The following is a 72,089-nucleotide window of genomic DNA, read 5'->3' on the forward strand; positions in this document are numbered from 1 at the left end:
CCAAGCCGGACACTTGTGAGCACTGTACGTGGTTTTCATAATGGGTCCATGGGTAGTTATTCACTCGACCTGTTTCTCCCGTACAATAGCCTCACTACAGTCTTGTTCTAATTAACAGCTGACTGTGAACTAAAAACTAGCTTTGAGAGAAAAGACCGGGAATCCTGGAACATCACACGTCATATCAGTATTTAGAAAACCGTGAGCGCGTTTTTACACCAGCTCCGAGTAAGGGGAACCCTAGCAGAACCCCCACACCGCGTTACTCTAGGTATTGGCCCTACATACTAGTATATGTTATCCCCACATAGGTGTATAGGAGGGGTCAAGTGTTGTATCCGGGCTGATACCATCGCTGACATTACCTCACACCAGTGCTTCACCCTGATGATGAGTCACATACTCTCAAAGTGAATACTTACAAAGTTTGTATTGTGTTTCCGCATGATTAAGAAGGTAACTTTATAGACCGCCCCTCTCCACTCAGTTAAGCATACGGTAACTTTATAGACTGTCCCGTTCCACTCAGTAAAGCATACGGTATCTTTGTAGACTGTCCCATTCCACTCGGTAAAGTATACAGTAACTTTATAGACTGTCCCATTTTACTCGGTAAAGCGTACAGTAACTTTATAGACTGTCCCATTCCACTCAGTAAAGCATACACATATGTATGTACGCCTATATAACTATACACAATAAAAACGACCAAGAAAACTGGCGTTTCGAATTTGACGGTATTGTTATTCTGAGGTTACCTACTTGGGGAATCAAGATCCATCGTACTGTACATGTAAATTGGTCGAGATTCCTTCTCTGTACCGAACAGTGATATACGTACTATAGGTCTATAGATCTCTGGCCGTGAATGGTAACCTTTTTGAGGATTACCCTCAGCAGTGGTCATGTATGGTTGAACCTGTATATATGCTTTCAGTGTATATGTATAAGTTGTAAATACATAAGAATTATCCATTTTGTCACAAATTGTTCAGATTTAAGTAGCGCAATAACCACTATCTATAGCGGTACCCAATAGCTACACAGTACATGTACTACATTGATCCGGACCTTCCGTTATTGACATTATTTGTCCGTGTGCTCAAACCTTTACCAGTATGTACACTTTTCATCATCATGACACATACGACCTCCCGCATGCAGTCGCCACACACAAGTGTATTGCTCAGTTTATGACACGTACATGACTAATCTTGAATGTAACAATTATCACATGGCTGGATATGGCGTTGAGCCTAATGGAGCTTGGTACGATCAACGACCGCAGTAGTATAGAATGTGACTGACGTTCGGTATTGAGGAGCCATTTTTTGTGGTTTTGAGGAGCCGTTTTTTGTGGTGATGTGGTGGTGACGTCACACCTGCCAGCCCGAAGGGCTGGTAGGTGTGACGTCACCCCTCAGTTGTGGGTTTTTTTCCACACCGCGGGGTGTATGTGTGTATAGACGAGTGTGATATAGTATAACCGTATAACAGTATAGGGCAAAAAGAGAGAAAAAAAAAGAGGCAAAACGTCGGCTTGTAAAGTCGAGTGGGACAGCTCGAAAAGAGCTCCCGGGCGCCAAAACGGACCAATGGGTGAGCCGGATTTGCCCCAAAACTGCCCAATGGGGGGCCCGCAAAACGGACCAATCAGCGTGCGAGAAGAGGTTACGTAAGAAAAAAACGAACCAATCAGCGTGTGGTGAATTTCCGCGTATCTCAGGTACAAAAAGACAGGTGCAGCAGTAGTAGATCACTTCACCCGAAGACACCGACCGACCGAGCGAGCGAGCGACCGAGTAAACAAGCAACGATGGATCAAGAGGATTTCGAGGTTAATATGGAGAAGAAGACGTTGGAGGAGAAGAAGACGGCGAAGCTATTTACCTGCGAGGTGTGTGATCGAGGATTTACCCGACGTGATAGCTGGCGACGTCATCACCAAACACAGCACGGCGATAAGGAGAAAAAGAAGAAGACGGAGAAGTATTTTTGCCGGGTGTGTGCCCAGCATTTTACCCTGCGGCGTAACTGGCTCCGACACCAGCGGACGCATCACCAGCCCCAGACAAACACAAGATTCACCTGTCCGACCTGTGACCGGGCGTTTTTTCGCCGAGAAAATTTGATCCGCCATCAACAGCGCCATGGCAACAAACGAGAACGTGTGTGGGATTGTGAAGACTGTGGGAAGTCTTTCTACCGGTTGTGGGATTGGCGGACCCATCAACGTGGGAAACACGGCTCGGTAAGTTCTTTTTTTATTATTTTATTTTATTTTTCTCCACCCCAAGCAGCAGGTTGAGTGACCTACTAACCCACGAAGACGCCGCTTGATTATGGAGGTTGAAAAGCCACTATATTCCATGAATGGTCGGTTAGCTCAGTCGGCAGAGCGTTGGGCTAATGACGCGAATGTCACGGGTTCGAGCCTCATATCAGCCAGTGGACATTTTTTCATTTTTGTTGGTGGGCATTGATTTTTTTTTCATTTTCGTTTCTTTGCATACTATTTCGTTTTAAATAACGACGAGTATGTTGAATTTGGGGATAGTCTTTGAAGTCCAAATGTTGAATCATGTGCATGTATGAGTAGTTGCTTTCCGCGTTCAGCGTTGGTCATCTCAGACTTGGTGATAAAAAGGGTCCGTTTCCAAAAAAAAAAAAAAAAAAAAAAAATCATGCGCACAATAAATGTACATGATTTGTTTGTTTCAGGCTGGGGATGAGTTAGGGGGAGTAATTTGCTTCTTGAAAGTTAATTTAAGACAGTAAGAGCTATCTCATGTTACATGTTTGTAACAGTATATGAAAAAAAGTATAAAAAAACTTCTTTACTGGATCATATGCAATAAGACATGCTGCATTTCATTGCTGAAAATTACTATGCAGCCGATCAAAACAAAAAACCACGTGTCCAAACAAAAACCACGTGTCAAAGCAAAGCACAGGTGAGAACGATATGTTTCCTGAACAATGGTGAACGGGAATACCTATCTGGATGGTTCCTATGTTTTATGTATTAAAAAAAAGGGACTGGGTCAGTGTGTCAGTGTGTCATGCTAGGGCTGCTATCTATCGGAATGGTTCCTATGTATTATGCATTAAAAAAAATTTTTTTTAGCGGATTGACGCTTCATTTTAATTAGTAGATTACCGTATAAAGTAGTTGTCTATCGGTCACCTTCAGACGTTGTTGTTGTTTCCAATTAATTAATATTACGTAATATTACGCTTCGTATTCGCTAGATTTCTTATGGAAATAACAGTAGTTTTAGTTCAATATATTTAAGGATAGTTGTGTCTTTTATAAGTTTGTAACTCTAGTAAAGCTAGATAGAAAGCCTGAGTAGCTTAGAGGATATTTCCTTATGTATTTCGTAGTAGAAATCCACGAATGTGTGCGATGTCAAATGTATGTAAACAAGGGGGATAACTCCTGATGGAATACGCTTAGCAGGGGCGACTACTTTTGTTGGAATAATGGAAATAAGGGGCATAACTCTAAATGTCAAACGACAATACGTGTCTGGAAAGAGTAATATATAGTCATTTTCTTTATTTTTTGTTCCAAAACTGTATAGGGGTTTTGCAGAGTTAACAATTGTATCAGTATATATATCTATATATATAGATTTATTTCATTTAGTTCATATTTGTGTAAAGCAAACTCATGTCACAATTCATTTAAACACATTGTATGACTTTATTTCACTTAATTTACAATATCCCATGAAAATTAATTATGATTTGTTATGACCTGGGTTATAACGTCTACACCCTTCTATGTTACAGAGACCTGTTTCATCTACCACCACCACCACCACCGACGACAACAAACCCAGCACGAGTCAAGCTCAAGTGAGTTTAGCGGGGGCTGCCTCGTTGAAAGAAGAAAGAAAAAACAAAAGAAAAAAAGTCCAACGAGCCAGTTCGAGCCCGACCCAGTACAGCCTCACGAGGCTGTCTTGCCGAGCGGTGACAGTGACGTGCGGGAGTTGTACCAGCGGTATTGGCAATCGATCAGGACGTATTTCCATCGCCACAAACCAATTCAAGACTGCTATAATTACCGACTGAGTGATCTCGGTGCTATCCCAGCCTATGTAGACGAGATTTACGAAGACCAGCCGACTGCTTTCACTATCAATTACAGTTTTGGATATATCCTCCGCCACAAAGAGACGGGTCAGGTGCGGTATTATTACCCGAGCACCAACAACACCCGAGTACTCGACGCACCGTACCGCGTGGCGAGTCGGGCTGACCTGCGAGGATTCCACACCCAGCATCTCCTCACCCAAGACCCGCTTACCTGGGCCCAAAAACAACGCCCCAATACGAAATGGACCGTCGACCTCATCACCAACGTGCTGTTTTTCGTCCACAAACTCCCCCATCAGCCTATCGGTAAAGGTGGGGTAACGTTACCCTCTTACCTGAAAGGAAACAAGGGGCTACACACGTTGGTGGGTGGCGATAACGGTCCTTACAGGGACTATTTGTGTTTGTTTCGGTGTCTGGCCGTCCATCTAGACCAGGTCAACCCCAATAACTGCGAACGCCAGGCTGGGGTGTATTACCGCAGGTATCTGGAGGAAATGGAGATGGAGCCGAGGTATTTCCGCGGAGTACCCCTCAGTGCGCTGGACACGGTGGAAAGCCTGTTTCAAGTGAACATTCAAGTCTACCAGCTCATCCCCATGGACAGGTCGTACTCAGCACAACTCATTCACCGCAGTGCCGAGCGCTATTCTACACCTACCCTGCGGTTAAACCTGTACCAGCGGCATTTCAGCTACATCAAAGACATGGGACGTTATGCTCGATCTTTCACCTGCCAGGTGTGTCAGAAGAGTTTTCCGAAACTGTGGGAGTTACGACGGCACGGTCAAACGTGCACCGACGCCATTCGACGAAAGTACCCGGGGGGTGTCTTCCGCAATCAGCCCACCATTTTCGAAACGTTGGCGGACATGGGGATCGAACTCCAGGACGGTGACGACGGCATCTTCCCATACCGAGCGTGTTACGACTTTGAGGCGTACTTGGCTCCGGTGAACCCGGTGGACGATGCGGCGACTGCCTCGACGGAATGGACGGCTCAACACATCCCCATGAGTGTCAGCGTCAACTCTAATGTACCGGATTACGACCAGCCCGTGTGTTTCATCTCCACCGGCGATCCCCAGGCACTCGTCGGGGATATGATGGCTTACCTCAACACCATCAGCGAGATCAGTAGCGCCTATCTCCACGAGCGTTATGCTTACATCCTGGACGCCTTAGACGAGCGGATCGATCCCGACGAGAAGAAACCGTCTTACACGCGCCGAGTGCGGGACAGATTCGTGACCTATATGGACCAACTCCCCGTCCTCGGCTTTAACTCGGGTAACTATGACCTGAACTTAATCAAACAACAGCTTTACCCCCACCTGGTCCAGAGCGGTGATTTGGAGTATGTGATTAAGCGGAACAATAATCACATGGCCCTCGCCACACCGCAGCTGAAATTTCTGGACATTCGGAATTACCTGGCCCCGAATTACAGTTACGACAAGTGGGTGAAAGCTTACGACTGTCACGTGACCAAAGGGAAATTTTGTTACAGCTACATAGACTCCCTGGCCCGGCTGGAGGAAACCACACTGCCACCGCAGCATGCTTTCGACAATGATCTCACCCACCAGCCGTGCACGGACGCAGAGTACAAGACCTTACAGACGGTGTGGCGAGAGCACGGCATGCGGACCGTCAAAGACTTGCTGCGGTGGTATAATAACCTAGACGTCATTCCCTTCATGGAGGCTGCGGAGAAGATGTCGGTGTTCTACCGAACCATGCATGTGGATGTCTTCAAACACTGCATCAGCATACCAGGGCTTACCCTCCGCTACTTATTCCATGATTTACGCTCCGTGTTCACCCTCGTCGGTGAGAAAGACAAAGACATGCACGATTGCCTCAAGAAAAACATCGTGGGTGGGCCGAGTATCATTTTCCACCGCTACCACGAACGAGGTGTGACCCGTATACGGGGTGGAAAGCTGTGTCAGCGCATCGTGGGATTCGATGCCAACGCGCTGTACCTGTACTGCCTGGCCTCACCTATGCCGGCAGGTCACTGCGTCCGTTGGCGCCGTCAGGACGGGGGAGAGAAGTTCGTTCCCTCCGGCACCGCCACCCGTCTGGCTGAAAAATGGCTGGACTGGAAGGGACAGCAGCTGGGGGTGTCGATCCGGCACCGACTCAATCACACCGAGAAGCGGATCGGTGATCGACAACTCCCCGTAGACGGGTTCGCCTATATCGACGGACAGCCTACTGTGTTTCAATTCCACGGGTGTTATTTCCACTATCACGGCTGTCACCTGAATCACCCTCGCCCGGGGAAGGTGTGCTACAACGAGCGGCGGGGATTAACCCCCCAGGACTTACGGCAGGAGGTGGATGCGAACGACGCATACATTCGCTCCCAGGGCTATCCATTGGTAACGATATGGGAGTGCGAGTTCCACCGCCAATGCGCGACAAACCCAGCCTTACGGGACTTCCTACAACAGTACGGTTTACCCCCGTCACAGCGACAACCCAAGACACAAGCTCAGCTCATGGAGGCTGTCATTCAAGGTCAGTTGTTTGGATTTGTGGAATGTGACATCCACGTGCCGGACCACCTCAAAGCGGACTTTGCCGAATGCCCACCCATCTTTAAAAACACCGAGGTGAGTCGGGCTGATATAGGCCCCACCATGGCAGAGTTCGCGGCTGTGAATGACATCATGCCCACACCCAGGCGTATGCTGATCGGGAGCATGTTTGGGAAGCAAATTCTGCTAGCCACACCTCTACTCCAATGGTATCTCGGTCGGGGATTGGTCGTCACGCACGTCTACCAAGCGATGGAATACACACCGGAGCGAGCGTTCGAATCCTTCGCAGACGCCGTCACCCAAGCTCGACGGGAGGGGGATGTCAACCCCACCAAAGCCCTGATCGGAGAGACGATGAAGCTGTTGGGGAATTCAGGTTATGGAAAAACCATCACCAATCAAGACCGACACGTGGATGTCAAAATCTGCGATCTGGCAAAAACACGAAAATTACTGGCGAGTGTTCGGTGTCGAACCGTCGACCCCATCGACGAGACCACCTTTGAAGTGACGAGTAGCAAGAAAACCATTCGCTACAATCTCCCCTTGCAAATAGGGTGCATGGTCTACCAGTATGCCAAACTCCGCATGTTGGAATTTTATTACGATTTCATGGCTCGTTTTTTCGACAAGGCGGATTGGCAGTACTGTGAGATGGACACAGACTCTGCTTACATGGCTTGGTCCGACCCAGACTGGGAATCCCTCGTCAAACCCGAGCTGCGAGCCGTGTACGAGACCGAGCGGGATGCGTGGTTACCCCGTCGCGACCATTACGACCACGATAAGCGCACACCGGGGCTTTTCAAAGTCGAGTGGACCGGTGATGCCATCGTCAGTTTGTGTTCCAAGACTTATTATTGTTACGGCATCCAACACCAAAGACAAACTCTCCTGCAAAGGTGTGAGTGCACGAGGTGTGGACAAGGCCGTGTACCTCTCTGTGTTGCGCAATCACCAAAGCGCGAGTGGTGTGAATCGGGGGATGCGGATGCGGGGGAATACGATGTACTCGTATACCCAACACAAAGACGCATTCACATACTTTTACGGAAAGCGAAAAGTGCTCCCCGACGGGGTGAGCACCACCTATTTAGATCTGTAGAACGGTGCTATGGATACTCTACACACCCGGCTCCTGTGCTCTTGTGCTCTTGTGATACTTCCCACGGCCCTTTTCAGGGCCAACCAACTCTTTCCGAAAGAGTACTTTCTCAATCTAAGCACTAAAAAAAAAAGAAAAAAAAAGAAGCCCCACACCAGACACAGTCTTCCCATTTTTTTTTTAATTGTACAATTTTTTCATGTGTTTTATCATTCGCAGTGGTACGTACGTGAAAAAGTTAAAAACGTCTAGCGGGGGGCGGCGGGCCGGGAGCCGTAATAGCCTGACACACTGACCCGACTTGCCGTGCCTGCTACATCGTCATACATTGTTGCCGAGCGGCGCCTTGCCGGTATACGGCAGACGGCCTGGTAACAATGTATGACGCAACAATGTATGACGGTGTAACAGGCGGTGACTGGGTCAGTGTGTCAGTGTGCTATAGCTGGCCTGCATGCTGTTGTGGTAGTCCTCATCATAATAAAGAAAAAGTCAAACCACCACGGTATGTGAGTCTCATAGTCTCTTTTTAATTTTATTCCATACTGTATGGGGTAACAGGTCGAACAGGGAAAACAAGAACGTGGAATGCATAACACGTCGAACTGGAAAGAAAGAATGTTATTTGATGTATGTTTTACAGTCCATGGGTGTGGAAAAAAAACGAGGGATGAATCCCAAACTGACGATCCACCCAATCGAACACCCGCAAGTCATTATCGTAGGTCGTGCACGCTGTGTCCAACGTGTGTACAATAGCATCCATGGGACGGCCTCGAGCTCGCTGGGTTAAGTAATACACACAATATTGACCGCACACGGTCGTGTCCAGACTCTGCAGCCGCCGATCGTTCCACGTCCAGTGGTGTGTTCCCCGGTTAAGCCAAGCGGTAATATCGGGTAGAGGGGTGGGAGTCCGTAGGAATCAAAGTATTCGCCCCGGAGATGGGGTGGATTGGACCACTGGTCTATGAAGACGGCGACCCAATGTCGTCCTGGGCGAAGGCACGTGTCTGTGTTAATGATGCAGGCCCAGCGGGTCCAGGGCATCCTAGGGCGGGGCATGAGGGTCGTGAGGGGAGTGAGAGGCGTGAGGGGGGTGAGGGGAGTGAGGGGAGATGATCCCGAGGGTAGACACCACCTCCTGCCCCCACCACAGCCCGGGTAAACACGTCTGTTTGTAGCACACGTCGCAATTGTACCGTGTCCATGTTGTTGTTTGTTTTTTGGGTGTTCAACTGGCGAAGTCGCAGAGCACGTTTCGGCTTTGTCTATTTCTATGATATTGCTGAATTCAGCGTAGCACACCACGTTAATGGTTTCCGGCAGTGGTTTGGCAAACCGCATCTCCAGGCGCAAATCCCCTTTTTGTACCAGGTTCAGTTGGTGGTCATCGTGGAGGCTAGGGGTCAAGTCGAAACAAAACAGCGTGTGGCCTTCGGCGAATGTGGTGCGCTTGATATTGTTTCCCTCGTCGTGGAACGCTTTCCCCGTGTGGGTAAAGAGGTTCATGTACGTGCGGATGAAATTCTCGTTCTCAAAGTCGGGTGTCAGGGGCTTGGTTGGAATCTGACGACCGCCGACGTACAAGGCGACGAAGTTTGTGTAGTAGTGTCGGAAACGAAACGGGTTTTTAGTGTAGTCCCCGTCAAAAGCCTTGTTGCTCACACACCCCACCACTAAACGTGTCGGTAAGCTGCCCAGAAATAGGTTTTGTTCATTGATGAGGGTGTGACCTCTGGGGACAGAGAAATACTTGGTCAGCACGCGGCGGATTGGGTACTTGGCAGGAGCTTTGGCCAAGGCTTTCAAATGCCCCAGTTGCACACCGCTGGTGATTTTCACTTTACGCACAAAGATCAAGACCTCCTCCAAGCGAGTCTTGTAACCGGGAGCGGCTTCATCGGACATCAAAGCAAACGAATCCTTAGCCGGGGTGAGACGGATGCGGACCGTGACGTTGTTGAGCAGGTGTCGGTGTTGCAGGAACATGTCACAATGCAGGCGACCCAGCATGTCAACCGACCGACTTTCAGCCGTGCAGTTCAGCCGATCGACAAACCCGGCGTTGGTGTCACTCATCGTGTCAAACTTTCCTGGGGTGTCCGCATACCACAAGGCAGCAGACAGCTGGCTCTTTTTAGCCTCTTTACCGTAAGACAACAATGTCTCCAAGTAAGCCCGGTATGGGTACATGTTGGTGGACGGCGTGATGAGTTTATCGTTCAGGGAGACGTCGACCTGTCGCCACATGGATTGTATCCACAGGTTAGTCGGAGCCACCTTCTTGTCAGCCGCCACAGCCGTCCCGTCCCCGTTGAGGATTTTTGCCTTCACGTACAGCATGGTGTTGGCCAAGTCCAAGTAAGTGTCTGCGTCAGCGTTGGTGATGACAAATTCTACAGGTCCCACATCACTCAGGCTGGCGATGGGGCTGTAAGCATCCCAGCGGCCTTCTCGAACGCTGGTGTCGGTCGGGGGTAAGGTCCACAAATCAAACTCACTGCTGACGGACGGGCAGCATTCGGGGTGGGGAAGAGCCATGGCTTGTGTATGTGCGCGTGCGCGTGTGTGTTTAGCTGAAAATATCCGGTGGATTCAGGGCATTCGATGTGGTTCGAGCTTTGATGTGTCTTCTTCTGGGCTTGACGGCACGTCTTTTAAGTCCCACGTGTCGGTGACGAGTGGGCGTGACGCGCGGTGTCTTCCGTTTTATAGGCTCACCCAGTAACCGCTGTCGGGCGTAGCGACTAGCTTTGACCAGCAGCTGTTTTCCAGTCGCCAAACCGCGTCGTTTCAAAGCCTGTTGTGGTGACACGCCCCCACTCAGCACATCCCCCACGACTTGCAGTCCTGTTCGTAACGCCGTTTTGCCCAGTGCTTTCACAGCCGGCGAGGTTAACAAGGGTTGTGGGAGGAGTTTGCTGAGACCGCCCAGCAAACCGTGACCGCGCTGGACAGCCACACCCCGAAACACAGGTAACCCACCTCCGCCGGCTTGTTTGGTGTAATAGTCGATGTAAGCCTGGTGTGATGCCATTATTGCAAGGGTAAAGCACGCCGCTGTCGAAAGTGAAGTGTCACCACCACTTTACCGCGTTCAAATGCGACGGATCGACCCGTGTCGTCCCTAATATCAATGTCCACCGTCGAGAAATGTTTGGACTGCACGGGGATGTATTCCACGTGTTGGAATGTCTTGGAGACGTGCTCCCCATACTGCCCTTCCCTGGTAACCGTCCGCAACAGCGGGGCCAACGTGTCCCCCACCACACGCGGTTCGATAATGTCTGTGTACACGTACAGCGTGGGGGTGCTGATCGTTAAATCCTCGGCACCGACATACATGAGGTCCGCCGGTCCCATGAGCCATCCGTACGGTAAATTCATGAGTTGCATTAGCCGTGGGCTGAAACCAAGGCCCAGTGGTTTCTCAAACCGCACGCTGTATTTCCGCTGCATATCGTCGAACTCAAACGTTAAGTCCCCGGCGTGCTCCTGGAGATCGCGGATCTCTGTCTCGCTTAACAATTTGGTCAACCCCCAGGCCAGGTCTTTGGGTGTCGGGTAGTAGCCGGCTGGTAATATGAGCTTATGCGTAGCGTGGTGCGAGTCTTTTGGGGAGTCTATGGTATACCACACTTCACCTGACCGCACGTTAAACCAGGTCCGGGGATACTGTATTTCGACCAGCCCACATTCCCAGTCACCTGTCAAATGGATGGGGCGGGGTAATTGGGTGGTGAAACGCGTCAAGGTATTGTTGGGGAAGTAGTCCAGCGAGCTGTTACTGGGTAGCGTCACGTAAAACATGGTGTGGGTGAGATGATCTCCCTCAGGTGGACTGATCGTTTTGTCCTCTGGCGCGTGTATTTAATTAATAGGGACTCCACCTGAGCGGGCGTATGATAGATGAAGCGGGCCGGAGTTCGGGTCGCTGGCCTCGGCGCGTCTTCTTGGGTCGCTTTGGTGTGGTGTGTGTGGTGTGTGGTGTGTGTGTGGAACTAGAGGTGGTAGTGGAGGGCCTGGGTTTTTTTTTATGTTGGCTGGTCGGGGTTCTGGCGATCGGGGGATTCCCCAGCTCGGTCGGGGGATTCCCCAGCTCGGCGGGTGTGCTCATTTTTTCCCGCACCCAAGCCCGGTAGTGATCCCGGGGTATTGAGCGCTCGTGTGAGGGGCTAGGGGTGGTAGGGGTGGTAGGGGTGGTAGGGATGGTAGGCTGGAGGGTTTGGGTCGGGGTGTCTAACATCGCCTTATCCGCCTCGCTCAAAAAACGACTGGCTGTGGATTTGGCCTGAGGTGGGATCGAACTCGGTCGCTGCCCGATTTGGTATTGATCTTGAAACGTTCGGTACCGTTGAAGGGTGTGGTGATATCGCTGTATTTTCTCCTCGTCCGAGAGAGTCCTGTCGTGGAGGATCGAGGCCATCTCTTGATCGAGTGTGTTGAGGGCTTTCACCGTACTGGGGACGGGGTATGGGGAGCTGGGGTAGGCTGGAGGTGGATGGGCTGGAGGTGAAGGTCGTGTGAGCGTCTCTAAGAGCCGTGGCTCGACCAAGGCCATTTTCTTGGCGTGCTGCATTACCTACCACCAGCTATAGCCTTACTAGTGACACCCTTAACGACACCGCCGACAACACCCCCGAGAACGGCTGGTACAATGGCTTTGGCGAGGAGGGGAGCGAGAAGCAGTGGCAGGAATCCACCACGTTGAACAATCCGTCCTTTCTTATGCAGGGGAACACTTTTCTTCACCAAAGTGCGAAGACCCGTCTTGTGTCGCTGTAACTTCACCTTCTGAGCCGGCGAGAGTGGGACGTTTCCATTTAACACATTCTTAGCACATTCACACAAGCACCGGAGTAATCCTGGATCGTTACCCCGCAGCACAGCCTGACGAATAGAGGGGGTGGCTCGCGCGAGTAGGGTTAATAAGGGACCGTAACGTTGGAGACGGTGTGACCTCATCACGGGTCGTCGTCGTGAGAGCAACTGAGGCGATAGACTGTGTGTTCAAAGTTTTATGACGACACACTGACACACCGACCTAGTCACCGCTCGCCGCAATAATACACTGTTTTACCAGTCCGTCAGCTGACACGTCAGCCAGCCCACCCACCAGCCTACCCACCAGCCAGCCAGCCAAAACAAACTGATGTTGTCGATTGTAGGTTCAAAGTTGGTGTTATGACTTGGGGAGATAGGCGTGTTGAATCTCCCCGGGGAAAATGTGGGTGCGAAGTCGCAGGTGATCGGGTGTGGTTTGCTTGAAATCCACCAGCAAATACCCGTGAGGTTCAGCCGTGGCATCTTCAAAGGCCTCGCGCACGTACTGTGTCCGCCCTGGAGCCATTTGTTTAGCGATCGTGGTAATTTGGGATACATCTCGCGGGTTTTTGAACAGCACCAAGTAGTGTGCGTTCAGACTGATGGTCCGATGGTCTTTGGTTTTGTTAAACAAATTCTGCACGATGTACACCACGCTGATATTGCGGTGGTGACTGCCTTTGGTGAAGAGTTTTGTCACGCGATCGTCGGCTTCAGCCATCAAATCATCCACGACGACTAACGTCCGCTCCCCCGGGTCGAAACTGGACGGGCTGGGCACACCTTCTTCAAACTGAACGTGAGGTAACGTGGTGTACAATGGCTGCCACTCCCCGTAACACCAGATGATGCGTTGTGGGGGTGGATGAATGAGAGCTGGAGCGTGTTCCACTAACCGTTTCACAAACACAGACTTCCCAGATCCCGTCGGGCCGCTGACAATGCAGGTAAAGGGATGCTCCCATCGCGTGTCCATGGGTAGAACTAGCTCCGTCGGCGGTTTGGATCGTCGTACGGGTGGGGGTGGTGGATAGTGGGGGGAGTGACGGCAGGTGATGGTGCCTGCGTTGCCTGCGTTGCCTGTGTTGCCTGTGTTACCTGTGTTACCTGTGTTACCTGTGTTACCTGTGTTGTGTTAGGGGGTAGATAGACAGGTGTGGAAACGATGCCCGGTATTGGTGTGGTGGGGTGAGTAGGGGTGGGTGAAGGGGGTGAGGAGTTTGAAGTGTTTGAGGAGTTTGAGGAGTTTGAGGAGAGTGGGTGCCGTCGGTGTAGTGTGGTTGTGGTGGGTGTGGAGGGTTGTGACGTGGGAGTTCGATCCCAGCTCGGGGTAACGGCGCTAGTGGCAGTGACGGCGTTCTCGGTATTGTCAAACCGACGGGCGATTGACGGTGGTTGGGGTGGCGATACAGGTGTCCCAATCCAGCGGAAACGCGTCTTGTTTAATTGTCCTCGTAGATATTGCAGGGTTGACTGGTCTTGGAGCAGTTGTAGGCTGAGTTCTGCAGCCAATCCACCCACTAAAGCACCGATGTACAAGAGAACGCCCAGTACGGCTGCTACGGTCCCTTTATTCTCGCGCAAGCCTTGTATACACCGATCCATCCCTTAAGGCAGGTCAGTCGGAAGTGGTAGCGACCCCGTTAGCCTCGGGTTTAAATACGTTTCACGTCCGTGGCCGGGACCCAAGAATTAAAGCTGGGTGGATAACCGACCCACTTCACCCAATAGTACAGTTTCCCTCGCCGCCGCTCCCTTTTTAAGATCTTCTCCACCTGATAAAACTTATCCACCGCGGCTGTCACCGGTTGGAGTTCGGTTTCGTAAAACGTCCCTAGCAATTGATCCCCGTTCAAATCCTCCAGTGTGTACACAGCAGGCTGTCGAGGGTGGGAGCGGACGATACGGAACATTTCCGTGCTCCAATTCGGCAGGTATGATTTTTCAAATTTCCCTTTCACTTTACTGATACGCACGAGATCACCGGCCCGATACCGGTGGACCGAGCGTTTGTGTGTGGATGGACCGTACAAGACTTGCCGGACTTCCTTCTGGTTCTGGGGAGTGACGTCGATAGGGGCTCGTCGTATGCTTCGGTGGTAGGCTTGATTGTAACCGCGAACCAGGGCCGGTAAGGCGTCCAGGTAGCGCCGAGTGTTGTGAGCGGTGAAATATTTGTACATGCGACCTTTCAAAGTGCGGTTGAACCGTTCTACCACGGAGGCTTTGGTTTCGTTAAACGTGTGAAAGAAAAACACCCCTTTGTCCTTTAAAAAGGCTTGAAACGGTCTGTTCAGAAACTCTTTCCCCTCGTCCGTTTGCAGGTACAACGGTCGGCGGCCCGTCTTGAAAATCTGTTGAAATGCCTCGATCAAACGAGCCCCGGTTTTGGCCCGGAGTGGGATCACCCAGGCATACTTGGAGAGCACATCGATGCAGGTCAGTAGGTAACGGTTGTTGTCATTCTCTTTGGTGAACGCTGTCATGTCGACCAGGTCCGCCTGCCACTGACTGTCCATACCCCCAACCACCACTCGGTTACGCGGGTAATGGCGGCGTGCAGGTCGGTGGAGTGTGTACGTGTCCTGCTGAGCCAGCCAAGCCGACACGTGGGTTCGACTCACTTTGAGTCCCTGTTGTCGAGCTGCCTTGAGCAGGGGTTGAACCCCGCTGTAAGCCGCTGGACTGTCCGGGTTGTAATACAAAGCATGGAGAGCGGTATCGATCGGGTTTGAACCACGGCCCGGCGTGATTGATTTTTTTTTCGTGCGAGGCATAGTCCGCCACGTCGTCCTTGCTGCTTGGTGTCTGTTGTGTGTAATGAGTGAACCCACCTCAGACCGCCTATATATAGTATAGAGTGGCCCTAGCCTGACACACTGATACACTGACCCAGTCCATATAAAAAGAAAACACAAAAACACCGGGGATGGATTCCATAGTAAGGTAACAGTATTAGTATTATTCTTTACAGCAATGTACAGGTCTGTAACACGGAGCGTTGATAGACCTCTGTTAACGTGGGACGAGCAATCTCTACGTAATACGCTTGAATAGGTCGGGAATCCTCGACATGCTGACAGACGTCTTCAGTATACGCTTGCAGCACCTGCAGTCGTCCCCCGTTCACCCTACCATCCGCAAACATACTATGAAGTACACTTGTGTAGCTTTGCAGGTCGGTGACGACAGCTACCCAGTCTTTCCATTGCGGTGTTGTACGGAGCTTCGCCAGGCTAGAAAAGACATAAAGAAGACACCGTCGTCATTCTAATGCCGTCACCGACCGAACCCTAGCCACATCAATCAAACGATAGATAGATAGATAGATAGATAGACTATCCCTTCACCAACAGGTAAAGACAATAACCAACACCAAAGACCAGGGTCGTCAACCTGAAAACTTTTTTTATTTATTTTTTCGAACTCGAACAGTGAACAAACGAATGAACGAATAAATACATGCTGTAAGTGTCCATTATTTTGGTGTCACGGTGAGAAATGTCTCGTGATGACGATTGTATCGCCAATATGAAAGTCCTGACACTGGTCAATGTTTATAACGCGCACCACCCTAGTCATCTTCCTGTAAAAAACACACATAGGTAAACACAAAACGAGAATGTATGAAGGGAAAAACAAAACAAAAAAAAAAAAAAAAAAAAAAAAAGCTGGGTAAGGGTGGTGTGGTTAAAACAAAAACACACTCACTCGGTCATCGTAGCCTGGGTGGCCTGGGTAGCCTGGTTGGGCTGGTTGGCTTGGTTGTTAGGTCGGATTGTAGGCTGCTTGTCAGGTGCAGAGAGGTTGTTGGCTGTCATCAAATACTTCACGTACATCTGGGCGAATGCCGGGTTCGATTTGTTGATCGGCGTCTCATTTAAAAACTGCCGCAGTTGGTCTTTCACACTCTTCTCCACAGCCCACGGGAGGGAGGCTGCCTTACGGGCCTGGCGCATGAACTTGACCAACACAGTTCCCTCTTTCAGGTAACGCATACGGGCCTCGTCCACGATACTCAGGGTCAGCTCTCGGTTCTCCAGCAAGGGGGGCCGGGGAGGAGATGGATCGCTCGCGGTGTTGGTGGGTTGTCGACCGTACACATCACGCTGTAACTTGAGGAGGTGGGGTTGGAGAGCTACATCGTAAGCTTGCCACAGCAAGGCTGTTAGCGCCGCCTCAAGCTCAGGGTTTAACGGATCCGCCTTTTCCACCTTTTCCACTGGGATGTCGGGGATGCTGGGGGTTGCAGTAGCAGCAGTAGTCGCATCATCGGCAGTCTCCCCATCAGCAGTCGTCACAGCAGCCGTCACAGCAGCGGTTAAAGCAGCACTCATAGCAGCATTCACCTCACCGCCCGTCTCACCAGTCTCTCCAGTCTCTCCAGTTTCTCCAGTCTCTTCAGTCTTCCCCTCCTCCGTTTCCATCATCTCCATCTCCATCCCCGGCTCTTGGGGGCCTTGGGGGTCTTGGGGGTCTTGGATGTCGTCGTTATCACCAGCCTCGATCACCACCAGGACCAAGGCGTCGATGTCGGGGATGGCCTGGACTAGTTTTTGCCAGTAAGTCCAGTACTTGAGCGTGATACCCTCACTCGTCGGGTAGAGTCGACCGTTCGGCTGGTAGGCTCGCCATTTCTTCACATGAACGTACAGGACACCCTCCGAGTTCCTCAGCGTGGACAGAAAGTACCCGTTGGAGAGTGGCTCCCGCACAGGTAAACCGGCCTCAGGTAGATCAGCAGCCAGGGTCTTGAGCCGAGTCCACCCCACCCCGTCAAGCCTGACGCGTTTGGGTGGAGCGTTCGGGTCTGTCGGTGATTGGCAAATCTCAATCGTCTCGTCTCTACACACCCCCACCCACAGCCAGGAGGCCAGCTGTAATTTGGCAAGAACCTCGCTGGGTAAGGGCAGGCACACCTTCCTCTTCTTCTCGGGAGGTTGTTGTTGTTCGGCTATGGTGGATAGCCGGGTAGGTACGGACGCTGAGCGTTTCATCCTGATGGCAGCATGCAGGGGGTTCACGGTGGTGGAGCGTTTCATCTCGCCAGGTAGGTAGGCAGGTAGGCAGGTAGGCAGGTAGGTACAGGGCAGGTAGGTAGGTCGTGTAGCAGTCTCTTCTCTTCTCTTCTCTTCTCTCGGGAGGTCAGTAGTTCGGGTCGTCAGCAGGCAGGCAGGTAGGTCGGCAGGCAGGCAGGTCGGTAGAGCGTCAGGTGCGTCTGAGGCTGCCGGTCGCTGTCTTCACCGGCTTTTATCCTATCCACGCGGAAATTCACCACACGCTGATTGGTTCGTTTTTTCTTACGTAACCTCGTCTCGCACGCTGATTGGTCCGTTTTGCGGGCCTCCCATTGGGCCGTTTGGGGGCAAATCCGGCTCACCCATTGGTCCGTTTTGGCGCCAGGGAGCTCTTTTCGAGCTGTCCACTCGACTTTACAAGCCGACGTTTTGCCTCTTTTTTTCTCTCTTTTTTCCCTATACTGTTATACGGTTATACTACCCATCCACGCGGAAATTCACCACACGCTGATTGGTTCGTTTTTTCTTACGTAACCTCTTCTCGCACGCTGATTGGTCCGTTTTGCGGGCCCCCCATTGGGCAGTTTTGGGGCAAATCCGGCTCACCCATTGGTCCGTTTTGGCGCCCGGGAGCTCTTTTCGAGCTGTCCCACTCGACTTTACAAGCCGACGTTTTGCCTCTTTTTTTTCTCTCTTTTTGCCCTATACTGTTATACGGTTATACTATATCACACTCGTCTATACACACATACACCCCGCGGCGTGGAAAAAAAACCCACAACTGAGGGGTGACGTCACACCTACCAGCCCTTCGGGCTGGCAGGTGTGACGTCACCACCACATCACCACAAAAAACGGCTCCTCAAAACCACAAAAAATGGCTCCTCAATACCGAACGTCAGTCACATTCTATACTACTGACCGCGGTGTTTGTGCGTGTTTTACTGAACCACTAACCAGAGTATTTTTGGAGAGATGGAGTGCTTTTTGATATCACATATATTTATATATGTATATGACACATTTCCTCTTGGAAATATGTACCTCCGAGCGACACCTACAGATTTCTATCGTCCCACGCACAAAACTTCGTGTTCTAAGTAAAGTCATATCACACAACACAAAACACGGTATAAGGATCAGTGTCTTGTTCATTGAAGTATCGAAATGTCTAGAAGTATGTTCGTGTCCGGAGTAACGCTGATATCACCCCCCCCCCCCCTCCCACCATACCCCACCTCACCCCAGCAAGCCAAAGATAAGCTACACTCTACACTATTTGGCCGCCTTTTCCCATACAAATATACTATACATACAGGGGCCCTGATAGGGAGCTGGTTGGCGGTGTACGGTGTAAATTAACACGTTATATACATGCAATGGCCTACTCATCTATTTTTATGCCTATATATGCTACCCTAATTCTTCAACCTTTTCAACGACCCCTGCGGCCAATATTTTGAAACAGTCTGAGAGAACTATGGGGTATAGAGAAATAATTTTCACAGTTATATGAGACTTCCATATTTATTGACGCAAGCATATCATTTTTAGTCATTTTAATAATACTTGTATGCAGAAATTCCACTGAAAAAGTTGCTTTAGTGGTTGAAAATGTTGAAGATTTACAGTGTACTGAATGAAACGACACCCACATGTAACTATTCAAAAATAACATTTTCCTGCTCTTGTCTACTACTCATAGTAAAGTCGCACCTGTTTTGTTCCAATCAGAACATCCTGATTAGAGGCCTCCGTGGCTCAGTTGGTTAGCGCGCTAAAGACACGCGTCTTTATAAATGTTGCTTAAAAATACATGTACTTCTGAAGATACATTGTACCATGCATGCTGACCGAGCCAAAAGTGTTCCAATCTAGCTGTTTTGCAGACCTATTATATATTTAGTCCCGTCTTGGCGGCTGACGTTTCGCCTATATACTATATATATTCAAAGCCAGGACTTTATAGGCTTTAGGATTACAGGTTTATATTATATAGACTACGTCATTTTAGAGACAACATCATCACCAAAATTACTTCAAAATGTTTCTGTCTGAATATTTGTCATACAACTGTTGCGTTATTATTTGTTTGCATATTTGCATGTCTGGGTTAAAGCCAGTAATTCTAGATGTTTGTTCCGCCCATGATGCATACATGCATAAATAAGCCCGCATGTGTAGGCCTACTTTAATTTTTTTAATAAAGTAAAATACTAATATTGTTTCGTAGTATAAGAGCGACTTGAAAGAAAATGCTACACCCAATGACTTTTCGTCGCCATATGACCGAAAAGTGTTAAAGACGACCTAACCCCGATTTGAGCATACATATAATCATATTATACATATATAAAAACACATCCAGATAGCCTCCCAAATGAATCACCTGTTAGGCCTATATATTAACAATGCATGCAGCGGCTTATACTCGCTCTACTCATCTTTTATGTATATGGGCCTAACAATGGCGAGACCTGCATTAGTCAGGACACCTACAAAAATGTATACTTTTTAATTATAATGGCAACATTATAAATTATAATATTGACAAATCCACATGGAATTTTTTCACATAGCATTCATTTCGATGTTTTGGGGACTTTTCTTCCATTGTTCAAATTAATCTTTTTCCACAGCGAAATCTTGGGCCTATTTTAGAAATTAAGACAGGTATGGCAACAATTGTTTAGGGCAAAAGCTCGTATGTATGGTTCGTGTCGTTTTTATATACGCGTGTCTGTACAGTTAGTGCATGCCCAAAGACTAAAAATGGGACTTGTTGCTGCCTTGCTTGGCGTTCGACACTGAAAGGTTAGAGCAAGGAGATCGCAAGCATCCATTCATGCAATCAACTATGCATATACAGGGACCTATGATATTTCTCCCTATGCATATGGACTTTTCCCCCTGTGGACATTCCCTTTATGGACATTTCCCCTCTGTGCAACCAACCGCCCCACCCCACCCCCATGGCGATTTCCCCTATGGCCATTTTCCCCCATGGTCAATTTCCTTTACGGACATTTCCCCACTATGGACAATTCCCCTATGGACAATTACCTCTACGGACATTTCCCCACTATAGACAATTCCCCTATGGACAATTCCCTCTACGGACATTTCCCCACTATGGACAATTCCCCTATGGACAATTCCCTCTACGGACATTTCCCCACTATGGATAATTCCCCTATGGACATTTCCCTCTACGGACATTTCCCCACTATGGACAATTCCCCTATGGACATTTCCCTCTACGGACATTTCCCCACTATGGACAATTCCTCCTATGGACATTTCCCCACTATGGACAATTCCCCTATGGACATTTCCCTCTACGGACATTTCCCCACTATGGACAATTCCTCCTATGGACATTTCCCCACTATGGACAATTCCCCTATGGTCATTCCCCTCTACGGACATTTCCCCACTATGGACAATTCCCCCTATGGACAATTCCCCCTATGGACAATTCCCCTATGGACAATTCCCTCTATGGACATTTCCCCCTGTAGACATTTCTCCTTATGGGCAATTTCCTCCTATGGACATTTCCCCACTATGGACAATTCCCCTATGGGCATTTCCCTCTACGGACATTTCCCCACTATGGACAATTCCCCTATGGACATTTCCCTCTACGGACATTTCCCCACTATGGACAATTCCCCATATGGAGAATTCCCCCTATGGACAATTCCCCTATGGACAATTCCCTCTACGGACATTTCCCCACTATGGACAATTCCCCTATGGGCATTTCCCTCTACGGACATTACCCCCCTATGGACATTTCCCTCTACGGACATTTCCCCACTATGGACAATTCCCCATATGGAGAATTCCCCCTATGGACAATTCCCCTATGGACAATTCCCTCTACGGACATTTCCCCACTATGGACAATTCCCCTATGGGCATTTCCCTCTACGGACATTACCCCACTATGGACAATTCCCCCTGTGGACAATTCCCCATTTGGACAATTCCCTCTATGGACATTTTCCCCTATAGACATTTTTCCTTATGGGCAATTTCCTCCTATGGACATTTCCCCACTATGGACAATTCCCCTATGGGCATTTCCCTCTACGGACATTACCCCACTATGGACAATTCTCCCTGTGGACAATTCCCCCTGTGGACAATTCCCCATTTGGACAATTCCCTCTATGGACATTTTCCCCTATAGACATTTTTCCTTATGGGAAATTTCCTCCTATGGACGTTACCCACTATGGACATTCCCTCTATGTACATTTCCCCCAAGGGACAAACCTCTCATTTTCCGTTTGTGGATATTTTCCCCTTTGACATTTCCCTCTACATATATAGCCTTAAACTATAAGCTATGTATAAAATATTGAAAGTGAATTTACTTTATAATCTTGAGCATAATGCAGAATTGTTCATTCCGTTGTCTTATATTAAACATTTTACTGTGACTGAGATTAGTAAAGTTGAGTCAGAAGGCAACAAATGGATTGGTTTTTTTTTTTTTTTTTGATTGGTGTTTTACGCCGTACTCAAGAATATTTCACTTATACGACGGCGGCCAGCATTATGGTGGGCGGAAACCGGGCAGAGCCCGGGGGAAACCCACGACTATCCGTAAGTTGCTGCAGACCTTCCCACGTGCGACCGGAGAGGAAGCCAGCATGAGCTGGACTTGAACTCACAGCGACCGCATTGGTGAGAAACTTCCGGGTCATTACGCTGCACCAGCGCGCTAACCAACTGAGCCACGGAGGCCCCCAAATGGATTGAGGATTGATAACGAAAGCTTGCCTCATCATCCAAGCACACCGGCCTTTCCATTTGATGGTAACATTCTACCTATGACATTTAGACTATAACATTTTCAAAAGCTTTGAAAATTAGCTCTAAAGTTATTTTAAAGAAATTTAAACAAGAAAGACGCCTAATTTCATCCACTGTATTTCAGACACCAGTAGGCCTAGTCCTAGCACTTCACATTTTCGGTATCGATATTAAAAAATACTTCGAAGCTTTAGAATAGGCCTACGTCATTAGGATTTGAAAACATAGGTGTACAATTAACGGCACGCCGCACTGTATAAAGGTTATAAATTAAAGATTAACGTTGTAGGCTGTGTGTTCAACCTTCGTATTGGTTTTTGCCGCCTGAAACACGTGTAGGCCTATACAAGTTTCCTCTTTTATGGAGGAAGGGTCGGGTCTACACATATTATTATTAGGGTACCAGTCTCCAGAAAACAAAAGGTTTGTAACATAGACACGATCTGCAAGCTATTTAGACGATTCACAAACCCCTCAGAGTGCCCCTGGCCTACCTGTGAAGATATAGGCTCAAGCGACACGGGGCGAACTGCATTCTGGGAGAATATTGGCGAACAGCGTCATTAGGTGTGACCTAAATTTATATCCGCCATTTACTTCAGGATAGCGGTTCAGGTTTGGGCACATTTAGGTCAACGGACGCCCCGAGAGTTTGGATGTAGGAATTTTAACTCACAGATTTTCAGTTTTTTACACAATGTCGTGGCACTTGGCCTTGTTGGTGTTGGTGACAGTGTTCCACACACCTGTGCGGGGTAAGTCGGTTTGTTATACCTGTAATCAGGACTGCTATAACGTTTAAGTTGACGAGACGAACCATGATGGCCTGTGACGGTTTGTCGGCTAGCCGGCCTCCCATCTTCAGGCTTACCCACCCGGCCATCACACTCCTGGTTCGTGGATAGAATAGAGGGCTTTCAGTTTTGTACATGTAGGCCTACGTGTGCCTGTGCATATATAGGCCTATAGCTACATGTACCTGTAATTGTGTAATCCCTACCTGTACCGGTGAGTAACACAGTGGATTCGACGGCAGGTACCGTGTACATTGTACATGTAGGCGCATGGGTATATGAATAATAGTGTTAGGCATGCAAGGAAATGGGCATGTCAGGGCTTCCACCGTGTCCTGTGTCTTATATTTTTAGAGCCATATCCTTTATTTTCCTAAATGTCCTATATTATAGGGCCTATATCTCGCATTATATATGTGAGAGCTGGCGCTAATTTTTACTCAACAGCTTATATGCTGTAGGCGGCATGCTTAATGACTGCATTAAATATCTGTTTCATTGAAATTCTGCATTGGAAATCATGTCCCCATTCACAGTAACTTATAGTAAAAACAATGGAGAAACTAGAAATGTCAAGTGGAAAGTGTTATTTTGAAATGCTGACATTTTATTGGACGTGAAAAGCAGCTGCAACATCAAACTTGAAAGGCCGCTGTCTTCGTCTGGATGCTAATTTGACCTCGGCTGCCCTGTTGTCGTGAGTGTTGTAGCTCACCTCTTGAAATGCAAATGTGGCTTATTACAGTAAAGAAATTGAACATGTCTCACAGATCGCACTCTATTTAGATGCAAACTGAAAGTGTTATTGACAAGATTTTGAACACTAAAATGTACTGTCCAGCTAGAGGCACAAACAAACTTTATACAAATTCTAAACAATAAGTTGATGAGATCAGATAATTAACATGAGTCTAATATGCCAAATATGCATTATATGTCTGAGGTTGAATTGATTTGCTGAGCGTTTAGGACATTCAGTATAAGCAGAGGAATCAATGTCCCAGCCTAACAAGTGAGGGCCCACTAGCTGACAATAGGCCCCACAAAACTCTGCCCTTTGACATAAATGTAGCTGGAGAGACGTTTTAGTTGTTTCTTGTGACTGCAAGTATGTGAAGCTTTGAGGAGATGTATATAATGATCACAGGGTTAGCCAGGGGAAAGAAAACTGGCACTATTAGTATACCCCGTTTTCAGGACTTTTCACATGGGAGAGACATTAGAAAATGAAATCTGGACACCCTGCTATAACAAAATGCTCTTGTGTTTGAACACCCTCTTTCGTATTTCTGGCTAGTTACCCTCTGATGATGATGTGTAAATGTTAGCTTTTAGATCAGTTGGCCATGTTCCCAGCCTATCGTCCACATTACTACTGAAAGCAAAACTGGGAAGAATGAAACATATCTATGAAATAAGTTAACGCAATTAATCATTTGAGCATACATATGTTTAAAAGACAACATATACAGCAAGAGGAATTCTTGCATAAAGAAAAATTACTGGTCGATCAGCCAGAACTATTGAACCTGTCAGCGGCCTCCTGTATGCATATCAAGTACTAGTGAGGGCAGCCAGTCTTCAAATGTCCAGAATGTGCTTGCACAAAGCCTTAACGTAACAAACACGTAACTACCATGGCAACCAGCAATGTAGGTATTACGGCTCCATGGCCGTTACATGCTCATAACGTTAAGTGGGCTTCGTACAAGTGGGCACAGACCTATTGGGCAGGAATGGAGGTTGCATTGCTTCAACAAACAAGAGTTAGCATTTTAATTGCCAGAAATTCGTCTAAAAAACATTTTCTGCTGTATGAATGGACTGATTTTCAGTAACCTATGCAGCCTCTGAAACTGTTGGCCTGTTGGACTTGGATGGTAGTTAATCAATGGATAGGCCTATGTAACTTCAGCCAACAAGAGTTATAATTTAAGTCACCGGAAATCACCTAAAATACATTTTTTAGCTGTTTGAAAGTCCAGAGTTTTGGACACCTTGACATTTCTGGGGTCAGCACGATTGAGCAGGGATATAGGCCTATATATGTGTGTGTAGTAGATCGATTGCTCCAGTGAATGTCAGAAAAGGCATGAATATATCTGTTCCGGTATGTAAAAGAAAAGGGAGAAGTAGATGTATGCAGTTCATCGCTGTTTCCTATCATATTTTAGTTAAAATACCTTGAAATACCAGAGCTTCTTGGGGCCGAGGTAATTGTTTGGCTCCTTCATTGTTTCCAAATTACACCTGTGTGTCAATTTCATATCCTTTATTCTGGTCAGATGTGTCTTACATTTCTTTTGTCTTTTTGTAAAAGTGTCCTATGTTTTGTCTATTATTTTCTTTGGTGATCATACAGTTGAAGCCCTGCAAATGTGTGAAGTACATTATATAGTATATATAGGCCTACTGTCAGAGTACAGGCAGTATTACTGTTGAGAAATCTTGTGATTGCCAACACATTGTCATGGTACATTCTGACAGGCCATTGTGCCTTATTCTCCTGGGAGTCTGTATACATGTACATACATATACAATGTACATTGTACATTGATCTACTTTTGGTAGAAAGTGGAAGAGAGTGTGTGTCCTGTAGTGAGCTTTCGCTGACTTTTATGCTTAATTGTTTCTGTTTCGCTAATGCTGGATTTCTTATCATTTATAGTACTGGATAATAATGCTAACATTGTTATGTTGCAGTGTCAGGTGTGGAAATATCTGTGTCCCCAACCAGCCTGAATGAGGGAAGCACTCTGATGATCACCTGTAGAGAACAGTCACTTTCACAAGGAACTTTGCTGTATAAACTAGGTCTGCAGAAGGCCAATGATGCTGGGGTATATGACAACCTCCTTGAATATAACGCCCCAGTTTAGTCAAGATCCATACCTGCCTACATGGGGAACTACTATCGGTGATATTCAGCAGCGGGCTAATGTTACCACGTCATTTGATGCTGGTAGAACATCCGGGTTTTTTGAGCTGAGGATACATTCAGTCAGGTGTAGCGATCCAGCCTCATTCAGGTGTACCACGACATCAAGTGCCAGTGGAACGAGTCAGTTTTCAAATGTCCAGAATGTGTCTATACATGGTAAGGTTAGATGCTATGTATATAGGCCTACAGTAGTTACTCCATCCTTTGAACAGAGGTTCATGTTCTATATCTTTTTTTTTCAAATGACAATTGAGTACTGAATTTAGTCTGTTTCGAGAAAGTTTGTCTGGTCATTCTCTCTCCATGAAAAGTTTGGCCATACTATGATCTCACTGCAGCATGTGGACCCAGGAGCCTCCCACCAGTGGGAAGTTCAGCTCATACTGGCTTCTTCTTTGGTTGTATGTGGGAAAGTCTGTCAGCAACCCATGGATGGCTGTGGGTTCCTCCCTCCATAATGCTGAAGTGGTCTTACAAGCTGGGCATAACCTACCTGCTTTAGGGGCTGATATATAGCTGCATTCCCAAAGGTCTGATTTCCAACTTGCAGCCATAAATGTACCAAATAGGGACTGATTTGACAAAATATGCACTTTTATATTACACATACGCACCTCTTTCTTGCTGATTGAACATTGGTTGTATTATAGGTATAAGCGGAGGTTTGTGTGTTTGGTGTTGGTTGACTTAAATTGGGTTAACTCAGTGCTTCGCAATGATCCAGGAGCCTCTCACCAATGCGGTCGCTGTGAGTTCATGTTCATGCTGGCTTCCTCTCTGGCTGTACATGAGAAGGAACTTACGGATGTTCGTGGGTTTCCAGTCATCTCTGCCAGTTTCCTCTCACCATTTTGCTGGCTCTCGTTGTATAAGTGAAATACTCTTGAGTGCAGTGTGAAACACCAGTGAAATAAATAAATAAATATGCATTCGCAAGTTTTATTGGTGGGCGACCTGAGTTATGCACCCTTTGAGTGTAAACTTCACATAAAAATCACAGCTGCCTGGTTCACATTTTTTTTTTCAAAATGTTTGATTTTACATTAAAATTTTCCCCATTGTGAGCCCACTGGCCATTTTCCCATAAGTTGTGAGTTATGCCCTGATAAGATTTTCTTGGGTACAGCGTATAAACCCTGTCAAATAAATAATTAAATCACTGCAGCATGTAAATGTTAGATCAAATTCTTATGTATTTATCACGGGAACTCTTGTCTGCCTGATGTCTCATTACATACTATGACATATACATGTGCCTGTAGTATGTGCAGAAAGACCAGATTGGAGCTACATGTAGATAAGAGCTCCTGTGATTTTAGCATTGGTCATTGAATGACTATGAGGGGCCTTTGAGTAAGATTACATGAAATCCCATAGGGGGATGTTGGAGCTGTTGTGAAATTGGTCTTCATAATGTTTTCATGGCCAAGCTCTCTATCACATTCTATCCATCGTAAGTATGTAAGTGAAGTGAGAAGTTATATTGTGCATACTCTCTGATTATTCATGTAGTCAGGTAATTCTTTTCCACAGAAATATGTTGTGTTGTTGCGAGTATTAGGATTCATCATTGCAAATTGTGAAAGTTTTATGTAGCAGTTGTGGCTTACTGGTGACACAATAGGTGATGGCTGTAACTGAGAACATTTTCACGAACTGAAGGTTTCATTTTACTGTATAATTTTCCTCACAGTCAACTGTAGTCCTACCTTGAGGGCAGTGCGGGATTTAGATGCTCAGTAACCTACTTCACTTGAAGTGCCATATTGTTATTCACCTGAAGTTAATAATTTTTCAAATGACACATTTTACTAGATTCATCCACCGTACAGTGCCATCTAAGCATTTTTCAGAAGTTTGATCAATATCTCACCAGGAAAACTTCTTGAAAGAGCCACCATTTGGACAGATTACATACGTCATTCTGCTTAGCTTTGCCCAGTAGCTCTGCAGGACATGGCATTCCAGACACAGTTTGGCAGACATTATCACGATATGCGTTCATATTTAGCTGACACTGGAAATGCACCTTAATCATATGGCATGAGAAACCTTAAGCACCTTGATGTTACCATGAGTATTCAAGAGGAGGAAAGGAGGCTTTTCATTGGACAAGCCTGAAACATGGAGTGAGTGAGTGAGTGCTTGGGGTTTAACGTGGTACTCAAAAATTTTTCAGTCATATGACGACGAAGGAATCCTTAGGGTGCATGCACGTGTAATGTGCCTCCTTGTTGCAGGACGGATTTCCACCGCTCTTTTATTTAGTGCTGCATCACTGAGACGACTTACCGAAGGCAAGTAAGCCGCCCCGCCCGAGCCATTATACTGATACGGGTCAACCAGTCGTTGCACTATCCCCTTCATGCTGAACGCCAAGCGAGGAAGTTACAACTTCCTCTTTTAAAGTCTTAGGTGTGACTCGACCAAGGATTGATCCTGGATCTACCGGTCCCGAAGCGGACGCTCTACCAACTGTGCTATCCGGGCCGGTCTCTGAAACATGGAGGGGCTATCAGTGTGCCTTGAGTGGGTGGATTTGTAGAAAATGAAGACGTTTAAAACCCTTTTTCTCTCTTACGAATACTTAATAAAATCTGAAGGAAATGAAATTCCACATAGATTGTATAGCTGTTTCATTTCAGGTTTAGTCTGCATAAAGGAGTTCTTTTCTTTTAAGTACGGTATGCTGATTTACATGTATATGTATACTCAAAAGCTGAAAACACATAATCAACATCAATCATTGGAACTGAAAGATGTATCAGTTGACAAACCACAGAAGAATATTGCCCTGACCAGAACACATCTTTACCAAACATAAATGTTTGGCTCATTATTTACCTAAATCATATAAAGCATTCACCGTGTATTATGCTATACGTTTTCAAGTTGTAACAGCATATACATGTATATCTATACCTTTTTTGTCCTAATCTGTGAAAAACGGCCATGAAGACGTCTTGTGACATTTTCAAGATATAATTTTTGCATGTTGAAGAAAGTGAAACTTCCTTGATTTAATGATGATTTCCTTCCATTGAAATGCTCATAGTAAATTATTATAAACATTCTGTTAGTGATTTTTGAGAAGTTACTTTTTATAGTGTGATAAAAATTTAATATGGGTGCCATATGTTACAAGTACTTGACCTATGAAGTCCCATTTTGTGATTTTGTGAGTTAAGACCATAATGCATACAACCTGTAAAAATAGATTGGTTTTCCCCATGCGGTTTTCTCTGCAGCTGCATCACGATTTATATAATGGTGAATTTCTAAAATTCAAACGTTTTCAAGAGGATGTGCCCAAGAGGACCCATTCTGTCACATAGTCAAATACACCTTTTTAATGAGGGAGTCCCATTTCCTTGGGTAAATTCAAGATATTGTTGAAATACAGTGTATATTGGGCTTAATATGACAGTCACAAAAACATTGATTGAGGAATACACAGTGGCTTATTTTGAACCCCCACTATGGATCTGCATGTGACCTTGTCTACCTACAGGTTAGACAGGGTTTAAACTTAATATATGTGGGTTAATCGGGTTTTGATCATGTGCCATTGTCTCTTTCTACACGTGTGACACAGGTAGTTGTCACTATAACATTGTCTTTGTACAGGAGTGACACAGGTTGTTATGACTGTAACATTGTCTCTTTGTGCAGGTGTGACACAGAGTATACAGGTTACAGGTGCTCAGGACTGTGGTACATTCATCGATCCTGACTGTGCAATGTGTCAGAACTTTGATGATAAGTTTGGAGTTCAACCCAAATACGCCAAGATGGGACAACCCTTAGAGCTGACCTGTTCTGGACAGCTGGCAACGCCACAGTCCCAGAACAAAGCTATCTGGTACAAGCAGAATGTGAATGACCAACAGAAAGTGATAATTACTATGAACAAAACAGATTTGGTGTATGATCCTCCGGCTCCAAATGCCTGTACGGTTCTCGGACGCTCCACTCTGACGTATTACCCTCAGAACACAGACCGTGAGCTGAGAATCAGCTGTGAAATCAGTTCTGGGAGCTCAGTTGATACCGTCAGTGATGAAATGTCCATCTGTGTTGAAGGTAATTACTTTTGTACTATGCTGCACCTGTTATGAACTAGCCTACTTTCTTGAAAATTTCTTGAAAATATCTACAGGTTTGTGATTGGGTTTAAGTACACAATGTAGGAGTACATTGCTTTTGTCATTTACATGTTAGCTTTGCTCTAAATTTGATAATTTAGAGAGATTTTCTTTGTTTTCAGGCTTAATGTCAGTGACAACGCCACCGCCGCAAGGTCCAGATGCGAGTACATGTAAGTATTACTGTAATTCCTCCACCTTTTCGCATGTCTGTAAGATGTCTATGTAAGTATATTTTGTGGGCATTATCCTGTGTAAACTGATAAAATTATACTTTTCATGAACCTTTAAAATTGTCCAATCTGAACAATATAGTTTTGTCTCCAAAATAAAGCTACAAAAGTGCATTAATTGCAATGAAAGTTGCTCTTTTATATGCAAACAGTTTGAGGAAAAAGGGCGACTGTTTGTGTTGTAAAATAATACAGTGACACTTCAGTTCATAGGTGTCACCTGGACGAGATGGTCCGTCTGTTGAACAAAAGACACAATAACTGGTTATATTTGACCTACTTTGGCTTCTGATCTTTCTGTTTTTGACATTAGCGTAGCCGAGTGACTGCATGCGAGCGCACGCGGGCTAATTGGTTTCCTTCCCCTGATGTCTGGTGGCACTAATATCTTCAGCTCTTTGATTTTTGAATTTCTCAGTTGCTTTTGTTTTCTTTAGATCAATTTTGACATGTCCTTTTACAGACTGAAAGCAACAACCACATATTCTTTAAGCCATTAAGACATGACCATTCTGTCTTAGTTCACGACTATTGAATATTTTTTTAAAAGTGATGTCAAGACCAATTGCTCACGTGAGTTTCAGTTAATGTAGACCGATGCTCTGGGTTGTAAACTTTCCAGGTAGATCTTTCACTTCAGTGTAATGATAACAATAAAACCAAAAAATTGCAATGTGTGCCAGATATCAGTTTGCAGTATCAATTTGGATGCCAGCTTGAGCTCATATATGGGCAGTGATAGTTACCTAAATCAGTAAAGTATAGCAACATACAAAAATATGAAAATATGAAAATTCAAACACACAAACTTCCAAACAAACATCAAACCACCTTTGTAAGGTCATTTGAATTCTCCGAATTATGCAAAATGTGGAACTTTAAGTCATGGATGAAATATGAGGTCATTTCCCATAACCCATGATTCATTCTCTCTCACGCCAGGCAGTTCTAACCTACTGGCTTTTGCGCACTCTGTTGAAATACCCCTCATATTCTGATACAAGATATTCTTGTAGTAAATGTGACTTTGCTGAGGAAAAATAACGCAACGTCACAGTATTTTTCTTCAAGCTGTGACACTCCCGAGGCGGTTTTCTTGACAGCTCACCCTGACACGACTCCAGCATCCTGCCCAACATGTACACAGTTACATGGGCAACCATTCTCAGTTCCTTGCTCATAAATGTGTGGCTCAAAATGCATCAGTTTAACATTCAAACTAACCACCAAATCCAGTTTATTGCACCAATATCTGTCTATCCACTATAAGAAATCACATTGACAATCGAGAGCTAATAGGTTTTTGACAGGACAGCCACTTATTACATGATGCTTCTAGTGCTAGTTATTGGCGAAGTACACAAGGGCTTTTACAACATGGCTGCTCGGAGTGAATCATCAGTGCCATTGGTGAAGTACATAAGGGCTTTTACAACATGGCTGCTCGGAGTGAATCATCAGTGCCATTGGTGAAGTACATAAGGGCTTTTACAACATGGCTGCTCGGAGTGAATCATCAGTGCCATTGGTGAAGTACATAAGGGCTTTTACAACATGGCTGCTCGGAGTGAATCATCAGTGCCATTGACGAAGTACACAAGGGCTTTTACAACATGGCTGCTCGGAGTGAATCATCAGTGCCATTGGTGAAGTACATAAGGGCTTTTACAACATGGCTGCTCGGAGTGAATCATCAGTGCCATTGGCGAAGTACATAAGGGCTTTTACAACATGGCTGCTCGGAGTGAATCATCAGTGCCATTGGGGAAGTACATAAGGGCTTTTACAACATGGCTGCTCGGAGTGAATCATCAGTGCCATTGGTGAAGTACATAAGGGCTTTTACAACATGGTTACTTGGAGTAAATCATCAGTGCCATTGGTGAAGTACATAAGGGCTTTTACAACATGGTTACTTGGAGTGAATCATCAGTGCCATTGACGAAGTACATAAGGGCTTTTACAACATGGCTGCTCGGAGTGAATCATCAGTGCCATTGGTGAAGTACATAAGGGCTTTTACAACATGGTTACTTGGAGTAAATCATCAGTGCCATTGGTGAAGTACACAAGGGCTTTTACAACATGGTTACTTGGAGTAAATCATCAGTGCCATTGACGAAGAACATAAGGGCTTTTACAACATGGCTGCTCGGAGTGAATCATCAGTGCCATTGGTGAAGTACATAAGGGCTTTTACAACATGGTTACTTGGAGTAAATCATCAGTGCCATTGACGAAGTACATAAGGGCTTTTACAACATGGCTGCTCGGAGTGAATCATCAGTGCCATTGGTGAAGTACATAAGGGCTTTTACAACATGGCTGCTCGGAGTGAATCATCAGTGCCATTGGTGAAGTACATAAGGGCTTTTACAGCATGGCTGCTCGGAGTGAATCATCAGTGCCATTGGTGAAGTACATAAGGACTTTTACAGCATGGTTACTTGGAGTAAATCATCAGTGCCATTGACGAAGTACATAAGGGCTTTTACAACATGGCTGCTCGGAGTGAATCATCAGTGCCATTGACGAAGTACATAAGGGCTTTTACAACATGGCTGCTCGGAGTGAATCATCAGTGCCATTGGTGAAGTACATAAGGGCTTTTACAACATGGCTGCTCGGAGTGAATCATCAGTGCCATTGGTGAAGTACATAAGGGCTTTTACAACATGGCTGCTCGGAGTGAATCATCAGTGCCATTGGCGAAGTACATAAGGGCTTTTACAGCATGGCTGCTCGGAGTGAATCATCAGTGCCATTGGTGAAGTACATAAGGACTTTTACAGCATGGTTACTTGGAGTAAATCATCAGTGCCATTGACGAAGTACATAAGGGCTTTTACAACATGGCTGCTCGGAGTGAATCATCAGTGCCATTGACGAAGTACATAAGGGCTTTTACAACATGGCTGCTCGGAGTGAATCATCAGTGCCATTGGTGAAGTACATAAGGGCTTTTACAACATGGCTGCTCGGAGTGAATCATCAGTGCCATTGGCGAAGTACATAAGGGCTTTTACAACATGGCTGCTCGGAGTGAATCATCAGTGCCATTGGTGAAGTACATAAGGGCTTTTACAACATGGCTGCTTCAAGTGAATCATCAGTGCCATTGACGAAGTACACAAGGGCTTTTACAACATGGTTACTTGGAGTAAATCATCAGTGCCATTGACGAAGTACATAAGGGCTTTTACAACATGGCTGCTCGGAGTGAATCATCAGTGCCATTGGTGAAGTACATAAGGGCTTTTACAACATGGTTACTTGGAGTAAATCATCAGTGCCATTGACGAAGTACATAAGGGCTTTTACAACATGGCTGCTCGGAGTGAATCATCAGTGCCATTGGTGAAGTACATAAGGGCTTTTACAACATGGCTGCTCGGAGTGAATCATCAGTGCCATTGGTGAAGTACATAAGGGCTTTTACAACATGGCTGCTCGGAGTGAATCATCAGTGCCATTGGCAAAGTACACAAGGGCTTTTACAACATGGCTGCTCGGAGTGAATCATCAGTGCCATTGGTGAAGTACATAAGGGCTTTTACAACATGGCTGCTTCAAGTGAATCATCAGTGCCATTGGTGAAGTACACAAGGGCTTTTACAACATGGTTACTTGGAGTAAATCATCAGTGCCATTGGTGAAGTACACAAGGGCTTTTACAACATGGCTGCTCAGAGTGAATCATCAGTGCCATTGGTGAAGTACATAAGGGCTTTTACAACATGGCTGCTTCAAGTGAATCATCAGTGCCATTGACGAAGTACACAAGGGCTTTTACAACATGGTTACTTGGAGTAAATCATCAGTGCCATTGGTGAAGTACACAAGGGCTTTTACAATATGGCTGCTCGGAGTGAATCATCAGTGCCATTGGTGAAGTACATAAGGGCTTTTACAACATGGCTGCTTCAAGTGAATCATCAGTGCCATTGACGAAGTACACAAGGGCTTTTACAACATGGTTACTTGGAGTAAATCATCAGTGCCATTGGTGAAGTACATAAGGGCTTTTACAACATGGCTGCTCGGAGTGAATCATCAGTGCCATTGACGAAGTACACAAGGGCTTTTACAACATGGTTACTTGGAGTAAATCATCAGTGCCATTGGTGAAGTACATAAGGGCTTTTACAACATGGCTGCTCCGAGTGAATCATCGGTGCCATATCCCCAGTGCTGAGCTTCATCTTCTCAGCTTTCAAACCTTAATAGAATTTTTTACACATTTTTTCAGTGATAGCTGTGTCCTATATCATTTTTTCTTTGTGCATACATAGTACCTGGCAGAATGTATGTTCACTTTAAACAGCTGTGTTTATGTCACGGTATGCCAGATTTGCAGGCTTTTCAGCAGAGGTTGAGTAGACCTATGGCTACTGTCCTCTGCCTAAGGAGATTCACTGAATGAGTCAAACTCTTACTGTATCTGCTTTTTTTATTATTTTGGGTGTTAGCTGAAGCAGGCTTGGGTGGAGGACCTATTGCTGGCATTGTTATCGGCATCATCGCCTTGATTGTCCTGGTCGTCGTTCTCGTCTACTTCCTTTGGTACAGACGCAGAGACAGCGGCGAGTCTTGTGAGTACAAACTTAGCCCTATAGGAGAGCTGAATTACCTCTTCAGTAGATAATCAACATGGTCAAAGCTGTGAAGCAAGGACAGTTTAATAAGTGGCTGTGAATTCCCATAGATGTTAATGCTGAATTGTCAGAGGAAGCTGTGGCTAAATATCTGTTTCTGTAGGAATGAATGAATGATTATGGCTTAACACCACATGCTTTGACAATATTTCAGACATACAGTACAATGGCACTCTTCTCTAAGAAACCTTTGGGCGTGTTATTTATAGTGACGATGAGTTTTATACAGTGTAGCTGCCTTGTATTAAACAGTTACAAAATGTGTTTGTAAAGAGAGCAGAACTCTACACATTAAGGTGTTTTCTCCAAATGACTACATATGGTAAGAGAAGCAAAATGCTTATCATTTGGAAAGTGGTAAAATTTTATGTGACCTAAATCATGTGTTTATTTATTTGAACAGACAACACCAGGGAAGCAGACGGAAGGAATGGGCCTCCACCGTAAGTAAAATAGGCAGATTTACCAACTGCATGTATGAATGTGAGTGTGTGAGGCTGCAGCTTGGAGTCAGTTCTTGGCCCAGACTAGCTTTAGGTCAGGAGGGTTGTCAGATTGTACTTGGCAAAGGGTGATGATTTGCATGTACTTCTGGCATCCCTTCTTCCGCTTTAAACATGACCTGTTAAACATAACTTTCATATCGGTGAAATTGGTAGAGCGTCCGCTTTGGGAGGCGGCAGATCCAGGGTCAATCTTGGGTTGGGTCACACCTAAGACCTTAAAAGAGGAAGTTGTAAAATCCTCGCTTGGCTTTCATCATGAAGGGGATAGTGAAACGATTTGTTGACCCTTATCAATATATTTGCTCATGCAGGGCAGCTAACTTGCCTTCAGTAAATCTCAGTGAAGCAGCACTAGGTAAAAGAGTGGTGGAAATCCATCCTGCAACAAGGAGGCACGTTACATGCACACTAAGGACTCCTTCGTCATCATGACTGAAAAATTGTTAAGTATGGAGTTAAACCTCAAGCACTCACTCAAGCACTCAGTGAAAACTTTTGGGGTCAGTGTTACATCAGTCATAAAGATCAATAAGTTAACAACAAATTTGGTTGGAAATTGTTGAGCATGACATAGAACGACTGCGAATGTACATGATATTTTTGCTCATTTTCATAGCTTAAATACCTGTGGACAACATTATCCGAGGACAATTCACTATGATACCATCATATTAACCTACTTATTTTTTAACCTCGATTTATTGTTGTTCATTTCAGAGTGGCCAAGAAACCAGAGATGCATGAGAACAGTATGTACGACACAACAGGAGATAACCAGGTGAGTAGTGCTTTGTCTGTGTGGTTAGTACCTGCCCCCTCCTCTCCCACAGTCACCAGGCTGTGAAACCTCCTCATGTTGGCTCTCTGGCCAACAAAACATTATAAGTCAGCTTGTTTCTTAATACAGTTGTTTAGAGTTACGTGCCATAAAAGTATTTTCTAGCAAGGTTATGAAAAACTGATTTAGAAAATTTGTGAAAGTTCGGGCCCATAGCTGGACTTCTCCTCATTGTCAGATGAGTACTACATATGCATGTGTGCTTCCTGTTCAAAACCAAGGTGCGTACCAACAAGGGCATTGCAGTGTGCCATGTTCCAGATGTGCAATCACCTGGACGCACAAAGCTCAAGTTCACAATTTGTTTTAAACAGTGAATCTTTTACATTCCCACCACCTTTACTTCTTGTCGCACCTTGGGGACAATAAGGAATTAATAGCGCTCTTGTGGCAGTTTGCACTGTTTGTTGAAGACTGCTCGTCCTCCACAGGTTATAAAGTTTGTAACTTACCAAAGGTTTCTGGCTTAGGCTTGGGCTTGTGGGTTTCCTACACCCAGCAAACTGACAGCAGTCCTATAAGTGAAAAGTTTTTGAGTGTTGTATTCAGCAAGATTCAAATCCAATAACCCTTATCTTTATGGGGGGCCAAATTAACATTTAATCGAATCAGTAAATGCTTTATGGATATAATTTTCCATTAAATGGTAATTTGGCTGTTCTGGCCCCCTGTATCTCTTACATGTGAAAGACACTTTTGTGCTGAACATCTTATGGCCAGTATTTATGAATCTTTGATCGCAGCTTATAGTAAATGTTTGTAATTTTCTGTTATTTTGTTTTGTTGTCTAACCATAAAAATTGAAGTTGTTCAGAAATCAATCCCCTCTCTAACATGACTCGTGTCCACTTTGCTTCTGTCTCACTCATCTTCTGTTTACTGCCCCCTTTCAGTCTTTGCTTTTATTGCCATATACATGTACATGTAATTCTTACTTCCTTGGGTCATGTGATACAAATCTGCGCAGTGCAAAACGTTCCCTGGGTATCAGTGATCATTGAGAGCTGTTTCGGGGCATGGGTGTATGAGCAATTAAATTAGCTTTTAGGGCTAATATCCAAAATTCTAAATTCTAATGAAAAAAGGCTAGCTCTGCTTCTGCTGTGAATTTGCAGCAGAGCATGGTAACACATGTTATTATGAAACTGCTATAAAACAAGACAAAATAACAGACATAATGGCTGCAAAAGATTACTGTGTTTAAATTATAAATCGGCTAGTGGAAACAGGACATGAACTTGAAACTAAATTTGGCTCCTTTGGTTTTGGCTCTTTCCAGCGAAACAAGCATACACCCCAGAGTAGGCCCGAGAGGGAGCCTTTGCATTACGCAGAGCTAGATTTGGTGCGGGCTCCTAACTCAGTAGATAGTTCCAACTCGCCCACAATTGACCGGGTGCGACGGACAGGCCAGGCCACGCCCTACGCTGAAATCCAGCTCCCTGTATAGCTACCTGCGGGTTACAAGTCGCTGTCAACTTGGGTCATGTGCATTCATGTTTCTGTCTTGTCTATAGCAAGAATGGTGTGAGATTGCCTAGGACTATGTCAGGCATTACAGACGGCTTTGATGTGTACAGCCGTTTAATGCATGGTGAAGAATGATGGGAGTAACTAGTTCACACTTTGCGCATGCACAGGTTTGAAAATGATCTCTGAATGCTTCGTTAGATGGTTTATACAGTCTTTATCTGTCAGCAGTCTCAAGTCTGATCATCAATGTCAGGCAGGATATGGACTTCTTACATTTGTACAGTTAATTTCATTAAGAGATACCTTAGTTTTAATTTAGTTTTAATAGCTGTCATTCATGTGCTGTTCAGCTCATTCACTTCTGTATTATACTGCATGCATGTTGGGCATTGTTTGTATTCATGTAAGTTGAAGAATTCGTTGAATATTTGTAGAGGTAACTGTGCAGTGGTTAAATCCATTGTTCTGAGAACCCTTTGGTATTATAGCTGGCTGTCACTCTTTGTTATACTGGATGCTATTGTGGTATCAGACACATGCGTCTAACTTTCTCATGAGTCCATAACTTTGGGGGTTGAATAACTGATTTACAATTAGAGCTGAGATGGTGTCTCTGACCATTATTAGCCTTTCCTTAACACCTGGCAGGTATTATGGTGCAGAGTGTGTAGCTTTCCAAATAGAGAGCACAGGTTTGTGATCACAGGTTCAAATTTTGTCCGTGATACTTTAGTAAGTGAGATCAGGGCCTGAGGAGTAAACTTGTAATGATAAGGATACTGCACAGGTAAGGATAGCAGGCAGAGTGTGCCTGGGCTTAGTCAGTAGCTGGTAGTGTGCTGCTGAATGTGTTGATAATGGTTTGATAGGAGTGAAAGTGGATGATGTACCTGGGTTAAGTCAGCTAGTAGTGTGCTGTTAAATGTGTTGATAATGGTTTGATAGGAGTGAAAGTGGATGATATACCTGGGCTTAGTCAGCTGGTAGTGTGCTGTTAAATGTGTTGATAATGGTTCTATAGGAGTGAAAGTGGATGATATACCAGGGTTTAGTCAACTGGTAGTGTGTTGTTAAATGTGTTGATAATGGTTAGATAGGAGTGAAAGTGGATGATATACCAGGGTTTAGTCAACTGGTAGTGTGCTGTTAAATGTGTTGATAATGGTTAGATAGGAGTGAAAGTGGATGATGTACCTGGGTTAAGTCAGCTAGTAGTGTGCTGTTAAATGTGTTGATAATGGTTTGATAGGAGTGAAAGTGGATGATATATCTGGGTTTAGTCAACTGTAGTGTGCTGTTAAATGTGTTGATAATGGTTAGATAAGAGTGAAAGTAGATGATGTACCTGGGTTTTGTCAGCTGGTAGTGTGCTGTTAAATATGTTGATAATGGTTAGATAGGAGTGAAAGTGGATGATGTACCTGGGTTGAGTCAAGTGGTAGTGTGCTGTTAAATGTGTTAATAATGATTCAACAGAGGTGATGGTGGAAGATCAAGTGTGCCTGGGTTTATTCAGTAGCTGGTAGTGTGGGATCAAGGGTTAGTGTAGATAAGGATGCTATGCAGATGATACTGGTAGGTACATGTACAGGTGCGCCCGGATTTAAATGTGGTATTAGTTGTTGGACTAAAGATTTGTGTTGGTGAAGTTAGGTACAAGTGATGGCTTCAGGTATACATGTAGATGTGCCCAGTTTAAGGTTGTTGGTATTTCCATATCAGCACTTCTTAACAGTGTTCACTCCAAAAAGAAAACAACCCGGTGCAGGATGACACCTGTGCGCATTCTTATACCCCAACAACTCTCAGTGGGCAACACGGTACCACAGGAATACTTTGTGGGCAGCACAGTGACAAAGGAACTCTCAGTGGGTAACACACTACCACATCAACCCTCTGTAGAAGATGAAAATAAAGGAGATGGCATGGAAAGTTTATGAAGTAGAACTCTTGCCTTTTCTAAGCTCCACTCAAGCAATTATGGTGTAAGCTGGTGTAGGCTAAAGCTTGGCATTTTGAAATCATTTTTCAGTCTTTTATCAGGAAAATTTGGATCTATTGTACTTATACATGTAGGCATATAGGTCTTGAATGACCAGGTGTGGCTTTAATCTCCACAGCTGGTTGTTTGAAGCTTCTTGTTCTCTCGGGAATGTTTTTACAGGGGGTATGAAAGTGTATGAAATTATGTACTTGTAAATATATAGATATATATATATATTTTGAGCATCTCCTAGTGACAGGTAGACTGACATAGTTCAATGTCCTGTTGTGGAAAACTGTGCCAGAATGGGGAGGGGATGGTGAGGACAGGACTGATGTAAATATAATCTGGCCTTTGACTGAGTCAACAGAAGGTCTGTGTGCAGGGTAGGTGACTCACAAGGACAGAGGTACATGTATGTTTGTTCTGGGTTATAGTTTATCCTCAACACTGCCCACTCTCCTGTCCAGGCTGAAATACCATAACAATGAGTCTCAGGCTACTTCCTCATTGCACTGCCCCACACACATGTAAGTCATGAGACCAACTTTGATGTACCTATCTCAGATGTGACATTGTTTCTTACTGCTCTGAGGTAGTCAGCTTTAACACAATCCTTAAACATTCCAGCACTGACAGAGTATATATGCAGTTTTGGTGCTGTGTTATCTGATACACTTGTATGTAATGTATATATGATCAGAATAGGGATAGCCAGAAATACACAAACATGCTTAGTATATTGTTAACAACTACTCCACACATCTGTGTATCTGCTATATGTTTTTTTTGTGTTGAGTAGATACATTTTGGCAAACCTTTATGGTGGGAACAAGGAAGTACATGGCCATGGTAGATAGACTTCCCTGCAGATACATTTCATTACATGCAGAGAACTGGCCAGGTGTTATACCATGTTAACTAAACTTTTTGCCCAGGTTCCAGATTATCATTATATCTGGGTGGTTGAGAACAGTGCTAGAAAACTTTGTAAGGAAATGGTTTTTATTATTTTTAGGATAATATCTACATGTATGTGGTGGATAAAAGATTTGACTACTACAAGAGGCTAAATCCCATTTAACAAAGAATACCACATACTCATTCTCAGGAAGCAATGATACACAGCTGTTCAACAGTTGAGATTTACCTGAAGTGGGATTGTTTCTATATTATACTGTAGTGGTTTGAATGAAGGGAAGAGGGTGTAGTTGTAATGTTCAGAGAATATCTTTCAATTTCATTGATGTGAAATGTTAAGAAATATGTTGATAGTGGGTGTAGTTGTACAGGTGTGTTAGCAGTACTAGATTATGCATGTTTGTAGTGAATATAGTATATATAATGAGCTGTACAGGTGTGTTAGCAGCACTAGATTGTACATGTTTATTGTGAGTGTAGTATATACACTGAGCTGTACAGGTGTGTTAGCAGCACTAGATTGTACATGTTTATTGTGAGTGTAGTATATACACTGAGCTGTACAGGTGTGTTAGCAGCACTAGATTGTACATGTTTATTGTGAGTGTAGTATATACACTGAGCTGTACAGGTGTGTTAGCAGTACTAGATTATACAGCTAGTGGGCGTTGTGAGACTTGATCTACATGGCTGTAAGCAATAACCAATTTGACAGCTAATTCCAGTAAGGTCTTAATTAAGGCATGTTTGAGTAAATTATTGATAGATTTACTGGTCTGATACATTTCACATGCTATAATCTATTACATTGCACCAGTCTGCAGTATGGAAGGTTTTCAGTGTTGGAGGAATTAACTGATATCTCCTTTAACATCCCTCTATCTTTATGTTCAAGTTCTCCCCAAATACCCATTATGATATGTCTAATAGAATGAGGCCATAAGCTTACATAGATCATCTCTGTAGTGTTTGTAGTGCTTGTTGACAAGTTGAATCTAGGTTTTACAACTACGATAATGTTCATATATTATGAGGGTGGTGGACAGGTGAAGATTTTGTGTGAGAGAGGGACTGTGGGTTTAGGGCTGTTAGCCAGGCTGTGCCATGCTCTTTTAGCTGGTACACCCTTCTCCTCTGGAAAGTTGTATATTAATAGTCCTGTATAGCTGTCAGCGTACCAGGCAGTTCTCACAGCTTCACACACACACAATACTACAATAGCCTCAGCCTAACTACTGAAATATTTAAAGTATGCCTTAGGACATGTTGTCAAGTAAAAAAACTGGAGGGCAGTCACCAAAATATCCGGCTTTTACTAAGCGGAGTGCTTGTGAAAAGCTTCATGTTGTGATCTGAGCTGAAAAAGGGAGTGAGAAGCTGTGGGGGAATACACAACAATGCCTTGCACACACACGGCCCTGGCATATGCCGGGACATAATAAGCTGTAGAAAGTCTACCAGGTAGATTTGTTCAGGGAAGATTCACTTGAACAGTAACACATTAGTCTGGAGCTACTCAGCCAGAACTTCTGGCTGTGAAAAGAATTAGCTCATACTCCACACACCGGTGTTTTGTACTGAATTTACATTTTAGATTCACATACAAATGAAAGTTAAGGTTTTCTGAGCCAAGGTACATGTTTAAAGAGACATCCAAGTAAAATCTCTGTTTTTTGTGGTTCTGTTAAAGTCAACAGTACATTTGAATGGTGCTTGTATAAAATAATTATATACAGTCATATCCAGTATGCATATATCCCAGGGCATTCCTTTCTTGCACAATAATCAGCATTGATGGGTGTGGAATTCTTTTCTAATTTATGAATTTCTGAATGTGAGGTTTATACTGTCCTCAGGAAAGGATTCTCCTCTCCTTTCTTTACACTGCAGACATACACACAGGTATATGTGTGTTGACAAGTACCGATACGGTACGTGTTGACTTCACTCCTGAGTAGGTCATCATTCTCTGTCTTATTTGTCATGCATGCACTCTAACACACCTGAGTGTTTTAACTATTCCCCTGTACTCCAGTTATCCAGACTAGTGTATATGATGACTGGATTGATATGTTCACACCTGACAGGTAACACAGTCACGTTATACATACAGTGTCCATCTAATATGATCCAGGTTGGCCTACATATGCCTGCCCAATATTACACATTAAGTTTAACAGGATGTACCTCTATGTTGATAAGGGAAAGACCTGTCCTTTTCAGAAGAGCTAACATTGGGTGTTGGAATAGGTGGGTTAGAAAATGTTTTAGAAAGGTGTGTTAACACGGAGTGTAAATAGCGGTTTGTAATGTGGGTCATGTAGCTGTAGATCATAATTTATCTGACATTATCTCATAAAATTTGAAGCTTACCGGAGCATGAAGCTACACTTTAATGTGGTGATACTGGAGAATATCTCAGGTAACATGGAGAGTTTTCACCTCACAGACTATTGTACTCATACATGTCATATGGTAACAAGGAGAGTTTTCACCTCACAGACTATTGTACTCATACATGTCATATGGTAACAAGGAGAGTTTTCACCTCACAGACTATTGTACACATACATGTCATATGGTAACAAGGAGAGTTTTCACCTCACAGACTATTGTACACATACATGTCATATGGTAACAAGGAGAGTTTTCACCTCACAGACTATTGTACACATACATGTCATATGGTAACAAGGAGAGTTTTCACCTCACAGACTATTGTACTCATACATGTCATATGGTAACAAGGAGAGTTTTCACCTCACAGACTATTGTACACATACATGTCATATGTCAACATGGTAGCTTTATAACGTGTCAACATGTGTAAGCTTTGTAAGGTAGGTCTACCTGTAGTTTTGTAAGGTGTCAACCTTAATCAGAAACACATAAAATAAATTGTGATGGAAATTTGTGAAAGGCATTATACCCAGGCTAAATTGAGCTTTTATTCCACTTGGTGTGGAGCTCTCTCATTTGAATATTCACGGCCTTACTGCTCTGATGATGTAGTGGTATGTGCAGTCACACTGACAGTACTGTCCTGTATTTTCATACAAGGATTAGTTTAGCACATAGACAGGTCTTGTGCTAATCATAACTTTAACATTGCATGTTGAAATAAGTGCATCTTTGTTGCAAAAATTAACATAAGTAGGCGTGGCAAATGCATACATACATACATATATACATTATTAAAGTTTGCTGTAGTATATTTTTGTAGCTGATTATTATACAGCTGATGTTATAATTGATGGACTGTTTGAGTAGTAGACATTTGTTGACATTCGTTTTGGTGCAGCTGTCTCTGATCAGCATAACATAACACCTACATGCACAAAGTCATGATAGTATGGACTGGGATATGCGTACACCTAGCTGCTTCATAAACATTCATTGGCTGATGACTTCATGAATATACATTGCAAGCACTGACTATTCATAAAAAAAACAGCTCATGGAATATGTTTCCTGCTGAATTCTGACTAGAGTTGATAATGTTGCCTTTTTTGTGGTGTTTTAGGATAGTTTTGTGTTGACAAAGACACTGATGTAAAGTTGTCTGACTATATACTCTCAGATTTGCATGTAAATTTTCCTTAATATATTCAGACACATTTGTCAGAGCGCTACAAGATGAGAAATAATGCATCCATTCTTTATCAAAATAATGAGTATAAATAATGTATGTTACTGTTACTCGTGGAATTCATTGCTTGTCATATGAACTGTATCAAAGGACATATTTTCATCTCAGTTAAGTGGTGAAAAAGTTTTGAAGAAATGGCATAAGTTTTGATTGTCAAACAGTAGGATTGAATATGTTTGAACACCTTACTCAAGATTGCCTTATGATTTGGATGTAGGGCAAAAACATTATATTATATATGGAACATGTTATACCATTGATATTTATGCTTTTTTGTACCAGGTGCAACTGAACAGTATTTGCATGTGTTTTTAGGTAAATCAAACCATTTTGTACACAAATGATTACATTTGCTTATAATGTACATATATGTATGATCTGTTCTATTTTTGTACATGTTATTGTAAATAAAAAATTTAAACACTACAAATAAAGTGTATGGTGCATTGCCAGACGAAATTAAAATGTTATTTTACCCTTGACCTCTACATCTGAATGTTGAAACGGCCAGTCTTCGCCTAGAATGGAAGCAGTCATCGTAGTAATAGGTCTTCATTAGAATGCTGATATAGGAGAGTACATAGAGAAAACTGATTATTTACATCCGACTTGGATGGTTATAATGATGTAAGTTTGCAGTGTTCTGTTAATTTGGCTTTAACGGTCAAATTACTATAGACCTGCCCACAGTTGATGACATTTGAAGTTCGCTGTAATTCATTTCTGGTTGCTGTGCCAGTGAACACAAAGTACAAACTATAAACCAAAGGCACCTTTTCCTGGGAACTACTGGCCTGCCTCTGTGGCTCATGCACACTGATGTAAGCAAGAACTGTGACAGGGGGACACTGTGGTGAGGAACCAGGTCATTCATTCAGGACCATCTGCCTAATGACATCAGTGTAAACACAAACAGGTGTACATGTAACTGTTGTTAGAATGCATCCTGTTAGAGGTGATGGGGTCATTGTTGAGTAGGTTGGATGAGGATATAGTTACATACAGGACAGGGACTGACCCATGGCATTTTTGAACTGGTCAAGAGGGTTTGGAGGTGAGAATTTTGGGAGCCCAAGTGATAACATCTTCATATATTTGCCTTGTTTGCACATGTAAAAATAGTGAAACTTAATGCTCTCTAAATCAAAAGGGCGCCCAAACTATAAATAATTTAGAAAGGTCCGTCCTTTTGGTCTGATATTTATACTGTGTGCTATTACTGTAGTTGTGTTTGTTTTTGTCTGAGTGTTGGTCATTGATGCCGGGATACACAGGTGGAGAAGGAATGTGGGAAAGCTGTGTTGATTCCTTAGTGACAAGCACAGGGTCAAACTTAGCCAGAACTAGTTATTTCTCAATTTTCCTGGTAATGTTTTTTGGTAGAATGGTTATAACAAATTACATTTTGATACTGTTATTATCAGAGATCAAAGGTTAGTACCTTCATGCATATCACACTTCATTTAGTGTAAAACAGTAAACCTGCCTACAGGTAGTGTGTGTGTTGTCTATATATAGACAGAAAGTTGCCAAAGGGTATGGTCTCATCTGAACTATTTTGTTGTATGCCAGATACATACAGTCTAGAATTAACTGAATGTGGTCTGTTAAGCATATCACTGATACATCAAACAAGCAGCCAAAACCACCATTGCTTTCACCTCAGGGAGGTATTCCCCTGAAGGTATTGTGAGAAGCTCATATGGCCAGGAAGTACAGCTTTACCTGCTGTGCTATTCTACAGTCTCACAACACATGGCTTAAAACTACATACATTGATAGTTGTGTACATTAGAATCTGCAGGATAAATGTAGTTGTACACATTTTGGGTATTATCAAACTAGCTTGGCTATACAAGGAGTATTCTGAAGGTGGAATGCCAATTATCTGTGGCACTGAAATAGAACGAATGGCAGAACAGAACGGGCCTGGACTGCATGGCTGTGTAGTGCACAAGTAGCTCTATCTTCCTGGCTCATACTTGCCTGCCTGATAATATCTAGGAACCTGTTTGTACAGTCGATTTTATCCCCTTACCCACACGGGGTTGACCCACATCAACTATTGGCTGTTAACAAGCCTGTTATCTTAAGACTCAGAAATCTGGGACATAGCTTGATAAGGTATTCAAACTGTAAGCCCTCAGCAGGCGGAACCCCTTGTGGGCTAGAAGAATGTCTGTCCTACATACAGGTATCATGCAACCTGAGATAGCTTTGTTACCTGTCCATACTAGAAGCTGTATGGTATATACGTGTACTAGTGTCATCCCCTGCCACAGCCATTGTGATGCAGTCTTACCTTGCTGCTTGACCAGTTGTATAAACGCTCACTTGTTACTCATATGTGTACTAGTGTCATCCCCTGTTACTCCTCACTTGTTACTCATATGTGTACTAGTGTCATCCCCTGCCACAGCCATTGTGGTGCAGTCTTACCTTGCTGCTTCACCAGTTGTATAAACGCTCACTTGTTACTCATATGTGTACTAGTGTCATCCCCTGCCACAGCCATTGTGGTGCAGTCTTACCTTGCTGCTTCACCAGTTGTATAAACGCTCACTTGTTACTCATATGTGTACTAGTGTCATCCCCTGCCACAGCCATTGTGGTGCAGTCTTACCTTGCTGCTTCACCAGTTGTATAAACGCTCACTTGTTACTCAATACTCACCACAGAGTAACTTACCCAGGTGAACTGCGAGGGACAGCACTGCTGAAGTTCCTGATTTCCCTGAAGCTTTTCTGTGCACTGTTGTTATGCTCCTTGAATTCAGACCAACATTTTTTATGCGTAAACTACATACATATGTGTAGATACATGTTCTGAATAATGGCACAAAGCTGTGCTAAGTGATGGACACATAACACAGCTTCCATGTGAACAGTAATTTATAACATAATGTCCAGAAGAGGCTGTCAAAAGATTTGGAATGAGTCTATATAAATCTGTTAAATCTGACAAAGAACGCCAAAAACATATCCTTGTGCAGTGATATTTCTTGTGCAAATTAATGTACATGTATTTATAGAATTTGTAGTGGTATGGCAAAGTTATAACTGTTCCAATGACTTTAATGTGTATAAAGGTGAGTTTAAAAGCCGAAATGTAAAGGCTGAGTTGTTAATTGGTACATGCATACACATAACAGGTGAGACCTGGCTTACCAACATTTTACCTGGTCAGAGTATGTAGTATAACTGGTTAAAGCTAGAAAAGACACTAAATGTTCATGTAAGCAGACCAGTAGAAAGCGTATAGCTTTAATGCTTGGGCTAAATTGTGAACTTTATCAATTTCCTTCCATGTCTCTCTAAAGATGTTGATGTAGATAATATAATAACTATATCTGATAACCTGATAATTAGCCACCCCATTGACTGTACAGGTGTACACATATACTGGAGGATTCCATTGTCGAGTCACTAATGTGCTCTGGGCTAGTACCTGCTTCAGCGATTTCTCAGTGATCGGAACCAGCGTAGACCCGTTGTGCTCAGGCTTAATTAAGATGTGCTCGTATGAAGAATGAAGAACTGTAGTGTCGGTTGTGTCTCGTATACACTGCCATAAGTACTGTGATAAACCAGAAGTGAAATGAGGCCATAAAAGACATTTGGCAATTATTACTGTTCTGTTTTATGTTTTCGATGTCTGTCTGCCATCACTTTATACTATTCTCCAAACTACTAGTTTCACTGCCTGCCCATATACTGCTCTCCTAACTACTAGTTTCAGTGCCTATCTTATACTGTACTCCAAACTACTAGTTTCACTGCCTATCTTATACTGTACTCCAAACTACTAGTTTCACTACTTGCCCATATATATTATTCTGCACTCCAAACTACTAGTTTCACTGCCTATCTGTACACTCTACTCCAAACTACTAGTTTCACTGCCTGTCTGTATACTTTTCTCCAAGGTATATGTAATACCTAATTTGTTATAAACTTCATTGCCTATCTCTATATGGTGCATTGTCTGCCACAGCTTGTCCTGCCATATACTTCAAACTGTAATGTGGGCATCTGGGTCTGAATAAATGGCATACTAGCGCAACACAGTGACTGGAGAGTCTGTTACCAATGCTGTACATGAGCTAGGAGTTCGTGTCTAGCTCTTGTTTCCCCTGGGTCTAAAGATTAGCTGCAGAGTTGGTGGACAACAATGCGATGGCTTTCTTGCGCAACATAGCCTAATGGTTAGTTTGCTGGTGCAATACAATGACCCAGGATCCTCCCCCCAGTATGAGTTCAGTTCCAGCATCCTTTCCAGTTACACGTGGAAAGGTTTGCCAGCAACCTGCTGATGATCGTGGAAAAAGCTCGGTTTTCTCCCTCCATAATACTAGTTAGCTGCCATCGTATAAGTGTAATATTGAGTATGGTGTAAAAACTCTCAACAAAAAAATTAAGTCAAACTTCATACTTTTAGCTTCACTGCCTGTAAATCACTGCATTATCAGCCCTGCTTGATTCTCAGGTACATTTAGCTTTTCTTCCTTTCTTGGGACATCAACATCTGGACTACAACATGTATGTTGCTTTTCCTGTCCATGCATACTGGACTCTGAACTCCAAATTCCGAACGAAGTACCCTCTGTTCCTGTTTGTGAATATCATTGTCTGAATTGCTGAGTACCATCACTTCCTATCCACGAACATCAACCACTAAATAATTGTTGTATTTGTAGATTCGTAAGCAGCAGTGTTTTTACATTTTACTTTTTCCCTATGTGGTTAAAGTGCTTTGTTTGAACCCAGCCCATATTGCTTCAGAAGCAACTATAAGTACATGCAAAGAGGTTTTTCAGATGCCTGATAATTAAGGACTGGCTTCCTTCACCTATAAATATGATATCACATATGTGAAATATGTTTGGAGTAACACCAAGCAGAGACATAAATAAATGCACATTTTTAATCAGTTGTCACCTTTTTTTTTTTTTGTAGGATAACAACTATTACGGCCGCAGTGACAGGTACAATTCAGGGAAAGTCAACAGAGGTATGGAGGATGATTACTATCACCATGACAACGACGCCACACCAAGAAGCCGGGACCCCATTGGCTCCTCTGTGTAGAGTCCTAACCAACCACAGCTCAGCTTTCATGTACCACTCCACATCCATGGGCTGTGCTTCATATCATCTGAATAAGCTTAATTGTGTGCAGTCACATTCATGTGTAGATCTATTTTGTAGGTTATTTGCAAAGATTTTTTTGGTATTACAGGGGGTCAGCATATTGTGAAACTGCGTTTCTTGGGTTACAGAACTTTACATTGATTTTTTCTTGAAAATTATCCTGTGGGAGGCTGAAAAGCCAGGAGAAAATTAAGCTGACAAATGTTGAAAAATCACACTGAAAAATGTCAAGGTGTTGTAACAGAGTACTGATGATACAGATTTCTGAAATGGCACATTGTGTCCCCTATAGGGAATTATCAGTACAGTTGATTTTACCAGCTAGCTGTGAACTATTAGAAAATGTCTCAGCTCTTTGTATGTCTGAGTTAAATGAGAAATTCCTGTTAAATGTGATTGTATACTTTTCATGTACATGTACGTGTAGATAGGCTGGGATTGTGTGTAGCTTCTGTGGAGGTAGTCCATGTTTTGGATGATAAACACAATGGGATTTGTTCAGAACAACACTGATTTATGCAGGTGAAGTGCTCTTATTTCCTAACCGTCCTTATGTTGTGACTTTTGTGGAGGCTAGGTGTATGCTGTGTTTTTGACGCACCTGTCAGGTTAATCAGGGAGGAACTTGGCCGTTATTGCACCTGATCTGTCTGTTATGGGATGTACCTATGCACAGTTACATCAGTTACAGGTGCGTAGGCAGCTTACTGTGGTGAAGGAGCTTATTGTCACAGTAGTTGGCGCCAATGTTGTACACAAGACATCACAACAAAGTACGTGTATATGTGTATGTCCAGCAGTAATCTTAAATATTAATTGTATAGCTTGGCTCAAAACTGATAATTGAGAGTGGTAAAATTGACAAATGTGGAGTTTGCAAAAAAATTATATTTCCATGCATCTCTTTCAATGTTTTATTGTGATGACAGTTAATATACATAATAATTGAGATGGTCATACTTTTTAGAATGTACATATATATGTATGATTGGTCTAGACTGACACTTGGTATCACTTCTCTGGACCATATACTGAGCAGATTTTTCCGTATCACAGCACCTGTATACATGAGGTTTTAGACAGTGTACTTGTATATATGCTACTAGATGTTAACTCCTGTATAGGTATTTTTTACCTGGACCATTCCTGTTAAGTACCAGCAAACAGTGCCATTGCTTTCCCCAATGATGGAGATGTTTTCCTTGTCCCTCAGTGTAGTATACCATACTTGATTACACGTCCATACATTCATTGTTTTACTTACATTAGTAATTAGAAATGTACAACACATATCATGTAGATTGCTGTTATTTTGTGTGTATAAATACTACTCCTAATTCAAAGCATAATTGCAGGGCAATGTTCAGATAATAGTATGCACCTCATAATTTTTATTGATAGATTCATTTTAAACTGTAGTGCAATAATGATGTAAATATTTAATGATTTTATATGCGCTCAGTGATCCATTGGTTTTAATTTCATGTTTTTATAACACTTTATGTGTGGAGATGATGTGGTTAGTTGTTGTACCACCAGAGTTCACTCCCTTGGATCTGTTATGATTATGCATATTATGCATTATACCAAGACAGGACACGTTAGGTGAGAGGCAACTTGTGCAGCTGAATATCATCTTCACATCTTTAATAACTATCTGATTTTTATTCATGACTCTGTTCATTATTTTTGCTATAAAGTTTTGCACTTCTGCTGAACATGTTTTTATAACAGTCTGTATCATCATAATAGTCCTTGGTCAACACCTACATTATGGTTCTAATGATCATTTTAGATCAACTGTTCCTGTAAAGGTGATGATCGTCATGTGAGGGAAATGAAAAGCGAATAACAGCGCACACATACGCACACACATGTTATACATGTACACTGTGTTTGCTGCAGATAAAATCGTTCTGGCCTTGAAACTGTGCACCCCTGAGTGTCCAGCCCTATCCGACTACCTCTCTACAGTGACTGTGTACTTACAAGCTTGTAGATGCTGAGTGTTGTATGAAGTAGACTTAGCCATACCTGTAAACCAGGCTTCAGGATACAGGTAGTTTACATGTAGCACTACAATAGACCCTCGGTGTGTACTATATATGGTCATAATACGCCAGGTGTCATGAAGAGCGCGGATCATTCAAATTATTATCAAATCTTTCTTTTTATTTCAGTGTATAAATACTAGTAATCAGTTTTGTATATATAAGATCCTCTGCATTATGTTTGTTATTCATCGGCTGTTATGTTATCATTATGAACACATTTATTGTATTTTTGTTTGCTGACCTCACAAGCATTACCCAAAGCTATATAGTGTAGGTTAATGGGTCAGTGTTTTGTTTTTTTGTTTTTTTGCCCAATATTTGTCATTTTGCTGCATATCAGGAATTTAATAAGGTGGGGAGAGGTGGAGTTGTAGCTTATCTGAACAGTTCCTATAGTTAATGCACCTTACCAAGTTTCTTACAATTACCTTGATGAGCTAGGGCTCACATAAACGGAACATTTCCTTAAACTTAAATACCTATTAACATCCATTCAACACAAGTAGATGTGAATGAGGCCGTGTCCGTTAGTTGGTCACACTAACAAAAAGCATTTAATAGATAAACCTACACATGCAGAGCAATAGCTAGAAAACTTTCTCTCATTTTCTCCAGCTTGCCTCCGCCCTCTGTGGCGATAGTCTGGGCACAGATTGGCTGTTCCCGTATGCGCTACCATGACCATGTGTTGTACACATACCTGTTTCATGTAGTTTGTGATATACTCGCATTCTAAGCCCATTCAATGTCCGGAATGCACACAACAACGTTGGCGTGAAGTGTGTTGCCGGTTACTGAGCATACAACACAACTTCTCTGAGGTACATGGCTATACCTAATACCTGCAACACGCCAGGCCAGTTTACACTCCAAAAAATCACGTGTTAATGGATGCACACAACAAATGCTTGGCGTGAAGTGTGTCGCCAGTTACTGAGCATACAACACAACTTCTCTGAGGTACATGGCTATACCTAATACCTGCAACACGCCAGGCCAGTTTACACTCCAAAAAATCACGTGTTAATGGATGCACACAACAAATGCTTGGCGTGAAGTGTGTCGCCAGTTACTGAGCATACAACACAACTTCTACGCGGTACATGGCTATACCTAATACCTGCGATACGTCAGGGCAGCGTACACTCCAAAAAATAATCTGTTAATTTTAGCAAAAGTCTGTTGACCTAGTGATGTCAGAATGTGTTCTGTTATGTTTTACATAATATCCTGTTAGTTTTATACAACCGTCATGCTGAATTAATAGAATATGTATGATATATTTAACAGAATAATCTGCTGGAATAACAGAATACATTCTAGCATCACTCAAACAACAGACTTTCTGTTGAAATTAACACTGTTTTTTTTTAAGTACCATATATTTTAATTCTTATGGTTGACATTCCCATATCGTTTTTGGTTTGTTTTGGAATCTTGGATGAAATGTTCATGTTTTGTATAATTATGTGTTTAACACCAAGCATAGCTACGCTTGTTAACATGTGTCTATGAATTGACGATGTAATCGTTATCTGTGCAAGTATTATAGGTCACCACCGCTGCAAAGTTTTACATTCCAAACCATTTTCCGACAAGACGAATAGCGGTGGTGAGCTTTGTGATTGGTTAGCTCATTTGTCGATAAATGTTCATATATCTATATATATATATCTATATCCATGTTTTATTACTTGTATCCAAATGCCTACAGGATAGACGCACTCGTATATAATAACGCAAAGCTTTACATATCTACATATGTTATACCAATGAATACATTTTGAATACTACCCTGTAAGAGTGACTGCACATCAGTAATTAGATTACCATTTGAATGAATGTAAGTATTTCACTCCTGATTGAATCTATCACATAATGTCTATGATACTAACATAGCTCACACCAATTGCATATCGGAATTAACATATGAGTCCAGACGCTCACGCTGGTCCAGTAGTAGAGCATTGTTTACCAACGTCTTGTGTGATTCTGGTTATTATTTTCATCATAGTCCTCTGCTTTTACAATAAAAAATTCTAAAAAGTACATTTGTATGTGTTTGTTTAATAAGGTGATTGTTTATTGAATCTTTCAGACTTTGATTTGGATGAATCTAAAACTCTTCTGCATGGTTGAGGAGTTTATTCAACCCATTCAAGCATATTTTCTGATTTTCATGTCAGTTGGTCATGGTTTTATATCAGTGGAATCCTGCGGATGGTCGTCGGTTTCCCCTGGGTTTCCAACCACCTTAATGCTGGCCGCTGTCATATAGGTTTTATGAGTGCTGCATGAAACACCAATCAAATAAATAAATATATCAGTGGATTAAATTTCTGGAAAATGACTAGATGTTTGTGATTGGGTGTAAGTACACAATGTAGGAGTACAATGGTTTTATCATTTACATATTAGCTTTGCTCTAAATTTGATTTTTTGTTTTTAGGCTTAATTTCTGTGACAGCCACACAGCCGGCTTAATTTCTGTGACAGCCACACTGCCGGCTTAATTTCTGTGACAGCCACAATGCCGGCTTAATTTCTGTGACAGCCACAATGCCGGCTTAATTTCTGTGACAGCCACAATGCCGGCTTAATTTCTGTGACAGTCCTACTGCGGGCTTAATTTCTGTGACAGCCACACTGCGGGCTTAATATCTGTGACAGCCACACTGCCGGCTTAGTTTCTGTGACAGCCACACTGTCTGCTTAATTTCTGTGACAGCCACACTGCGGGCTTAATTTCTGTTACAGCCACACTAGCGGCTTAATTTCTGTTACAGCCACACTGCGGGCTTAATTTCTGTGACAGCCACACTAGCGGCTTAATTTCTGTTACAGCCACACTGCAGGCTTAATTTCTGTGACAGCCACACTAGCGGCTTAATTTCTGTTACAGCCACACTGCGGGCTTAATTTCTGTGACAGCCACACTAGCGGCTTAATTTCTGTTACAGCCACACTGCGGGCTTAATTTCTGTTACAACCACACTAGCGGCTTAATTTCTGTTACAGCCACACTGCGGGCTTAATTTCTGTGACAGCCACACTAGCGGCTTAATTTCTGGTACAGCCACACTGCGGGCTTAATTTCTGTTACAGCCACACTGCGGGCTTAATATCTGTGACAGCCACACTGCGGGCTTAATTTCTGTGACAGCCACACCGCGGGCTTAATATCGGTGACAGCCACACTGCGGGCTTAATTTCTGTGACAGCCACACTGCGGGCTTAATTTCTGTTACAGCCACACTGCGGGCTTAATATCTGTGACAGCCACACTGCGGGCTTAATTTCTGTGACAGCTACAATGCCGGCTTAACTTCTGTGACAGCCACACTAGCGGCTTAATTTCTGTGACAGTCACACTACTGGCTTAATTTCTTTGACAGCCACACTGCCGGCTTAATTTCTGTGACAGCCACACTGCGGGCTTAATTTCTTTGACAGCCACACTGCTGGCTTAATTTCTGTGACAGTCATACTGCCGGCCTAATTTTTGTGACAGTCCTACTGCGGGCTTATTTTCTGTGACATCCACACTGCCGGCTTAATTTCTGTGACATCCACACTGTCTGCTTAATTTCTGTGACAGTCATACTGCCGGCCTAATTTTTGTGACAGTCCTACTGCGGGCTTATTTTCTGTGACATCCACACTGCCGGCTTAATTTCTGTGACATCCACACTGCCGGCTTAATTTCTGTGACAGTCATACTGCCGGCTTAATTTCTGTGACATACATACTTCCGCCAAATCCAGATCCAGGTTTGCATAAGTATTATCTGTGTTTGTGTTGTCTATTTCTTCTCATGATGCATGTTTTATCTATTTTTTTGATTTGTGAATTTAAAGAATATTTCACTTATACGATTGAGGCCAGCATTATGATGGGATTAAAACAAAACAGGGAAATACTTAATACATGGATATCATAACTCCTCCGATGGTATATGCATTTGCACATGTACAGAACACTTGCTATTTTCACAACACTAAAGCTAATATCCATAAAGACACTGGCAGCAGGTACATTCTGTATGGTCCACATGATGTTTATGACGAATGGAATGAAAGTAGAACAAACGTATTTGAAATGTATAGGCTTGCATTCTACAAATAGCATCGTGTGAATAAATGTATAAGGCGGATTACACCTCTGTCATTTGAGTTAGCAGTTTAGTGGTGTTGGCATATTACACCTATCGATTCAATCGTCATCACACACGCAATCTTGTCTTCCCTTGTATAGGCCTATACCCTCAGGCTTTCTCTTTACAATCCACGAAATTGTGATGTTTCACTAAATTCACCTAATTCGATACATGTAGAATGTGGGCAATAATAGGATGATTAGACTTCCACATCACTTTTGCCTTTTCACTTTTGTCTTTTCTGCCCCAAAATGGTGGTATAATCACAAGCTTGAGACACCATTCGAAAGTCTGAGACGCAAAAACTGCTGTTACGACACATACCACCTTAGCATGTGAACAAATTCGCGTTTGGTGGCGTATGAATTGTTGCTCTCAATTTCATTTAAGTAGCTTGGCTTTGCTTTTCACTACAACAGTTTGGAATCTACATGTAACCACTTTTCTTTACAGGAAATGGAGTTTGGCTGTTCATCTACATGTCCATTCGGGCTAGCTGTTTTTCAAGAGAAAGGCTGAAGGATGAAGGAAATTTGCGATCGGGGGGCATCCGGGACCTTTCATCTCCAGCAAAGATGAGAAGAAACATTGTATCTATGTAGCCAAAATAAACTCGCGTTTTCAGGACATCGTCTTGTGGGGAAAGGCGAAGAGCCAGGTTATTTTTTCTGGGCTTTCGTTGAACGTCAATATTATTGCAAAGAAAACTGAATTAGAATACATGTACATTTCTCTTAATTCATGAAGTTAAACTTGATCAATACGCCTTGTTTGGAGACCAGGAGTTCATTGCCTCGGGTGATGACGTGCTGAGTAATGGGGAATTTCCTAATATTCAATGATTTTTTTTTATTTATTGTTGTTTTACGCCGTACTCAAGAATATTTCACTTTCACGACGGCGGCCAGCGTTATGGTGGGAGGGTCAATGATATTGGCTTATCGCACTTGGGCGAAGTTTCTAACGTCATACTCCGATTTCATGACATGATCTCATGACAGTTTGGTATATACTGTCATGCCATCATATAGCTACAAGAAATTTCAATTATCTAGGTTATATTTTACCAAAATTTCACTCAAAAAATTAGTCTGTCAATTTTAACAGAAAATCTGTTATTGTAGCACAGTATTATGTCATATTCAATATTCAATATCCCGTTAGTCTAATACAATATTTTGTTGAATTCATAGAATAGGTGTGTTATATTTAACATAATCTACTGCAACAGCAGAATACATTCTCGCATCACTCAGACAACAGACTTCCTGTCAATATTAACAGACTAATTTTTGGAGTGTTGAAAACAGTTTCAAAATGGCAGTATGAGAAGCTAGGTTTAAAGTAACCGGTGCCATAATGGGTCAAAATACTGGTTTGCCATGCTACAATAGACTAGTACAACCAATGCAGTCGCTGTGAGTTCAAGTCCAGCTCATGCTGGCTTCCTCTCCGGCCGTACGTGGGAAGGCCTTGCAACAGCCCGCGGATGGTCGTGGGTTTCCACCCGGCTCTGCCCGGTTTCCACCCACAATCACGCTGGCCGCCGTCGTATAAGTAAACTATTCTTGAGTACAGCGTAAAACACCAATCAAATAAAATAAATAAATAAATAATTTTAAGGATACCTATACAGAAAGGCAACACGTTGAAAGAAACAGTGTATAAAAGTGTACAGAGTCCAACAAATTTGGGATTCAAATCCCCAAACGGCTTACCACGCAGTCTGTTTAAGGAACAGCCCAACTCAAAGATCCCATGATTGATGAGTGTCTGACAATGGTTCGTCTGTTTGTACTGAGCGAACCAGGATTTCGTAATTGCCTGGATTATTTGCTGGTACAACTATAGAGAAATCATTTCTGTCACCTTCGAGCACGTGTTGAAATATGAGCTCACGTACTCCGTTTGCTATAGGTACATATACGTGCTCTGAATTCTGTTCATGGGTGAAAAGTATATCCGTCCTGAGTAGGTTTTATTCAGGCCTTTATCATTTTATCTATATGTATGTGGTCTTCAATCGTGTGTACACAGAGGTGTCCTGCTTATGGAAATTATGGTGATGTGTGTTTATATAGTTGTGCAATGACGAAAAAGTCGCCATCAAATCCCGCCACGGCCCAATCGGGCCTGCTGCGTGCAGTTTTTCACCAATACCGTTACTGGGTCCACCATCTTACGGCGTCTTCTGTCTTACACAAGGGATAATCTTACACTAGGAAAACTTTGACTGGTTGACTCGACAAATGGACTTTGATATGGGCGAATGGGTTAGTGGGGGGGGGATTCTTAGTGAATGGATGGATAAAAGAATTGGGAGATGCACAGTGGATGGAGTGAGTGAGTGCTTGAGGTTTACTGTCGTGCACTCATGACGAGTGTCCTTGTTGCAGGACGGATTTGATACGACCGCTCTTTTATCTAGTGCTGCTTCACTGAGACGCCTTACCAAAAGCAAGTAAGGCGCCCCGCCTGATTACTGATACGGGTCAACCCGCCGTTCATGACCTTCATATCCCCTTCATGCTGAACACCAAGCGACTCTTTTAAGGTCTTATGTGTTTGGCAACTTACTGACGAACTCACGGACATGCACGCCATATTGGTGGGTGAGATTGGTCTTTAACTAGGGTAAGACTGCGTGAATGGCACCACGATTACAGCTGGCTGCTTATTGTCGTTAAGGTGGCTATATACATTTGGCAGCTTAACGTACTTGCCCACGTACATGTGACCTACATAGATTCACGCCCTATTGGTGGGCGAGCTTGGTCTTCAACGAATGACACCACGTGCACAGTTGACCGCTACATGTGCCTCGTGTTTACAAAAGACAATATTCTGCAATGCTAGATAAAGTGCAACTGAAATTAAACGAGGTGTCAGATATTGCAGTTAATATACCTGGAAGCTTCGACAATCACATCACTAAGTAAACTGCCTTCACAAACCCGATCATCTTCTCGATACAAGCATGTTCGCGCAGGTTCGATCCCATGTCCGGGCTGTCAGCGAGTGAGCTAGGATGTTCCCTTGTCCGTCAACACCTTTACCGGTCTCCTGCTGCAAAGCAAATGAACCGATTTCACTGGTGAGGAAAAAAGCGCGTCCATATACTACTCAGTTATGAGTATTACTGACAACGTTGCTAAATTACAATGTAGCTGGGGCCCGGCCTGGTATAGGGTTGGTGTTTGTTACTTTAATGAAGCTGTCACCAGTTTATATTCTATGCTGATAAATATTTTGACAAATATTTGTAGTACCAGCATACCAATTCATCACACACAGTTTGTCCATCTTGCAAGAAGGTTTTTGTATAACAATTCCACAATTTTGAGGGTACATGTCGTTGGTATTTGCGGTAGTAGATAATGTGTGTGGAACTTCCCGCTGGACCATCCAGGGCGGACGCCATTTTCTATAAAACACGGAACATGTGTCATGCGTTTGTTACCGACGGAAACCTTAATTATTGATGATGATATTTTTAATGAAATTATGTAGGAGACTGGTATACAAGGTGGATGATGTTGGCGAAGGGGAAATCCTCGCTCTCCCTACTTCTCTATATTTAGTCATGTTTATAACACCTACCCATGTGTGATGTACAAGGAGCCCAGGTGGTTAGCGCGCCAGCGTGCCGCAATGACCCAGGAGCCAGTCAGAAATGCGGTCGCTGTCAGTTCAAGTCCAGCTCCTCCTTGCACCCCCCACCCCATCCCCCGCCCCCTTGGTCCATAATGCTCGTATTGCGTTCGTATCATTACATGCCTGGTGTAGCGTTTGTAACATCTATAACTTTGAAATGTGTACCTCTGGCCAGTGGGCATTTACTCTTGCTAGATACACAGGTGTTTTACATTCAGCTTGATCATGTTTGAAGCTTCTGACTCTTGTCGTTTTCTTTATCTCTCACACAATATAACAACATTATACGACTAAGCTTGCGAAACTATGATAACAGGCCTACTGATGATATTACCAATACCTATCTGTCCTCCTAGATATGGCAGTGCCATGTAACGACATGCAGTCTGCACGTATATATCAGGTCGTTAAGTTGGCTGAGTAATTAAAACCCATCACTATAATGAGCGATAATGCAATGAGGAAATTGTTAACCCGACAAGTGAAGTTGGGCTGTCCTGGAGCTTTAGTCTGCTCGACGGTGCTCAGCTGTAAGGTAAGAAGGGATGGATGGAAGGGGTTCGGTAAGGGATATAGCCAGAGGGGTGGGGCTGTGTATGTAGTAGGGGTAGGGAGAATGAAAACACATGTGTGGTATTTAAAGGGATACAGAGTCGACCCTGATTGGCTGACAGTGGAGATGCAGTTTCCTGGGCTAAATCTTGCTGTCTTGGTCACCTTTGAAATGGTGTACCTTACATGAAAAATTCAGCTAAGCCTAGGCATATTCAGGATTATTGGTCTAGATACAAGTTATTTTTTTTTTTTACTTATTTGGTTCGATATGCCTCCTAAGTGAAGACAGGGGTAAGTGTTGAAGTTTGAAATTGTCATGAGGAAGTAAGCGATTGGTCGAGATAGCAGTCATTCCCAACATGAATCATTTCTATATGGTGATTGCTCACTGAAACTATGACTAGAACGATATGTGGTAAAATTATGCTGCATGTCGCATGTACCACATGCGATGATACACTGACACCCTATCAGTCTAATATTTGGTTTGTGCAACGCCACAGTGATCACCTGTAGCGCACAGTGCGAAGATATCATTGGTACTCCATCGGTCTGATATTTGGACGCTCACACTTCATCGGTCTGATATTTGGACGCTCACACTTCATTGGTCAGATATTTGGACGCTCACACTCCATCGGTCTGATATTTGGACGCTCACACTGCATTGGTCTGATATTTGGACGCTCACACTCCATCGGTCTGATATTTGGACGCTCACACTCCATCGGTCTGATATTTGGACGCTCACACTGCATTGGTCTGATATTTGGACGCTCACACTCCATCGGTCTGATATTTGGACGCTCACACTCCATCAGTCTGATAATTGGACGCTGACACTACACCCATCTGATATTTGAACGTTTGACACTACACCAGTGTGATACTTGGACCCTGACGTTACACCGTCTGATATTTGGACACTGACACTACATCAGTCTGATATTTGGACGCTGACACTACACCCATCTGATATTTGAACGTTTGACACTAAACCAGTCTGATACTTGAACGCTGACATTACACCATCTGATATTTGGACAATGACACTACACCAGTAGGATATTGACATGTCACTTGTGACACAGTTATCTCGTGGTAAAGTCATATATCACTTTTAGTTGAGCAATGGGGAGAATTTCTACCTGCACCATCATATGCTTTGGTTCTGTTTGAGTGTGGCGGAATGTGTTTTCAGGTGACCGACATGGTAGAAATTACCGGCTACATTGCTGCATAATTTATGCGCAACTCATTTATAGCCTGGGAGAATACCGTGTATCATAAACTTTCGTGTTCACAAGAAATGTTTAGAATTCTTCAGACAATTTGGAGTTACTGTTTGGCATAAATGTGAATTGTATATGAGATTGGGAGTCACATTAGGGGGTCACATTAGGGGCTTTGTCCCGGTTGTCCCTGAGACGGTCACTGATGTCCAGCCTAAAATACAATACATATACTACGTGCCAAATGAAGACCATCCATCATAGATCACGTGGTTAGACGACAGTATTTCACAAGAGCCCAATCCTACCCAGGCTTATACATTTGCGGTAGTAGATGTAAAACTGATTTATTCCACTGTCAACAAAAGTACATGTGGGCCCCTAATGTCGCTGTCAGTCATGACATCCCTGTAAATACACCGCAGATACATATTAATAACTTACAAAAAAATTAGAAATATCACCGTTCTAATTCAAATATTTTAAAAGGTGACCCGGACTACTTTCATTTAAAAGTGTCTTGGGTGTACTGCGGCAATACAATCTTTATTAATAACATCGCCTGTACGTATTAGTCACCCCATGTCTGTTCCTTGCGTGGGCCCCTGCTCAGCATGCCATGTAAGGCACTTGAACGGTGACGTCACGCGTCTCTGTGGTCCTCAGTGCACGGCTCATCTGCGATTCAAAAATGACCGCGGCCTTACATGAGTTGTGATTACAGTTGTCCCAATCTGTCCACAGTTACTCATCGTCTGACCAAAGATATCAGGTAATCGGGTGCATAGGTGTCCCTCAGGTGCTAAACACCCCGGGATTTCTGTGGTATAACTTGTAATGATGTTGTTCAAAGTCAGTCTTATCGTCAGCACAGGTAAGAGAACTGTGGCTATAACCTATTTCACATAGACGTGTTCTACATAGATTAATGAAATATTGGCCTACTCCACGTCAGCGACAGTCTGGTATGTATGGAGATGTTTAAAGTTTACAGGATCATATACACTGTACATTTTTACAACACTAATAAATGTTATTTATTGCTGATCTATAAGCAGAATCATACACCTGTCATTAGGGGGCTTGACGACCGAAGACGCAGGTAACGCAGCAACCTTTGTACGGAACAAGGACACGGTATCGAATATGGACCTCTCGTGGGCTGGCCTCGCCATGGCGGTCTGTGTCACTCTCTGCGTCCAGCGGACACACGCCGAGATGTGCAGTGAGACAGGTAAACACGACCAGCTAATACAGACCAGACCAGTGTAGTCTCACCTAGAAGGGTACATAGCGACCGCTGCAGACGCTATAGGGGACAGTGATCATGTCGGTCACATACAACACTCAGGTCTATACATGTAGGCCTATTGGCAGATAGTCTCTATATTCAGCAGCATATATCTATTTTAACAAGGTCAACCGCTGTTTAATAGCGTTATTCTGCTCCTCAGTAAAGGGTTACTATCTGATCAACGTACACTCCCCCTATCCAATACCTGTACATGCTGAAGCCTCGTTTTTCTTACTGATAAAATAGGATTTCGCCACATCTATACCTTGTAGAGAAAGACATAATACGCACGTAGTGATCTAAAAGAAGATTTTATTGTGACTAAATATGTTGGCACTTTATTCTGCCACTACCAGCGACTAGATATGTATGTAACATAAAACCTGTTACTTAAGGGTTTTGAAAGAGGTGATCATGTAGTATACATGTACCCATACATGTATTAGCCACCGTGGCATTTTCTAATCTAACATCATGTTACAGGTAGAATAAACGAAGGTTGATGCTTAAGCTTTTTCCAGTTTTGTTTACATAGATTACTTCACAATGTTTGCCTTATTGTGGCAATTTAAAGCGTCCTTTAAACCCAAGTAAACCAAAATTTAAAGCAAAACTTAAAAACCAAATATCTTGTGTATGAAGTTACAGAAGTTGTGGCTTATGCAATTGAAAATCCCAGCTTCTTAGTACATGCATTTTACAAATAATACGTCAGAGGCGATTAAATGGGTCAAACCGTGTATTAGGCTTTGGTTGTACTGAAACCTCCTATCGATGGAATTTTTCTAGAGAAACCACGCGGTCGAGAAAAGAAGACCCGTATAGGTGATCGTTTTGTTGTTTGTGCTCTCAGATTCTGAAGCAGTGGCTGCTCGACAGATCGGGAAATATGGGGCGACTTTGGAAATTTCAGCAGAAGTTAATAGCCAAAATCCTTTCCTCTCTGTCTGGGACAGATACATTCCAGATCAAGACAATAGTATGGTTAAACAGCGTATCGTGGCCTATGCAGAAGAAAAAAATCAATGGCCGGTCAATGACTCAGCCAGAACATATGCAGCGACATTCAGCCGTGAGGCCAACAAAGCTTCTTACAGCCTTTCCTTTCGGAAACTTACATGTTACGACAGAGGGGAGTACCGGTGCACATTCACAACTCTAACCGGTACCTGTGTGACCAAGTTCATTGTTAACATTACAGGTAAGTCGACATATCGCCGAGAGTTTCAGAAACCCTCACTAAACATTCAGGGGAGAAACCCTCGGTAAGATCTTATTGGGTATTGTTGCCTAACCACACAATGGACTAAAAATGAACTTCACTGACAAAATTATTCAAAGAACACACTAGTTCTTTATTGGCTTTAAACTTTTTTTGATGGGAGACTTTCTCATATTTCAGAATACAGTCTGCGGCAAACTTCCCCCTTCATATTTACGCCCTACATACATTTAATCTCTACTAATGTTTCTCGTGTAAGTTGCGTGGCAAAATCGATTTCACAATGAAAAGAACAACGCCTTGTTACTGCTTCGTGTCACTTATTAACGTGAAACGAAGCGTTAAACTTGAAACGAATAATTAAACTAGAAACAAACTATTAAACTCCCGTGGCTGTAATACACGTACATAGTGCTACACTCCTGTGGGCGTAGAGAGATATGTCAGTCAATGAGATATAAGAGGAATTGCTGTGTGTTTTTCTAGCGGACCCGTACGCACCATTGCTGAGGAACGACTCAATCCGTGGAGACGTCGGCAGTACAGTCAATGTGCTCTGCGAGGCTAATGTCGGCTATCCCGCGGGCGAAATCTGGTGGTATTACTACCCAGCCGATGGCTCCAATGCTTACAGATTGACCACCGACAAACCAGATATGAGCAGCGCCGGGGATTGCCGATTTTACGCCAAATCAACGCTGACGATGACGCTGAAAACGGAAGATCACGCCGCCACAATCCGTTGTTCACCAAGATCAAGCAGTGGCTTACTCAAGGACTTTGCCGAAGCTAAGGTTATCGTGAATGGTAATAATTATCATAGTCACAATTCTTATTATTGTTATGCTGACATACATAATGGCAATATCAGCAACTTAATGTTGTGGATAACATGGAAAAACTTTAAGATCTTTAACAAGCTTAGAAATTGTGAATATTGTGAACTTACCCAGCTAACTCGCAAACTAGAGTTGGATTCTTAAATACTCGAAAGTTTTAATCGTATACGTTTCAAGTATGACGCCCGTCTAAGTAGCACAATTCTTCAGAGTGAGAGGTTGTGGAAGCTTGCAACTTTTCAGCTGTGTTCTGTCAATACATGGCTGGAGAGTTTCGCACAAGAAGAACTTTAAGCAATGTGTTAAGAGATGATGAATTCTGGTCTGATTTTGCAGTGCCGTCCATGATGATCTGATAGGCCAACTATAAATCTCTGCACGCAGTGGTGCGTTTCCTGGTTATTATATATACAGAGAAAAAGGATATAGGAAACAGCTATGACAGAAAAATATATTAAACATTCTACAGACTTTTAGAAGCCTGGAAAATGAAGTTCCCTATTAGGGATATTGCACTGACGGAGTAGCCATGTTGTAAAAGCTCTTATGAACTTGGCCAGTGAGCAGCGCTGGAAGCGTCATGTGAAAATTGGCGGCCAAGTAAAAAGAAAAAAAACAAACAAACAAAACAAAAAAAAAACTATTAGCTCTCGATTGTCAGTGTGTTTTTTATAGTGGATAGACAAATGTCGATGCAATAAATTAGGTTTTAAGGTTGATTTAAGTGTTAAACTGGTGCATTTTGGACCACACATTTATAAGCAGATAACTGAGAGCGGCTGCCCGTGTCACAATGCGTACATGTTGGACAGGATACTGCTTTAACTTGTCAGGGTGAGCTTTCCAAAATCTGAATGAAAGAGTCTATTATAGATCATAACGTTCTGCTATGATTGGTAAAGCCCCTGATGTCGATAAAGCCTGCTAGGGGTAATGCTTACACCCAATGCATGACGAGAAAGAGCAGGGCTGCTAAAACACGACTCCTGTGTGCACGAACATCGCCCTGAGCGAGCGCGATGTTAAAAGAAACATCGGCCCTTTGAACACGGAACATAGCTGATACCTTTTGTTTGAGTACCAAGCTTTGTTTGTATTTTCTCACTGTCATATTGTTTTATACCGATGGTACGGGAGAGCTCCTAGGTTCTGTGACGTCACTCTATATAGCTGTAACAAGGCAAATTGGTGTCACCAAATGAGTGGCTAGGTGTTGACGATTGTTTGCTATTTATTTTGTTGATGTGCCGTGTAGAATTTTAAACATATTTTTAGAACATTTCTGGAATACTACTTTATTAAGTATTTCAGATTTAGTGGCTGAATTTATGTTTACTTGAACATTATTTACCTTACAGACAAACTAAATCTCATGAGCTTGTACGCTATCAACTTCTTCAGCCTGGCTTTCTCTTAACGATTCATCTCTACATTATGCTTCAGTGCTACATCTCTGAACATATCGGTAATGTAAATTTAATGAATTGTTTTAGGCCTTGAGATAACGACGGAACCGACACCGAAGCCATGTCTCGGCTCGTTGTGCTCTTCTGTGGGAAAGGGTAAGTATGTGTAAATAAAGCCATCACCAAAACATAAATATTGTAAGCGGATGAAAATAACCCTACAAACCTCTACCGAAAAGTCATGTGTGTTACCTCCCTTCGTCTCTATTTCGCATGGTGAATAATTAAGCCCCATCCAGACTACCCCCGTCCCCCCTTCCCACTCCCCCAGTCAGCACACCCATCTGTTTGGACTTGGTTTGGGTGTGGGTTTGACCATGGGAAAATACGCGGTTTCCACGTGGAACGCAGTTGGGCATGTTTACATGTTTTACTTGTTATGGAAAATGAATGTATCATAAATGTCACAACTTTTAAAATAAAGTTTGGAGCAAAAACTACGAACACTTTTATTTTACATCATATTGTATGATACGGGCTCTGGGTGGGCTAACATAGTCCGAATTCGCGCGTCCACATTCGAACGCACGCCAGTTTCGTTAACTCCGTTGGAGTTCAGAGTGATATTTTGAGCTGAAGCGGGATTACCTGTTTTAACCACTGCGTCGAGTGTTGTGAATTTGTGCTGACGAAATACTCGCAGGACCATAAACGTGACCTGTTTGCCAGGTAGAGAGAGCAGCAACGTGGTGTTCACAACAACAACATTTGATCTCTATCTGTATAGGCTTGCGGAGTTAAGCTTGGTAAGTACCGTCAGCAACGAATGTCACTACATGTTATCTTATAATGTCTATGTAGGCTAACATTTATTTGGCTCCCGATGAATATACCAGATCAGTCAGCAACCTGTGGATTGTCGTGGGTTTCCCCCGGACTCTGCCCAGTTTTCTCCCACCGTAACGCTGGTCGGTGTCGTGTAAGTGAAATATTCTTGATAACGGAACCGGCCCCGATAGCACAGTTGGTAAAGCGCCCTCTTAAGACCTTAAAAGAAGTTGTAACTTCCTCGCTTGGCGTTCAGCATGAAGTGAATAGTGCAACAACAGCACTCGATAAAAGAGCTGTGAAAGTCCGTCCTGCAACAAGGAGGCACATTACATGCACTCTGGGGATTCCTTCGTCGTCATGTGACTGAAAAAGTTTTAAGCGCCAAGCACTCGCACTTGCACTGGCACTCTTGACTACAACGTGAAACACATATCAAGTAAATAAATTCTATACTCCAATTCCTCTACAACGTGAAACACATATCAAGTAAATAAATTCTATACTCCAATTCCTCTACAACGTGAAACACATATCAAATAAATAAATTCTATACTCCAATTCCTCCACAACGTGAAACACATATCAAATAAATAAATTCTATACTCCAATTCCTCTACAACGTGAAACACATATCAAATAAATTAATTCTATACTCCAATTCCTCTTCAAAGTGAAACACATATCAAATAAATAAATTCTACACTCCAATTCCTCTTCAACGTGAAACACATATCAGATAAATAAATTCTATACTCCAATTCCTCTACAACGTGAAACACATATCAAGTAAATAAATTCTATACTCCAATTCCTCTTCAACGTGAAACACATATCAAATAAATAAATTCTATACTCCAATTCCTCTTCAACGTGAAACACGATATCAAATAAATAAATTCTATACTCCAATTCCTCTTCAACGTGAAACATATATCAAATAAATAAATTCTATACTCCAATTCCTCTACAACGTGAAACATATATCAAGTAAATAGATTCTATACTCTAATTCCTCAAACATTTTGTGTATGAAAGAACAATTTCAGTTGATTCATGAAATGTTTTTTTTATTTTAGTTTTGAATCAACAACCTAGGTTGGATTGACAATTTTTGGCCAAAAAATGAACAGTATCAATTTGAGTTCTTATGTTAATATCCAATCATTTTACTTAACTTGTTTGTTTTGGTGTTTTTTAAGTGTTTAGATGCTTTCTGTAAGTTTAATTTAACTGGATTGCCATCTTCATTTCATCAATTTTTATTCAATAATTTTTCTGCATCCAGTTGAATAAGGAGGAAAACAATGTCATGTAGGCCTATATAATGCACTTAGCCCATCTTTATCACTATTATTTTACAGTGGAACGTTCTAGGAGACGTTGGGGGAAGGGCCATAGACGGATGTACAAAAAGAGCAGTGAGCCACACTGTCGCAACAAATTTGTGTGTTAATCTAAACATTTGCGGCAGAAAAATGGAGAGAAGCATTAGAGCCAACAAATCCTGTTCAAGTTTTGTACAGTAAAAAAGGTATTTGATTCTTCGCTTTTTAATATATGCAAGTCTGTCCTAACAGCTGTAATAAGTGCCTACCTTGTATTTGGTTCATTGATTTAATTGTAGGAACTAAACATTAAGCCCTCGTTGATATGAAAAGAAGCAAACAGGACATGTAAATCTGATCATATAACTCAGTTTTAAGTCCGCAAAGATAGCAAAGAGAAAAAAAAACAAGGAATTGTGTAAGCAAGTTGTTATTACAATTTAAGTTTGTTTTTAGATAAATACAACAAGCCAGAAATCTTACATAAGATGTTTTTAACTTTTGTCATTCGTTGTTATTGCAGGATTAATAAAGAAGAATCTGTAGACTGTACCAAACTAATCATTGGAATGGCAGTGTCAAAATGGCTTATATGCGGACAAGATTGAGATGGAAACAGCAAAATGTTTGGAAAAGCAGACATTCAGTTGACGCACCTAGCCATTGGTTTAACTGGGGGTCTCAAGGCTCCTCTTTCAAATATAGTGCATTACTATCGCAAATGTTAGGTGGGAAATTTGAATTTTAAATAAAAACGTTTTTTATATGTAACTGTGGAAGTTTGGTTTATTTATTGGTTTGATTTCTGTATGTTCTGGTACGACATTTTCCGATTATCATAGAAATATTAAGTATCGTTGATGCAGGTTTCTTAAGTGTCAATACAGTTTTGTCTATCTCGCCAATAGGGAACTTGATTTCTAAGAACGGATTTATAGTTAATGTTAAGAGTTAGAATTGGGTTATTGTATGTACAGATATATAGGTTCTTCTGTAATTATTCCTCCGTGATACGGATTAAATATGCCAATGTTGTGAAATATGGCCAATTCATTCATTCCGGTGATAATTATTTTGGCCCCCTCGACTATCTACATTACAGCTGCATGCATAATTCAAACTTGCTACAAGTTGGTGGAAATAGTGCCAGTGTTGGGTTAAAATTTGTTCATACATTCATGGTAGGAAGCTTACACAAAACCTTGGTCATAACCTTGCTCTCCATATACAGCCACACGAGGCCCATTTTCAGCCAGTATGAGACCTACATACACCCTTCATGGGATCCACCAACAGCCCAAGCTCACCAATGCGGTCGTTGTGAGTTTAAGTCCAGCTCCTGCTGGCTTCTTCTCCGGCCGTACGTGGGAAGGTCCTTCAGCAACCTGCGGATGGTCCGTGGGTTTCCATCGGGCTCTGCCCGCTTTCCCCCTTTCCGCCCACCATAATGCTGGCCGCCGTCAAGATGGAAATTTTGGATAGTCTGGACGGGGCTTAAAGTAGGCATTCGAGAAAAGCGAAGGTAAGCGTATAGTTTTTCCTGAGGATTGAAAGTGTCTACACAACCACAATTTTGGGAATAGATACCAATGAAGGTGCTCAAGTATTTGATGGTTATCTCAACCCAGTTAATTTGCCTTCCAGGTGTGGAAACACAGGTGAGGATATGGCCTTGTGGTTTAGCTCTCTTCCTGCTGCTGTCGCAGGGCATCCGGATCTACTTGCTAACGTAGCCCGCAATCCCGCGGACCGTGCTCTTGATGTGTCAGTCTGATTGCGAGATCTCACACCACAAGATGTTTTAATGAAATAAGACATCCTTGAAGATTTTAACAATCAGTTTTATGTGTTCCTAGAGATGGCTTACAGTGATACTTGATGTTTTCGGCACTGCATGCTGACCTGGTGAAATATGAAAACCAGTTCAGGTGCAGTAAGCAACATTCAGGTGATAAAGCACCGCTACACTTCAGTTCCTGTTTACGCTTCCCCCTATAGTAGAGCAGATATGAGAAGAAAAGAGAAGGGGCCATGTAACTGAAGAAAGGAACTACCAGCTGACAGATCGTTGTAGGATGTTTGATGAGCACGTGGTGTTTACCCGCTTTGGGCTTTGACTGACTGTTGAAATGTCATAATGTGAGTACAAACTGAAAAGCTACAAATGTGAACACAAATTGAAAAGGTACATAAATCCACTATCGTATATAAAACACACCAGGCGGGTTTCGAGGTTAGTAGAGAAACTTTGCCAATTGTATAATTTAAGCACTTGAAGTCCTCGCAAGCTATATTAGTTAATACACCAGTTTATGCCCAAGCCGTGTACCGCTTAAAGTTACCTGTTTTATGTACATCGTATTCCTGATTATCAGAATATTGCTTACTTCTATACAGGTAACATTCTACTCAAGGAAAGATAATATTTCAGGGTTTTTTCAAGATATAACGATTACTTGTTGAAGTTATGAGTTAATCACGAGTTTGCTTTATAGTTATAATAATGTTGTAATAATGGATGGCGTTAGCTGTATGGTAATATGCCATCATTAATGTGTTTGAATGTGTTTGTGATCCTTGGACCATTGCATTTGACTGTGCACACTCATCGTCTTGGACCATTCCACTTGGTTGTGCACACTCATCGCCTTGGACCATTTCATTTGATATTGCACACTCATTCCCTTGGACCATTGCATTTGATTGTGCACACTCATCGCCTTGGACCATTCCATTTGGTTGTGCACACTCATCGCCTTGGACCATTCCATTTGATTGTGCGCACTCATCACCTTGGACCATTCCATTTGGTTGTGCACACTCATCGTCTTGGACCATTCCATTTGATTGTGCACACTCATCGCCTTGGACCATTGCATTTGATTGTGCCCACTCATCGCCTTGGACCATTCCATTTGGTTGTGCACACTCAACGCCATGGACCATTCCATTTGGTTGTGCACACTCAACGCCTTTGACCATTCCATTTGGTTGTGCACACTCATTGCCTTGGACCATTCCATTTGGTTGTGCACACTCATTGCCTTGGATCATTCCATTTGGTTGTGCACACTCATTGCCTTGGACCATGCCATTTGGTTATGCACACTCATCGACATGGACCATTCCATTTGGTTGTGCACACTCATCGCCTCGGACCATTTCATTTGGTTGTGCACACGAATTGCCTTGGACCATTCCATTTGGTTGTGCACACTTATCGCCTTGGACCATTCCATTTGATTGTGCATACTCAGCGCCTTTGACCATTCCATTTGGTTGTGCACACTCATCGCCATGGAACTGTATTGTAGTAGTAAACTACGGGTTGACGATCAGTCCAACAACTGAAGACAATGAATAACAATATTTCCATCCGTAGCCCATCCGTGACTCGGAAATGTATTATACCGCCTTTGCCAGTTGTTGATTTCTATACAGACGGCGCGGCTTTGTGGAATTTATAGCGAGATCAAAATGTATATAATGTTATGTCCAGAATACCATTTTTATCGTACACCCTAGCTAATTATAAATCAGTTATTTTGTAAATTATTCACATTATGACGTTTCATGCTAAGATTATTTTTGGTAGTTATTGATGTTAATGAGATCCTAGTGTAAAATTACATTTCAAATAAAATGAAGTGTTATATTTTTATGAAAGGGTTGCGATCTTTATTTACCTCTTTTCATTTTGCTGACCGGGGTTGGCCTGCAGTAAAATGGTAGAACATTAAGCATTTAACTGTTGAAAATGGACAGCTGCCGACAACACAGGTCAACACATGTCCTA

At 43.1% G+C, this 72,089-nt stretch overlaps 4 protein-coding genes and 1 long non-coding RNA gene across 6 annotated transcripts; 3 read left to right on the plus strand and 2 right to left on the minus strand.

The window, feature by feature from the left end:
- Positions 1 to 8,012: 8,012 nt before the first annotated feature.
- Positions 8,013 to 10,308, minus strand: LOC135465479 (uncharacterized protein F54H12.2-like). Its single transcript, XM_064742723.1, has 2 exons — positions 9,139 to 10,308; positions 8,013 to 8,132 (listed from the first exon to the last, which is right to left on the minus strand). The coding sequence occupies exons 1-2, from the start codon at positions 10,306 to 10,308 to the stop codon at positions 8,013 to 8,015; spliced, it is 1,290 nt and encodes a 429-aa protein (XP_064598793.1).
- Positions 10,309 to 14,246: 3,938 nt separating this feature from the next.
- LOC135465490 (uncharacterized) lies at positions 14,247 to 15,368 on the minus strand. The gene has a single exon (XM_064742733.1). The coding sequence runs from the start codon at positions 15,366 to 15,368 to the stop codon at positions 14,247 to 14,249; it is 1,122 nt and encodes a 373-aa protein (XP_064598803.1).
- Positions 15,369 to 26,074: 10,706 nt separating this feature from the next.
- LOC135465501 (uncharacterized) lies at positions 26,075 to 31,017 on the plus strand. The gene is made up of 4 exons (XM_064742744.1): positions 26,075 to 26,327; positions 29,844 to 30,254; positions 30,439 to 30,489; positions 31,013 to 31,017. The coding sequence occupies exons 1-4, from the start codon at positions 26,075 to 26,077 to the stop codon at positions 31,015 to 31,017; spliced, it is 720 nt and encodes a 239-aa protein (XP_064598814.1).
- Positions 31,018 to 34,735: 3,718 nt separating this feature from the next.
- Positions 34,736 to 50,643, plus strand: LOC135462069 (uncharacterized). The gene is made up of 4 exons (XR_010443428.1): positions 34,736 to 35,141; positions 35,608 to 35,647; positions 36,428 to 36,488; positions 49,531 to 50,643. It is a non-coding gene; the product is annotated as an uncharacterized LOC135462069 (long non-coding RNA).
- Positions 50,644 to 62,071: 11,428 nt separating this feature from the next.
- Positions 62,072 to 71,933, plus strand: LOC135481857 (uncharacterized). 2 transcript variants are annotated; one of them, XM_064761598.1, is made up of 6 exons: positions 62,072 to 62,148; positions 62,435 to 62,610; positions 63,524 to 63,871; positions 64,379 to 64,699; positions 66,225 to 66,293; positions 69,938 to 71,933. In XM_064761598.1, the coding sequence occupies exons 1-6, from the start codon at positions 62,084 to 62,086 to the stop codon at positions 70,024 to 70,026; spliced, it is 1,068 nt and encodes a 355-aa protein (XP_064617668.1). In that variant the 5' UTR covers positions 62,072 to 62,083; the 3' UTR covers positions 70,027 to 71,933. The 2 variants fall into 2 exon arrangements, with proteins under 2 accessions (XP_064617668.1, XP_064617669.1); XM_064761599.1 differs by having other exon boundaries at positions 62,098 to 62,148; positions 62,455 to 62,610.
- The last annotated feature ends 156 nt before the right edge of the window (positions 71,934 to 72,089 follow it).

The sequence above is a fragment of the Liolophura sinensis genome, chromosome 1, assembly GCF_032854445.1.
Source record: "Liolophura sinensis isolate JHLJ2023 chromosome 1, CUHK_Ljap_v2, whole genome shotgun sequence".
Taxonomy (NCBI): Eukaryota; Metazoa; Mollusca; class Polyplacophora; order Chitonida; family Chitonidae; genus Liolophura; species Liolophura sinensis.

Bases quoted from the DNA above. Each gene is read 5' to 3' on its own strand.
- LOC135465479 (XM_064742723.1), bottom strand. From the start codon at position 10,308: ATGGCTCTTCCCCACCCCGAATGCTGCCCGTCCGTCAGCAGTGAGTTT. The intron at 8,133-9,138 runs GTACAAAAAGGG...CATTGTTACCAG, and splicing joins ATGACCACCAACTGAACCTG to GCCGTCTGCCGTATACCGGC.
- LOC135481857 (XM_064761598.1), top strand. From the start codon at position 62,084: ATGAGTTGTGATTACAGTTGTCCCAATCTGTCCACAGTTACTCATCGT. The intron at 62,611-63,523 runs GTAAACACGACC...TTGTGCTCTCAG, and splicing joins CGAGATGTGCAGTGAGACAG to ATTCTGAAGCAGTGGCTGCT. The intron at 63,872-64,378 runs GTAAGTCGACAT...GTGTTTTTCTAG, and splicing joins GTTCATTGTTAACATTACAG to CGGACCCGTACGCACCATTG.
- LOC135465490 (XM_064742733.1), bottom strand. From the start codon at position 15,368: ATGCCTCGCACGAAAAAAAAATCAATCACGCCGGGCCGTGGTTCAAAC.
- LOC135465501 (XM_064742744.1), top strand. From the start codon at position 26,075: ATGACAACCTCCTTGAATATAACGCCCCAGTTTAGTCAAGATCCATAC. The intron at 26,328-29,843 runs GTAAGGTTAGAT...CTCTTTGTGCAG, and splicing joins CCAGAATGTGTCTATACATG to GTGTGACACAGAGTATACAG. The intron at 30,255-30,438 runs GTAATTACTTTT...CTTTGTTTTCAG, and splicing joins AATGTCCATCTGTGTTGAAG to GCTTAATGTCAGTGACAACG.